Source organism: Clytia hemisphaerica, unplaced genomic scaffold, assembly GCF_902728285.1.
Source record: "Clytia hemisphaerica strain Z4C2 unplaced genomic scaffold, Clytia hemisphaerica genome assembly, whole genome shotgun sequence".
NCBI classification, from domain to species: Eukaryota; Metazoa; Cnidaria; class Hydrozoa; order Leptothecata; family Clytiidae; genus Clytia; species Clytia hemisphaerica.
The window spans coordinates 11,919-75,174 of record NW_027103528.1 but is presented as its reverse complement, the minus strand read 5'-3'; the positions used below and the strand labels follow the sequence as shown (position 1 = coordinate 75,174).

Genomic DNA, 63,256 nt, shown 5'->3' with positions numbered 1-63,256 from the left:
AAAATAGAAAGTCAGGAATTCCTCAATATTAAATTTTTAACGAGATCATGAAAATAATACCTCTTTTATACCTTCATGGCACCACAGGGATAATCGTCATATGAATGAGACCGGGACATTGTGACATCACAAAAACAATAAAGTTGACTATGGTTAAATTAGGTGACGTCATTAGGTATCCCACAGTGCATAGCGTTGAGTTAACGGGATCAGTCAGACCGATTTATTCATCCATAGTGCCTATTGAAAAAATGGCATTTTTGAAAGAAATAGGTGCATCGATTGTAGTTTTATAGAGTATATCACGATAATAGTCTACACACGTTTTTTTATACGAACAAACTATGTAAAAACATAAGGCTTCGATGGCCAAAATTTTAAGAACAAGTTAAGAACATTTTAAGGCTTTAGGAACTCTAAAACACCCGATTTCTTAGGAAAAATACCCGAAAATACCCACAAATAATTGTGAAAATAAGAACATGTTAAGAACAATTTTAGGCCTAAATCTTAAAAAGTGAAGAGCATCCGAAAGCTTCAAATTTTTTGGATGTTCTTATAAAAAACGTGTACAGAATATACAGGAAGATAATACCCATTTCTTCCATAAAAGCTCTCCAAATTTATGATTTGTAATATTATAAAACTGAATAGTCAACCTCTTCAAAGACAATTCATTTGAATGTCTTTAAATGTCCTTTAAAGACGATTAACTTTTGTTACAATAAATACCCGTGCCCGCCGGGACTGCTCCGGTAAAAGTATATATATCTAATTTGTTCTAGGACAATATAATTTTTTATCTGTTGGCTCGTCAAAGCCGCTTAGTTTGCCGGAAAAAAAATTATATAAAAAAAACCTCTGACACCGTCTTTGCAATAGATGGTTTATGTGTAAAGTAACAATTGCTAAAAATGGTATCCTTACCAGTCTGGACCTCTAAGAGGCCCACTCCCAGCGGACCTTCAATTTACGCAATCACGTAAATTTTTTCCCAAATTCACGTATTCACGCAATGTTTTTTCGCAATTCACGCAATTTTTGTTCAAGCAAAGCTTTCCAATTCACGCATTCACACAATTGTTTAATTTTCACGCATTCGCGCAAGTGAAAAAGCCCATTTACCCGCAAACCGCTAGGGGGTCTATAACATCTAGCAGTGCACTCTTCCTCTTTGCACTCACCTTGCATTACATATGAAGGCTTTACGTAGACTATTTTTTCGACCTTCTAAAGCTATGTGACATTTTCTGGACCAAAATTTTCCACCTGCAATTTCATAGAAAACCTTCTAAGACATGAAATCTAAAGTTATTCTAAAGCTATTTTTAATGACTAATTTTTCGAGTGCCTTATACTACAATCATGGACTTTAATACCCCCAGTGGCAATTTTTAGTGCGAAAGGCCTTCCCACTGACTTTTCCAATGCCCTTCAACATTGCCACTTGGGGGAGGGGGCTTACGCATGAATATAATTAAAAGCATGCATGTAGAAACAAGAAAATTCCATCTATGAATCATTTCCTTTGCTTAAAAAACCATTGCTTGCGTTATTATATCAACTGGTGTCACGAAAAAAAAGGAGCCTGCTAAACGAATAACTAGGGATTCGACCCTGGAATCTCTGGTTTTAGACCAAGACAAGTTAGATCATTCAACCATAGCTCCTTGTCGTTAATCTCCATACACGTTTTTTTATAAGAATATCGAAAACATTTGAAACCTTCGGATGTTCTTGACCTTATGAGTTTTAAGCCTAAAAATGTTACATTTTGTGAGTATTTTTGTGCAATTTCCTAAGAAATTGGGTGTTTTAGAGCATCATGCTCTTAAGTCCTTAAAATGTTCTTAATATTTTGGCCATCGAAGCCTTATGTTCTTATAAAAAAAACTTGTAAACAATAGATTGACATTAGATTGTCTTTACCAGATGCAGCAATGTTCCGTTTTGTTTGTCTTTCAAAACGGCCTTTCAAACATGGTTAATTATAGGATTAAAACATCTAGACCTCATTTCAATCAATCTATCAATCCACGAATGCACGATTCTTCCATTTGAAAGAGAAAAATATTGAATATGATCAAATCCGGCCATTTTTTTGCAAAGAACTAATAAGGAAATCTGAGAAGTAGTATAATATCTGAAGAGGTTTATTTGGAAAAACGGTAAGCACAGAATATGCTTTCATTTTAGTTGCTTGTTCTTTTGAAAATTTATGAACATGGGCTTTGGTGAAAATCATCAAACTCTCTCTCTCGATCACAATTTGAATCTGATGCTTCATATACAAGGGTATTACAACCAAAGTCATAATATTTGAGAAAAAAGCGAAATTCCCACGAAATCTTACAACCACAAACAATTTGGAAGCACTCTAAATTAGGTTGGACGGGTAGAGTTTTAACGGCTTACTGTATTCTAAGAAATAAAATATTTCTAGAAATAAATTATTTCTAATTTGTAATTTAAAAAATATTTTATTTCTTAAAATACGAAAATGAAAAATATCCTTATAACTTATCAATGGATGATCCGAATGACATAACACTCCACTGATGTAAGGCACATGTATTGACAGTTTATGACACAAAAAATTGACTTCATATGCTGACGTCAGCAAATTCTGATAGAACATTACTTAAATTAAAAAAATCAGAAATATAATGAACCCCAAATGGTACACTGCACAAAATTTTGCTCACAAACTCGTATTGGTAGGGGGAGGGCTTCTGAAATATTTCATCTCGTTTTGCTGACGTTAGCACTTTTTATAAGAATATTTCTTAAATTATTATTTTGAGGAATGAAATATTTCTTAAATTACAAAGTCTATAAACCCCTCTCGAATTAAAAAATTCGAATAAATTTATCAACTTGCTCAAAAGCGACTTTTTCGTTTGAACTTTAAATTGCTGAAAACGAGGAATTAACCAAAAGTCCCAATATATTTCGACCCTGATTGTAGGTTTGCAAGTGAAAATCAAAAATTGACCGTTAAAAAGACATTCGTCGATTTTACCAAAGTTTTTTGTCCAAATAAAAAAAAGTCATAATCTATTAATCGGCAAAATTTCAACTTGAATGAATTCAAAAATTTTCAGAAGGGTTGGTTAAAAAAAAAATTGGAGGCTCGAAGAACGAAGTTCGAACCACAAAAGCACGCCGGCTTAAATACTTTTGTCTAATATTAGTCTATTTCTAATTTTGGATATATACACTAATGCTAAAGGAACGAGCAAAATTTTAATTTCACAGCAAATATATCCAAATTCGCTCGTTCTTTGTTCTGGTTAAGTTTTGACGTCAAGGGCAGGAAATTTTCCCTCGTTTGACTTTAAATTACCGTATCATCAAAATTACAAATTTCCTTTCTCATATAACATTCATAAATCAGCTTAGAGTCGACATTACGGAACATCAAAAAGCACATTAGGTCGACATCTTCGTAAGGTCGACAAATTTCGTGTTGACCTAACGTTTGGCTCTAATTTAAGAGGAAAGGCCGAATCTTGATTAGATGACAGGTGCTCGAAATGACTCAGAACCATCGAGGCGCAATAGATTTGGCGTGGAAACGCCCTTGCGGGCGTCTCTCAGCCAAAAACTTCACTTTATTTTTTTCGCTTGCATATTACGCTAGGTCGACACGATATCTCAAATCATACATTAGGTCGACAGCAACTGAATACTCTTCTGAAACGCTCGAAAAAGCCGCATATTTAACTAATTTTGCTATTAGTGATCGCTCATTGGTCTAACCTTTTAATTATGCTACCATGCATTAAATTATTTGTTCTCGTTTCTTGATTATTCAAATTATTTAAATTTATGCAAAAATTTTGCACCACGTTTTTTCAATTCTTGAAAAAATATTTTTGCTGCGTGCATGCTTCCATACACCTTCCAACAAAATGGCGTCAACAGATCGTGTGACAAGAAGCAAGAAACCTTCATTGACCAGTGGGGGCGCAGATTGAGGAATCTTCTTGGCACTGGTCAAGATCCAGATAGTTTTGAAACTCTTAACAGACTTTCAACAATGAGAAAAAATCGTTGCAAAGTCGACATGAGATAAAAATTGTAGTTTTGTCGACATCTTTATTTAGCGAGTAAAAAGACTAAAGAGTAGGTTTTTGAATTCGGAATGAATTTTCTAAACAAAAAAAAAATCGTTGCAAAGTCGACATGAGATAAAAATTGTAGTTTTGTCGACATTTTTAGCGAATAAAAAAACAAAAGTGTAGGGTAACTTTCTGAAACATAATAAAAAATCGTTGCAAAGTCGACATACGATATAAAAATTGTAGTTTTGTCGACATTTTTAGCGAGTAAAAAGATAAAAAAAAAGTGTAGATCATCAATTTTCGATTTTCGGTGTCATACTCACCCATTCGCCACCACTTATGACACTGAATTCCTTTATGGATGTTTCCAGTGCTACAAAAAGATTGTGCTTGTGGCGCAAAGTCGACATGAGAAATTGTAATTTCGTTGCTTTCGTTGACATCACGAAAATGCTAAAAAGACAACTAAAAATGGGCTTTGAAATCGTGATTAAAAATTCAAATGTAGTAGGAACAACCTTCGCAAAAGTCGACATGAAATAAAAATTGCAGTTTCGTCGACATATTGAGCAGTCCCCCGGGGGGGGGGTACTACCCTTGTCGACCGACGGGGGTGCTCCGCTGAGGTTCGAAAAATGGACCCTACGCGGGACTCGAAAAGACTGATTTTTCTATTTTGGTGTATTTGCGACCCTACCTGGGACTCGTGGAGGTTAGAAAAGGTACCCTGACCAGCGGAGCATCCCCGTAACCCATCTTGCCCTAGTACCCCCCCCCCCCCCCCCCCCCCCCGGGAGCAGTCCAAAAGAACCCTAAAAATGGTTTTGAAGTATAGCGAATATAAATTTCGTTGCAAAGTCGACATGACACATGAGATAAAAATTGCAGTTTCGTCGACATCTGGAGCAGTAAAAAAACCCTGAAAGAGGTTTTGAAGTAGCGAATATAAATTTTTCACACGTCGGAACAATCGTTGCAAAGTCGACATGAGATAAAAGTTGCAGTTTCGTCGACATCTGGAGCAGTAAAAAAACCCACGACCTATTTTTTTCGCGGTCTTTGCCTTCCCAGAAGTCTTTGCGGTTGAACTTTGATCCCTGTCCCCCGCACATTTTTTAATCATTGGATGCGTCGTCGACCTAAAGTGTTGGCGTGAAGCAGTCATGCGGCGGAAAAAAGAAAGAATATGTCGACCAAAGCAGCCAAAAGTAAGTGAAATCTAGAGCTTATAAGTAAAATCGTATTTATTGTTCAATGCCTTAAAAGTGTGCTCTAGGACAACACCATGTCACTGCAATTGGCGGACCTTAATTTTACTCTGAAAGGTGGTTTGTATGTCATGACAATTTTCATTCCATAACATGAACACCAATGGCTTATGCTAACACAGCAACATCAATTGCACCAACAGAAGCATCAATCACACCAACAGAAGCACACTGTATCAATTGTTTCATAGTACCACATCCTAATCCACATCCACAACTTCAAGCTACATGTCTTTCTGAGCAAGATACATATGCCATAGAGCTTCTGAAAATTAGATTTCCCAATATCAATGTCATCTTCATTCAGGCCATGTTCAGACAAAATAAAAGGGAATTAACCAGAACAATGAGATTTCTTGAAAGGATGGGATTGTGAAATATATTTGGTAAGAGGCAATGGATTTCTCATCTCATAGTGTGATCCTCCATGTAGTTAAATTGAAACATGTCATTTTCATGTTATTTTAAATTTTTTGGGTTATCGAATAGCTGAGCAAGCTAGACCTTCTTAGGTAAAGTAAAGGTAGGTTTAATCCCGACTTGATCAATCAAACTAATCGAACAGATTTTCTAATCGAACTAATCGAACCTAATCGAGCGATTAGAGTTCGACTATCAAACTTAATCGAACCTAATCGAACACTCACAATTATTTATAAAACTTGAGTTCGATTAGTTTGATTAGGCAAAAATAGTTTGATTAGTTCGTTATTCCAATCTTCACCTCCTTTTGCAAAACTTATCGCAACTTCTTTGACCTTTGTAAAGCTGCTACCTTGCCGAGTCCCGGATATTTTGCTCGCCCGCATATTTTGCTCGCCCAGATATTTAGTTCACCCGTATATATTTAGTCCGCACAACTGCCCATCCGCGCCGCGGCCAGCGCTGACGCAATATTAGCACTAGTTTCGGAAAATTGTTTTATTCTGATATCAGGAGTAGCTTTCCCTATTTTACGATGCAATTTTTCCTTTAAAATCAGACTTTGAATGGTACAGACTAGTCGAACAAATTACGTTGTCAAACTAATTGAATCATAATCAGGCGTAGATCACAAATAAGTTGTGTTCGCGTTGTCCGACCGACTCACTTTCTATCTTAAAAATCCGACACTTTTCAGTCGGAAAGTCGGAAATCTATCGGATTATTTACCAATATTTTTCAAAGCATTTTGTACATTCATCGTTAGTCGCCGATTTGATCATCCAGTGTTAGTTCAAAGAAGCTTTCGGTCGGTAATTTTTCAAAGATTGTTTGCGTTAAAAAGCGCTATGCAACTGTTTTTTGCAACCGTGATATGTAACAAAGATCATAATGCAGCTAGTGCGCTTGATAACTCTTGCCAGGCGAACAAACCTATATTCAGGGTGCATTTTTCCGATGATTCTAGTGCTGACCGATGGCCTAGGTTCAGAGCGCACTTTTCCAACGAATTTAGTGCCAACCGACCGACTCAATTTTTGGGGCTGGAAATGACGCAAACACAACTTATATCAGCTTATATATGTGATTGACGCCTTAGTGATTGAACTTAATCAAACACTCACAATTTTTGAAAAATCTGGAAGTTCGATTAGTTCGGTTAATTGAACTCTAATCATTCGATTAGGTTCCATCAGTTCTATTAAAAAATGGGTTCGATTAGTTCGATTGATCGGATCTGGTATAATATAATGTGCCAGATGGTGTCAATTGAACAACTTTGAACGAAAATTGCAATCGAACCAATCAAACATAGTTGAACGCAATCCAATAATTGCGATTCAATTGTCGAACATAATTGAATCTTAATCGAACGGGTCGAGATGAACATTTTACAAAAATCTTCTTCATTGGATTAGTCGTTAACTATTCAGACAAAAAGTTTTATTACATTTTTCTAAAGAACACGTCATCTCTATTGTTTTGAAAAACTAATTGTGTGAGCATTTTATAAAAACTTCAAGTCAACTGAATGGAACGGCCGATTCCTGGGTAATATTCGATTGCGTTCGAGTAACATTCAATTGGTTCGATTCTGTTTGATTATACAATTATGTATGATAACAATTATGTTTGATAACTTTGATTGCCTTTAAATTAGATTGGATCACTCTCTTAGAGTTTTTTTTAGTGTGAGCCAAACGCTTAAAGTACCGTACAACGAGATCGAATAAAGTCGAATACAATTGAATCAATCGAACGTAATCGAAGCAATCAAATGGCAAGTTCTGGGTTATATTCAATTGTGATTCGATTACGTTCAATTGATCCAGTAGTTGATACATTTGATTGATGACACTGTCTTGAGAAAGAAAGCACCCTTGATGGAAATTTTAGTTGGGGATCTATATTTAGTGGTGGGACCATGCATGGGTCCATTTGTTTCAGCACCATTTATGCCACTTATGCCGCTTTTTTCCCATTTGTTTCATCAAAATGTGTTCAAAAGTGTTAAAAATTACTTACATTTTTACCACCTCAATTTACATTGATCATTTTGTGATTTTTGTGTCAAAGTGGAAGTTTGCCAAGCTTTTCTAAGCAAAAAGAAATTCGCATTTGTTTCTACATTCTGGGTCAACGGTGGAAAATGTTATTGTAAATGGCGTCAATTTGGATTGCATAATTACAATCTGTTCACTTTCGTTTTCTTGTTTGTTTGTTTACATTTCCGATATAATTTATGCGGCCATTATTGACGTAACTAAGAGTTTGCAAGATGGTAGACTTTTGCATTTTTAACAAGGTTTCCATTTGTTTCACACGATGGTGGCATTTGGGGAAAAGATGGCAAAAATGGAAGTTTTGAGGTAAGAAACAAATGGACTCCATATTTGACTTTAGGTGAAGAGGTATTTTAATAGACCTTTTACAATGTTTCGATTTTGCCGTTGCACATTTGCATTTGCTAAAAAGTCTGGAGGAAAAAACACTTGGTGTTTAGGTGTGAGGCAGTATGTTTTATATAGATATTTCAAAAAGTATAATAATACAAAATCTGCTTGCCTGCAGCTAATGTTGTGATCTTTTTGCCTCAAAAGCTTGGGTCGTTTTGTGGGCTTTAAGTCGCAAATATATAAATGACATTTCAAGTTAAGAGGTCTATTAGTGTTGGGACCTCATGTTTCAAATTCTCGACAACATTAGCTATTGGAATGGTATTTTGAATCCAGGTTGTTAGACTCTCGATAGAATCATTGAAGAATCAATGAGTTATGTCTAGGGTCTTCAAATGAATAATTGACAGTTGTACAATCCGACTTCTTTTCCATTTTTCATCAGAGGTCTATTCGGCATGTTGCTTGTTAAATATGAGATAACAATCTTACAGTAAATATTTCAATGGAGAAAAAAAGAATTAGTGATATTGATAACAAAAGGCTTGAGATACCCTGCAAGAAAACTAGATTCAACCTCAATGAAGACAACAGCAGCCTTGTTTCGGATGACATACACCGTAGAAGGATACAAGTCCTTTCACTGAAAGAGTTCTGTGAGAAAAGTATTTCAAGATACAATATTTTGCAGAAATATCCAACACTCCATATGTTTTCCATTGTAAGGCAAACCATAATTGATTTGATTGATATAGCCGTCTGTGGAGGTGACACAATATCTGCTGATGAATCCTGCTTTGATAGCTCTAGCAATGAAACAGGTAACTAAGATCTACAAAAAGGAAACAGTACATTAGACCCTGAATGCTTTTATTAATATAAAAAGTGGTGTCTAGTCTAAATCAACAAAACTACAACATATAAAATACAATCAAATGTTATTTAGTACAATGCACAGTACTTGAAAAAATAGGATAATGGAATGAATGAGCAGTTGGTAAAAAAGGCTATTGAACAATAATTATGATTTTACATTTGATAATCACAGGCCTGGAAGTAAACAAAAATATTTCAGTGTTAGCAAACAGCACCTTTAAACAAAAAATCTTCACATTATAGTGTGCACATTCATTAGTTCATCAAATCATATAGGTCACAATGTTTGGCTTGTCATAATTTGAATTCATTACATTATGTTCATTTTTTTAGACAATGCAACCAAATGAAAGACCAAAGGTAAATGGATGGACCTTTTTATCTTTGTATCTTTTTCATACTTTTGAAGATTATGATCCCTGTTTACTTTTTTAGGCCAAGTTAAATTGATCTTATGTTTTGCATAACAGTGGAAAAAGGCAAATACGGGATGCAGTTTCTTTCGGTCAAAAATAAGCAAATGTGGGACACTGTTTATTTGGATCAGAAATCGAAATTCAGGGGTCAATTTATAGAAATCTAAAACATAGATGCGGTCGGTCAATTTTTCATAGAAATTAAAGAAAGTTGATTCGCTCTCTATTCCAACGCCATGTTTCATGGCATTTTCTTTCACCTTTAATCCAGATGGCCTAGTTTTGCTATTTGTTTCATGAAAAAGTAGTGTTCAAATATCTTGAAAAGTTCTTACATTTTCCCACCTCAATTTATGTTGATCATCTGTGGCTCTATGTCAAAAGTTAAATCTTGTCAATCTCCTCCAGGCCAAAAACATTTCCCATTTTATTTCTGAATTTTGGATCAACACTAAATGGCGTCATTTTTCATATTATGCATAATTATGCAAAATTTGCATTAATTATCTGATTCTGCTTAACGAATCGTGCTTCTTATAGATATTGCTTAATGGTCTACTAATCCATTCTCCTGAGATTCACTGCTTTTAGCTGTATATCAGCTAAAGATATTTTTAGCTAGCACTCGCTTAGAAAAACTTGTAAAAATGTTAAATTATGTAATATTTTACGTATCTGTGAAACACCAAATCATGTATATGAAAGAAAATAGGATCCTTAAAAAAACACAAAGCGACAGGCTCAAATAAAGTCTGTTTTCCTTTTACACTTTTTGAAGTATTATGGGGCTTTTTTGTGGAGTTGAGCAGTTTGTTATTGTATATTCTTCTGCGTGCACCAACAAAATGTGCTATATATAACACAGATTTTAGCATTTACAAATAATTTTAGGCGTGTGTCAGCGTGGGGGTATGCTATAGCACGCAATTTACAGCTAGAACTGCAACAAATTGACCAATTGTGCTTGGTTTTTGAGATGCAGGCATGTTACGGAAAACATAACATTAATTTAACTTGGCCCCCTTCGAATAAACGCCCCTCCTGAAATCAAAAAAAATCAAAGTAATACGGTATTTTATAATTTGAAAAACTTTCTCAAGAGATTTTCGTAAAAAATACAGTGTTTTTATTTGAAAATTTCGGACTCTTAAGATTCTATTTTTCACACAGATCGTACCAAAATTTTGTAACTTTTTACAAAGGGACCACCCTTTTTTGCAGTTAATATAGCACCAAATTCTAATGTTGCACCACAGTACCAACTGGCATAATGTCTCGTACTAACTGCTTACCCCCTGAATATGGTATAATGCTTAATTTTGATGGATGTGTTTTGTCTTTAATTGAAGTCATTTACTATTTTTTTCAGCGACTCTCTCCAAGGGCTATGGCCGAGCATTTTATTCATGCGAAAGTTGATCCGCAAGATGTTTACAAAAAAAGTTTATCAACACGTCAAAAGGTAGATGGTGACATTATTTGTTAATTAATCTAATCGTGATTACAAATGATTTATTTTTTGAAAGTTCTTTTTAAAACGGCTTAAAATTGCAGAGTTGTCTGGAGATTAGTAGTATGTTAAAAAAACTGGAAGTTAGCATATTATTAGAAAGCAGTTTAAAGACTTAGAAAACTACTTTCGTTTTAGGATGGGGAGTATTTGCAAAAAGAAAATTTCAGAAGTTTGACTTCATATTAGAGTACCGCGGAATTTTGCGACAAAAGAATGAAATGGATGTGCTTCAAAGAAAAGGAAAAATTCAAGACACCTATCTATATGATTTTTCCCACAACGGGCCAAAGTGGTGGTGAGAATACAGGCAACAGTTTGAGAGAAATCTAAACAGTCCTGCCCTGCTTTTTTCTTTGAAAAAGTTAAAAATCAATAAGCTTTGGGAAATTGGGGTACTGACTGATATATCAATAACACATTCTTAATTACACTTATTCCCAAAGTTTTCGTGTGGACTTATTTTCACAAAATCACGGTTCTGTTCCCAAAATTTTCTTAATGACTTGATTTCGCGAAAATGGCCGAAATTCGCAAAACTGTGAAAATTAATCCACACAAAAATTTGTCCACTTAAGGTAGACACACAGACAGACACACACAGACAAACAGACAGACATACTAGGATCATAGCTTGAAAGAAGTTGAAAATTAGTCACTATTGGCTTAAAACCTTCACCAACAATCATGCGGTCCTGAAAAATTTTTGCGAAACTTTCCACTCCAACAAATTTTTGTGTTTGAATTCACCCAGGTTGTGATCAGCAAACAATTACTTTGACACTGACTTAACAAACTTGACAAGACATTACATCGACAGAAAACTGAAAGCTTCAGGTTTGTTAAATAGTTGGCACTCTCTTGTGTTATTGATATAACTAATTTGCACTTGAAATTTTAGACCAGGACACAGAAAATAGGATGTTCATTATTAAGATAATGAAACAATTACAATAAAAAACATACAAATCAATATTGTAAAGTTATTTTCTTTAAAATAATTAAAGGGTACGGTTTTTGCTGCGTGGCCATTTTACAAAAACTCCTTCTCTTTATAGTGATTTTTCTTGAAAAAACGGTTTTCATTATAGCTGAAAGTATCACCAGTAAGCTTCCTAAATGTATACTTTTTATTTGAAAAGTTTGTCCTGATAATGAGCTATGATACATATGTTAATGATAAATAAACGAGTGTTAATGTACTGAATTGGCAGAATATATTTTAAGCTATTAAGGCTGTAACTTCTAGGGCTTCGAATATGGGGGTGTTTTGCACCACCCTTTATAACATTTAGTCTAGAAGTCTTATGATCATGAAATTTTGTCGGAATGTTCCTTACCATGATACAAACTCATAGAAAAAATTTTAAGTTGATGACATCATCACAAAGTTCTCGTCTACCGCCGACCAATCAAAACTTACGTGCTACTAAAATCTACATAAACCTGAACTTCAAAGAATGATTTTTCAATTCTGTTTTAATTTTCTAAAAAAAAAAATACTATATAACACAATTGCTAGTTGAAATCTAAATGCGTTAAGACTTTGAAATCTTTGCTGAAGATGAGTTAATTTTTTAACAGATTCTTTCAAAGTTGCAAGGTTAACTGCATTTTTTGAGAAATCCATTTCAAGATTTCTCTTCTTTGATCTTTATTGAAAATTTGTTTCCTTTATTGAGCTAAATCAGAAAATTAAAAGCTATTCTTTCATTGTTCTATTATAAAAAAATTATAATAAAGAATTTCAAGAGAGACACTTTAAATGTTCAATGGATCACAAAGAAGGAGACTTTTAAAAGATCAGGGCCTATAATTCTTAACAAGAACATCATGGTAAAAGATAAAGGTATAGGTATAGGCCTTTTTTGATTTTGAAGACCCCGCTAAAATCATGAATTTTCAGGGCTTACAATTTTGCCTAAAAACGCAAAAAATCGCAAATTACTCAAAAACTGCGGGTTTTCAAGCTTGGTAACATTCAAATTCCGAATCAGCACCCTCAAATTTACCAAAATCAATTCTAGAAGCTTGGTCACGGACATTTTGAAAAAAGTGAAACGTTTTGGTGGCACTGACCATGGCCTAATTTCAAAAGTAAAGATTTCTTGGCTTGTAGCTGCTTTATTCTAACATAAGATTTTTTTTAAAGACACACCACGGTGGAGATTTGCTTTTAAGACTGCTTTTTATTTCTGGTACAATAACTTCAGTCAATAGGGAGTAAAACATAATAGACTTTTTTTGCAATTTCTGCATTTTTATACATTTTGGGACATAACTCATCAGAAGGAGCTGATGCAGATGAGGAAAAAAAAATTATACCGGAAAAATTGTAATAAAAAATGAGCTAAAACTGTATCCTTAAATATCTATAAATACTTCTAGACTTTGATAATCATCTTTGCAAATTGAATAAACCCATACCTTTTGGTTTAATTTTTGGGGTCATTTTTCAATTCTTTGAAAAGGATTGGGTAAAAGAATTGCATATAAAATAAAATATGAATTTTCTATCAAAAAAGTCAAACTTTCATTCTCTCAGGTGGGCAATTGTTTTTAACAATATTTTTAATTGACCCCTTTTAATTTATACTCACGTTAAATCTAATTTTTTTCTAATAGATGTTTTAAATCTAATAATGCTATGCACGATTATTGTGTTTCAGTCTTGATGCATCACATGATGATGGTAGTTTGGGAAGACTAGTGAACGACTCTAAAGATTTCCCCAACGCAAAAATGAGGATTTTCGAGATGGAAAATAAAACCGCCCCGCCTTTGCCTTTTTGCCACAAAAACCATAGAAGTGTATGACGAAATTCAATATTTTTATGGAAAATTTGATCAGCCCTGGTATCATACTCAGGTAAGAACTAGGTACCAATAAGGCCCTAAGCAAAGGGGGTTGGTGCATCATATAACCCCCTGTCTATTAGGTACCAGAGAGCAGAGACTCGAGCAGTGTTCAAAGTTCTTATGTGTCAGGGATTTAAAATCTCTGATCATCTCTTGAACAGTAACAGGTGTGATTATAACAGCATCAATCCTATCAGTTGAGGTACTGACTAAAATTTTGATTATTTCCAAACAAGCATTAAGTTTTGGGATTTTTCTAACCCTCCTACATATTCTAAACCCCCTGTCTATTAGGTATTGGAGAACAGTCTCGAACAGTGTTCAAAGTTCTTATGTCTCAGAGGGATTTCCATCTCTTAGATTATCTCCTTGAGTTTTTTTTTATTGTAGGAAATGCAGCAAATTGAGGTTGAACATAATGGTGAAAATTTCCCACAAATGACGAAAAAGGTACGAGTTGGCTCAATATGACATATGTACCTTAAGTGGATAGATTTTTGCGAGACAAGAATTTGAAGATTTAGCGTGTGTGTCGGATTAATTTTCGCATAGGCCTTTTTAGTTTAATTTTGCATAAAAATCGAACAATTTTAGAAAACAGTTTTTTTAAAACATCGTCAAGTTTAGTTGATTTTCATTTTTACTTCATTTTTTTCTTTACAAAATTTGGATGATTAATTTTCCCAGATTCAAGCTATGCTTAGCAAAGTGTATAGAGAAAATAACACATTTTTTTAGTTGGCAAAAATTGGACTTCAGCTAGATATTTGTCCTTAAAGACCCCTCCCTCAATTCCAGAGAATTACTTCAATAAAGGCATTTTTTCAACTTCTTTAATTAATCATTATCGTTTAGGATGAAAATCAGTATCCAAAAATCAAATCACAAATGATTTTGAATCAACATTTAAAAACACAGGCAGAAGAAGAAGGGCTTGTACACTTTGACATCATCGCCGATGATGAGAAGGTAGTACTTTGTTTCATAAACAGAAGATAAATAGCTCAAAAGAGATCACCAGTATACATATCTTCACCATCTTGATAAAGCTATCACTACCTCACTAATATTCTTCCTATTGATAGTGTAAAGCAGTGGCATAGTGTATTTTGAAGGCGATGCCGAAAAAAGAGGGTACCTCAGGGGTCTAATTAGCGTATCGCATTTCGCAATTCCGATCCGTCTTTGGATTACTTACAAGCTAAAAATTGAAAATTGATCCATTTTAGGATGCAAAATCATGCTTATCAAAAAATTGCGATGCACTTTCTATCCCTTATTTCGATGCCTGTACCTAAGGGAGTCTTCCAGTCGCTCTTCTCAAAAAAAAAAATACATTGGAAAACTGATAACTGAAAACTGTCACGCTCCTTTAGTTCCAAATTTTTTCGCTTGCAACACTCGTTCATTTTCTATAGGAAAGTTCAGTTTACAAGCTCAGTTTTTGTTAATATGATAAGTTATGTCTTATTCTTATAAACTGATAGACAGCTACGGTAGATTTTGCGAGTATTTTATATTGAAATTCTTTGATCTGCTCACAATTTTTCCAGTTTTCTCATTATTGGCATAGCATATGTGCCAGATTTAACCGTCTTGTTTGATCCTGTTGATATTTTTTACTATAGTTATAGTATTTTTTGAATCTTTCTCCTTTCAGGACTTGATAGACTTGACATCTGATAGAGACGACATGAGTGATATTTTCACACCAGAAATTGTATCTAAAATGGTGCGTATAAGTTACATAGTAGGGGGTGTTATTTTCAAAAAAATTGGTCAAGATTTGTAAAAAGTTGGTATTTAAAGATGAAAAAGTTATGTTAAAACCCAGTTGCACCGAATTTCAGACCCGTACTATTTTTACAATGTTAAAGACTTTTTTGAGCTCAGTCGTATCCTTGAACAAACTTGTTTTCATTTTAGTATATTTTACCCCTCTTTTTTAGAAGGAAGATGTACTGAAGAGTGAGGAATTACAGAAGGACCAAGAGTCATTGCAAAGCGAAAAAACACATAATGATGATAAATCACAGAAGAAAGAATTATCAAAAGAAGGAAACTCACAAAAAGACGAAAAATTACTAAATGCCAAGGAATCACCGAAACACGGAGAGTCTTGGAAAGACGAAAAATTGCAACATAGCCAGGAATCACCGAAAAACGAAGGATCCTCGAAAGAAGAAAAATTACAACATGGCGAGGAGTCACCGAAAGACGAAAAATTACATAAAGACGATGAATCACCAAAAGAAGAATTACCAAAAGACGAAGAATCCCTGAAAGACGATAAATCCTTGAAAGACAAACAATTAAGAACAAACGAAAAGCCACTTGAACAGAAGGATTTACAGAAGACCGATGGATCACCAAAGGATGACAAATTACAGAAGGACGAAAAAAACTACCCAATGAAGAAAAATTTCAAAAGGTCGAACACAAGCAAGAACTGGTAGAAGATAGTGATGATGACAGGTGATGAAATGTTTTTGTACTGGACAAGTCTGACGTGTGGAGTAGTAATAGTAAGTATCGAAGCTCTGTTTAAAAAAGCGATATTAGAGTTAAAAAGTTACAAATTTTTGAAATTCTTTAATGGTAGTTGGGAGTCAGTAGTATCTTTAGCGTAATTAAGAAACGTTTTTTACCAACATTCCTATGACTAGCTGGCTGTATCATTTGAGGCGTGCGATAGTATGCGCACACCTCCACACACCTGAAATGTCTTAGGAGTTGCGATTTTATTGCAAGCCATAAAAGTTAGTTTTACAACTCAAAGTTGAGCATAGCACTCCTAATCGCAAGATGGATTCACTTCGTTATCATGTGATTATATATACTAATCACACATCTAAATTACTAAAATTAAGGTTTTAGGAGTGTTTTTTTGTACTCTGTACTAAAAGATAGCCGTTATGAACAATCTCGTTTCATAACGATTTTCCAGTGCATAAAGACGATGAACCACCTAAAGAAGAATTACCAAAAGACGAAGAATCTCTGAAAGACGATAAATCCTTGAAAGACAAACAATTACGAAAGAACGAAAAGCCACTCGAACAGAAAGATTTACAGAAGACCGATGGATCACCAAAGGACGACAAATTACAGAAGGATGAAAAATTACCCAATGAAGAGAATTTCGAAAGGTCGAACACAAGCAAGAACTGATAGAAAAATAGTGATGCTGACAGTGATGAAATGTTTGTTCTGGACAAGTCTGACGTGTGGAGTATATAGTAAGTATTGAAGCTCTGTTTAAAAATAGCGATATTAGAGTTAAAAAGTTACAAAATTTTGAAATTCTTTCCCTAATGAAAGTCGGGAGTCAGAAGTTCCTTTAGCCTAATTAAGAAACGTCTTTTACCAACATTCCTTTGGCTAGACATTTTTTGTACTTTGTACTAATAGTTGGCCGTAATAAAAGCAACATAGCCAGGAATCACCGAAAAACGAAGGATCCTCGAAAGAAGAAAAATTACAACATGGCGAGGAGTCACCGAAAGACGAAAAATTACATAAAGACGATGAATCACCAAAAGAAGAATTACCAAAAGACGAAGAATCCCTGAAAGACGATAAATCCTTGAAAGACAAACAATTAAGAACAAACGAAAAGCCACTTGAACAGAAGGATTTACAGAAGACCGATGGATCACCAAAGGATGACAAATTACAGAAGGACGAAAAACTACCCAATGAAGAAAAATTTCAAAAGGTCGAACACAAGCAAGAACTGGTAGAAGATAGTGATGATGACAGGATGAAATGTTTTGTACTGGACAAGTCTGACGTGTGGAGTAATAGTAAGTATCGAAGCTCTGTTTAAAAAAGCGATATTAGAGTTAAAAAGTTACAAATTTTTGAAATTCTTTAATGGTAGTTGGGAGTCAGTAGTATCTTTAGCGTAATTAAGAAACGTTTTTTACCAACATTCCTATGACTAGCTGGCTGTATCATTTGAGGCGTGCGATAGTATGCGCACACCTCCACACACCTGAAATGTCTTAGGAGTGCGATTTATTGCAAGCCATAAAGTTAGTTTTACAACTCAAAGTTGAGCATAGCACTCCTAATCGCAAGATGGATTCACTCGTTATCATGTGATTATATATACTAATCACACATCTAAATTACTAAAATTAAGGTTTTAGGAGTGTTTTTTTGTACTCTGTACTAAAAGATAGCCGTTATGAACAATCTCGTTTCATAACGATTTTCCAGTGCATAAAGACGATGAACCACCTAAAGAAGAATTACCAAAAGACGAAGAATCTCTGAAAGACGATAAATCCTTGAAAGACAAACAATTACGAAAGAACGAAAAGCCACTCGAACAGAAAGATTTACAGAAGACCGATGGATCACCAAAGGACGACAAATTACAGAAGGATGAAAAATTACCCAATGAAGAAGAATTTCGAAAGGTCGAACACAAGCAAGAACTGATAGAAAATAGTGATGCTGACAGTGATGAAATGTTTGTTCTGGACAAGTCTGACGTGTGGAGTAATAGTAAGTATTGAAGCTCTGTTTAAAATAGCGATATTAGAGTTAAAAAGTTACAAAATTTTGAAATTCTTTCCCTAATGATAGTCGGGAGTCAGAAGTTCCTTTAGCCTAATTAAGAAACGTCTTTTACCAACATTCCTTTGGCTAGACATTTTTTGTACTTTGTACTAATAGTTGGCCGTAATAAACAATCTTGTTTTATAATGATTTTCCAGTACATAAAGACGATGAATCACCGAAAAAAGAATTACCAAAAGACAAAGAATCTCTGAAAGACGATAAATCCTCGGAAGACAAACAATTAAGAAAGAACGAAAAGCCACTCGAACAGAAAGATTTACAGAAGACCGATGGATCACCAAAGGACAACAAATTCCAGAACAACGAAAAACTACCCAATGAAGAAAATTTTCGCAATGTCAAACACAAGCAAGAACTGACAGAAAATAGTGATGCTGACAGTGATGAATTATTTGTACTGGACAAGGCTGATGTGTGGAGTAATAGTAAGTATCAAAACTCTGTTTAAATTAGCGATATTAGAGTTAAAAAGTTACAAATTTTTGAAATTCTTTCTCTAGGTAGTCGGGAGTCAGTAGTTCCTTTAGCCTAATTAAGAAACGTCTTTTACCAACATTCCTATGACTAGACATTTTTAGTACTCTGTTTTTCCAGAGACAAATAACCGTTATAAATACCGATTTTTGCCGTTTCACCAGGTTTCACACACATTATAGCTCCTCTCAGACTTATCCAGCATCCCCTGTTTTACAAAGGAGGATTTTAAAAGAAACCTCCTCTCTAAAACTTCTAACAGCTATATAATAAATTATGTTGTTGAGATATCTTTGTTAGTTGATTTTCCAACCTCTTCTTGTGTTTTTTTTTTAACCAAACCTTTTTTTTTTGGTCACTTTGGTGTTTTTCGGAGAAATTTAATGAAAATTTTAGCTTCAAAGAGAAAGTGACCTGTTATAAACCATTTGAAAGCTCCCAAAAAATAAAAACAAGATTAGAGATGTATTGGGAGTATAGGTGGTTTCTCTACCTAACTCGGGATACTAAGCTTCAAAGAGAGCAAAAACCAGAGAAGACAGCTGTTCCTGGCTAAAAATCACTCAGAAATCATCTATACATTACCTGTAATATATATCTAATCTCACTGCGTTTGTTCCATTCGGCTCCAATGTCAGTCCATTTTTTCTCGAATGGACCTCCTAAACAGTTACTTAGTAGTATGCGTATTATAACATCTCTCTTTTCTAAAGCCAAAATGTTCATTAAATTTTGATTCTTGCCTGAGACCGTCATTTTTCTCCCCGGAAAAACCACCAAAGTGTGAACTTTGCATAACACAAATTGAACAGATCCCTCCACTAAGCTTTTTCTACGTTTCAGATGATACTGGAAATACTCGAAGATCCTCTAGAAAACGAAAAAAAACGATCAGCTACAAAGGGATGGAATTAGAACATGATGGCCTAGAAACGTTTGGTGATCCTGACTTTATCCGTAAGCTACTTTTATTGTGTTTAACATTGAGGAAGTATTATTAAATCATAATCATGGAGATTTATGCTGTCGTAAAAATGCATGCAAGATATAGAAACACATGAAAAATGAAACAGGAAATAAAATTTAAGAAAAATTAATCGCTTGTTTTAAAACGTTTTGGCTATATCTGAAAAGTGATTTTAATTCTCAGGTACCAAATAACCGGGGCTGGGCGGACAGGCGTGTGTTTGCGGTGATGGACAAAATGTGTACTTTCCTCACTTTTTCTTTTTTTGTACCATGGTACTAACTTGTAATTTATGTTCAAAATAGGGGGACCACCCCTTTGTACCATGGTACTAGCTTTTAATTTAAAATCAAAAGTGGTGGACAACCCTTTTAGCATAGGACACTTTTTTAGAAATTGTGCATAATATTGACTTGGTATTGATAAAGTAAAATTATATAGGAATTTTCTTATAACATATATTCTTTATCTTAAAACAAGATCCTTAAAACTTTCAGGGGATATTTCGTACAAGTAAAGAGAATACGTGTATGACATCAAAATACATGATCTTTTTTGTTTACTGTTTTTAATAAGTAAAAAAATATACCTCATAGTTTGCTGTACCAATTGAGGGAATAGAAATAGTACAGCACATTACAGTTGTTTCTTTTATTGATAGAAAACTGTGCGGTAGTTATAATATTTCTATTACAAATTATGAACAACTAAAACTGAAAAATAAAAAAAAGGATTAACCGATATTGGGGGGGGGGGAGGGTTAAAAGGGAGAAAATGCACCCCTGAAAACGCAAAATAAGGTTGATAAGGTTAGGATTAGCACCTCCCTTCAGGTTTGACCCCCCTTCTGAAGTTTACCTTTCTCATCAAATTCTATACATTTTTTTCTCAGCTTTTGAAGACGAATTACAGGTAGATGCAGTTGTTAACCCAGATGATGCTTTGGAAAGGGCTATTGCTAAAATGAATGTAAGTTCGAACTAAATTTCTGCGTTCTGCTTTAATGTTCCTTAACTTGCTTTAATTGGTTTGGATTGCTTTGGGATTATGTTTCTACTTTTTGTCTTGTAGGTTTTTGTAAAAATCAATTAAGCACAAAATAAAAAATGAAAACATGATAATCCCTGCCTTTTAAGAGAAGGTGGACAAAGTGATTTTTTATGTCGAATTTTGTGATTAAATTTTTAACATTTGGAAACATAAGGGGATACCCTATGGGGAGAATACTTAAAAAACTCTTCACAAAGCGCATTTTCAGACATTATGCCTTTTTTTTCTCAATGTTAATTAGAAAAGTTTCCGGATGGACCATCCAGTTGTTCCTTCAACATAAGGTTACTTATTTACAAGTTAAAGTTGTAACTTAGGAGACATCAGACATTACGTTACTCCAAGGGGGGATAAATCTGATCTGAAGTCTGATATTCAATATTTCAAAGTTTTGAATTTTTAGATTTGTAAATTTTGGAAGAATTAAAATGAACACGTCCGTAACCTTAAGGGAGACTTTATTCCTGTGTGTTGATTGTTAGACTAAATTCTTGTGGTGTTATAAATTTAAAAAGACTTCAGCATAATGAAAACGTTGAAAAGAAAAACACGACTAGGGCAACCCAACAAATTAAGTCAAATCCCATAAAACATTAAAACGGCAAATGTTGCAGCACTCCTAGCTTAAACTCACAAGCCTTTTACTCGTAGTGTGGCAGAGTGTCCTAGACATGTTTTCTTTCTTGGGAATTGATGCTTTCTTAAACTTTGACGTTTGGCATTTTTAACACGACTATAACCTGTATAAGACTAAATTTCAACCTTTTTTCTGAACTTGTACCATATATCTATATTTTCTCTTTGTACCTTTTTCCCATGTGTTAAATGTATTGTTTTTTTTGTTTTTTTCATTAATAGGAGTTATGTGCTCAGTTTGAAAAAGAAGATGAATATAGAGCGTCATCACCTGTGGATGAGATGCTGATTAAAAACGATTCTGCCATCGGCTTAGGATCAAGTATAGGTGAAATCATTGACACGTCAGCTGATGAACAGGAGATTTCAATACGAGAAGAAGAACAAGACATTGGACAAATTCAAGACAAAAACAACGAAAATCATGAAAGAAACATCGAAAAACAAAGGGAAAATGACGAAAAACAAGGAGCTGGTGCGGAAAAACAAGGAGCCATTGCTGAACGGAAAGATGATAAGGATGGAAAAAAGAAAAGAAAAAGAAGAAAAAAAAGCCGAAGCGTCCTTGCCCTTATGGATGCGTAAGAAAACAAAGTGTTTTATCACGCCATTTGAAGTTACAGCACAAAGACGAACCAGCAATAATCCAAATTCTAGCAAAGCCGAAGGAATTACAAAACAAACTTTTCGACAACTTGAAGAAAGAAGGCATATTCAAATACAACCAAAAAGAAATGTTGAAAGACAATCCATGCTACATGAGAGAAAGACGATCTAAAGACTCTGCGCGAAAATAATAACTGCCAATGACATTGTAGTTTGTTCCGAGTGTAAAGGGACATATTCTAAATCATTCAAAGCGCGCCACCAAATTGAGTGTGGAAAGACAGGAGGAAAAGTGATGATTCCGATGATACCTGTGAAAGACATGATTGTAACCGAGTATCCAGCTGATTTTAAAGATGTCATAAATAAAATGAAACTTGATGAAATATCAAAATTGGCCAAAACTGACCAATATATATTAATCGTTGGTGCTCGTATTTTCAACGGCAACAAGTGTAAATCAGAAAAGATGCAAGAAGTCGAAACACGTGTACGTTCACACATGAGACTCCTGAGTCGTCTTCTTTTAAAATTTATCGAATCCTTGGGTATAGCAACAGATTTGAGGTCAATGTTTGATAGAACAAATATGAAACATTTGCGATATGCAATTGAGTCTCTTACTGAAACTGAAGCCAATGAGCAGAAGTCCGGATTGAAAGTGCAAATTCAAAATGTTATTAAGCTGGCAGCAAAAACATTGGAAGCACATTTTTCTTATTGAAGGGGATAATAACTCTTCTATAATGATCTGTGAATTTGTTAAAGTGTTTTCATTTGGTTGAGAACGAACTTTTCAATGGAGCACTTTACAAAATAAAGCAAAAACGAAACAAATCAACGAGACGCCCGGAAAATTTGCCAGATGAAGAAATCGTTCAGGATCTGAAAAAATACCTCCTTGATGTGACGTTAAAAGAAAATTTCATTTTCAATCCCCCAAGCAACGAGTACGTCCAAGTCAGTCAGAGATGCAACATGTGCCAGACTAACCATGTTTAATGGGCGCAGAGGAGGTGAACCGGCAAGGTTATTTACCTATCAATGGAAAGAAGCTATTGAAGGGTTATGGCTTCGACCCAAAGTGAGGGAACAATACAAACGAGAGGTTAAAACTAAAAACAGAATCACCTATCAAGAAGGAAAAGGTGATAAACAGGTATGCGTCTTCTTTCCACCAGACACGGTCGATGCTATGATTTTCCTCTGTGACGAAAAAGTGCGTGCCGAAGCTGGTGTATCGAAGCTAAACAAGTTTGCTTTTCCATCCACGGGAAACAGCCTTCTACATACTGATGGATGGGCAGCACTTACAACTTGCTGTAAAAAAGCAGGGATCGATTCAAAAATCAACGGAACCCTCAATCGCCATCGAGTATCGTCTATTATGGGTGCCTTTGATATGTCGGAGAAAGATAGAAATTTATCTTATGAACACTTTGGACATTCCGAGGAGATGAACAAATATGTTTATCAGATTCCACAAGCAGAACAACAGCTTGCACGAACTGGGGAGTTTTTGGCCCTTATTGACAACAACCATAATCCTTTTGAAAATATTGACCAACCTGCTGACATTAACCGACCTTCTGGCGTTGTACCAACTCCTGACATTGTTCTGTCATCTTCTGAAATTGGCAAGCCTTCAGACAGTTTTTCAACATTCAATTCGAAGAGTGAAAATGAAAAGAATGGACATAGAGAAATAGGTATGAATTAAACATGTGCTAATTATTTAAATAGGTGACAATTTCTAAATGCCTTTTTTGGAGATGTAAACTTTACTGTATTAGAGGATTTTAGAGATTGAGGATTAGAGGATTGTTTTAAGATTGAAGTTTTAGTCTTTCTAAACTCATGATCAATACTACAAAAGTTCATTTCTTTGCTATTTTTTCTTTTTAGAGTTTTTCTGAACAACAATTACATCACAAATTATTCCACTCAATGATATTCTTCCAATGATGCTAAATTTAAGCTATAAGGAAAACAAATAAGGGTGCACACTTATTGTGAACACACTTCAGTAATGTAGTGTGGTGAATAGGGACAGAACATTGATCAATGTCATTTTTTATCAGGTACAAAAAGACAACGGAAAAGAAAGACTAAAGTCGAAAGTGACCCTTGTGATAGCGATGAAGATGATCCAGTCCAAAGTAAGCTTATAGTCCAGGAGCCAAATCCTATTCTTTATCTCTCTTCTTCTAGGGGTACTTTTTACCCTTTGTAAGGATTTGTTAAGGAAAATATCTTTCCATGTATGATATAATTTGCTTTATCTCATGAATTTATTGACAAATTGCTTTGAAACTTTGCCAAAATTTTCAAGATAGATTGGTGATCATCATTGGAGAAAAATTATTTTGGGGTATAGGGAAAATTTGAGTATTTTCACTGAATTTTGACACTTTATAAGACTGGGACTTACCAAAACAACTTTTAATGAGGCACATTTATGATAAAATTTGATGCGATATACCAGAAAAATTTCTTGTCAACTGTATTTGGTATAATTTTCAATGCTTCAGGGGATAAAAATGCCCATTTTTACTGAATTTTACCTAATCTGAGCAATTTTCACTGCTTATCTTGCCTATCTAAAATGGTTTTAAAAGCAGTTTTATTTGATTTTAGTGTAATATACTCTGGGAAATTACAATTCTGACTTGAAACTATCACATTCAGGGTGCAACTGGACAAACCAGGGGGTAAAATTGCCCATTTTAGTGGACTTTAATCGGTTTTTATTTATTTTTGGGCCCATTGGATCCCTTAAATATTAAGGTGTACGAAATTTGATTTCTAATTACTGGAAACATTGATACTTTCTGATAGACAAATAGAGGAAAGCAATCTGTGGTTTTTATTAGCTAGCATCAGTCATACAATTGGCAAATCAGGGGGTGAATATACCACTTTCTAGTTTGCAGTCGCCTGAGTTTGGATGTTTTTCTTGAGAAGTTTCCTCAAAAACTTAAATTTTTAGGAAGGAGACCAGCTCTAACAAACTTTAAATACCACTCAATCATTTCTTAGTCCTTTTAAAGGCAACTACACAACATTTTGATGCTTTTAACTGAAGTTATGGCTACATAGTTACAGTGATTTAGCGTAATTTTGTCAGCTTATACTTCCTGAAACGGTCACTATTGCCCGTTTTTAAGTAGAACTTCTTATTTTGAGGCAATCTACTGTTATAAGGAAAGTAAAATAGCGGAAAGAAAGAGAAGTCACTTCAAAGCATGAACTTATAGAGGACATCAAGTTCTACTTTCATCGAAGATGACTTGGCTTTCTTCATCAGGCAGGCCGTACCCCTTTAACCCGCAACAAATCACTTTAATTTATACGCCTTCTAGCAAATATTTATCAAGTACAAGACTCCAGATAACAATTGTACTTAAAACACTGCGAGTAGGGACCTTTTTGGGAGTACAAGAAATTTCAGAGCAAAAGCTATCAAAGTTACATTAAGTTACTGTAACAATGCAGCCATAACTTCAGTTAAAAGCATCAAAATGTTGTGTAGTTGCCTTTAAAAGGACTAAGAAATGATTGAGTGGTATTTAAAGTTTGTTAGAGCTGGTCTCCTTCCTAAAAATTTAAGTTTTTGAGGAAACTTCTCAAGAAAAACATCTAAACTCAGGCGACTGCAAACTAGAAAGTGGTATATTCACCAAACTGCAAACTAGAAATATATATATTTTCCCCTGATTTACCACCTGTATCCCTGAATGACGGACAATGAAAACCACGAATTGCTTTTTTCTACTGCCTACCAAAAATATCATTGTTTCCAGTAGTTAGAAATCAAACTTTGTACACCTTAGTACTGTTCTATGGGTTCAAATGGGCCCAAAAATTAATAAAAACTATAGAAATTGTCTAAAATTGGCAATTTTATCCCCTGGTTTCTCCAACTGCACCCTGTATGTGAAAGTTTCAAGTCAACATTGTAATTTTCTAGTGTATATTACACAAAGATCAAGTTAAAACTTTTTTCGAAGACATTTTAGGCGAGATAAGCAGTAAAAATTGCTTAAATTATGTGAAAATTCAATAAAAATTGGCATTTTTACCCCCTGAAGCGTTGAAAATGATACTAAATACAGTTGAAAAGAAATTTTTCTGGTGTATCGCATCAAATTTTATCATAACAAGTTTGGTGCCTCTTCAAAAGTTGTTTTGGTAGGTCCCAGTCAAAATTCAGTGAAAATACCCAAATTTTCCCTATTTTCCCCCAGGTTAAACCCCCAAAAATAATTTTTCGGAAAACCTTTTAGCCAATGATGATCACCAATCTATCTTGAAACTTTTGGCAAAGTTTCAAAGCAAAAATTATATCATACATGGAAAGATATTTTCCTTAACAAATCCTTACAAAGGGTAAAAAGTACCCCCTAAACTCGGGCCCAGTATGAAAAATTGACCAGGAATTAGGGTTGGGGACCGACCATTTCTTAAACTATGATAGTTAAGGATTCCAAAAATGTATAGTTTACCCTGTAGAATCTTGGGTTAAGCAAAATGCCATTTTTCAGGTTTGGCCCCCGGACGATTATAGAAAATTATTGAATTAAAACTCATTGACTGGTTCCAGTGGTCATTTTGATTACCTAACCCTATAGAAAAGTTGTCTTTTCAAAATTCATTCATATTCCTGGTATGCTTTTGGTCTAAATGTTAACACAAAAAACTTTAATCTTAGATCAATTCGGTAGTGGAAAGCTAAATTTTAAGTCGTCAAATTTCTTCTTTTATAGCCAATCGATCGTTCAAATGGAGCGAGAGATTAATAGAAGCCTTTGATAGATCTTTCCAAGGATATGTGGAAAGAAAAGAAAAGAAAAAAATGCCAAGTAAGCGAAAAAAATGTTTTGCTTTACACCCGAAAGCTTTGTTAGCTTAATGGGCTCTTCCAGAGAAAAATTCTTTCATAGACTTAAAATATATACTTCAAGCGCTTATCCGTTGACATTTTGTTTTCCCCACATCGTTGTGCATGAGTCAAATTAACCCTTTTTCAAGAACTTATTTGCCTCGGAGCATTTTATCCTTCACTTACCCTTTACTCTTCATTTGATACCATTTTAGGTGTTGAAGAAATGAAAGAATTTATGAAAAGCAACGGTGAGGATGAACGTCTGTTTGGGAAGGTAAAGATACGTATCAATAATGCGAGATCAGCTGTAAAATCGCGTGCTGCAAAACGAGCTAAAGCAATGGGACTTGAAAAATAGGTATGTTTTGATTCTTTGACGTTCAGTGAATTGCAAGGATTTTTTATAGAATCTGGAAACATGAAAAGTCAAAGGGCAATCAAGGTGCTTCTATTGTTAAAAAAAATGATACGCAAGCTTCGTCCTGAAAGCACAACTGTCATAGGGACCATTCAAAAACTACGTATACGCTCTGAGGTTGAGGGGGTCACTAGAAGGGGGTCTATCAAGAATTGTATGTTGGGCATAAATAAAAAGATAAAGTGTTTTTTATAACTTAGCGATACCAAATGATTTAGCGAGTTTCAATTTTGCGAAAATTCGCGAAAGTGAAAGAGAGGGAGGAGCTGACCCTCCGATATCATCGGACCGGGCCCTATCCCTGGATCTAGTTTCTTATCCCTAGATAGGAAATCACAGCGCTTACCAGACACATAGACGCGCTGTATCGATGATGTTCGAACAGTACGGGAGAACCTTACGTTCTCGCAGGTACTGAACACCACACCACATTAATGTCCAGCATATCTCCCCATACTCTTGTATCAGAGTGATGGTACCCTATTACCCTCACATGGTTTGGGGTGACCTGGGCCAAGGTACATTCACTTCCCAAGTGAATCGCAGCACCGAGTGGGAATCGAACCCTGACCTCCAGCACGGAAGTCAAGAACGAGGACCACTACACTACTGCGCCTCAGGACTCATCTCTCGAAAGTTAATCCGATTAAATTAGCTTTTTTAGATGTAAGACTTTCATAGTCAAACAACAAAACAAAATATTTCAAAACGGTATTGTTCAAAAAAAGAAATAAAAATCTCTTGAACTGCATTTTTGTTTTATTTCCAAGCGCGGACTGGATCGAGTGGTCAGGACATTACTTAAAACTAACAAGCAAACCTAACGTGACCTCCAACTATACTGTTGTTTGAACGAAGTCGTTCTTAATAACGTTCTCTCTGGTAACTAATAGTCGGAGGGGGGGATGGAATAAGCGAGTGGGGTTGAAATAAAAATGTCTTGGTCGGAAAATTTTCGAAAAGAAGGTTAATACAGCAGAATTAAGGCAAAAGAGGGAACTTTCAAAAAAATTCCCAAAAATCAATGAGCAGAGGGGGGGGTTGGAATAAGAATGTCCTGGGGGGAAACTTTTGTTAATTCTTGATTTTTTTCAACCCCGTAAGACCTTATTAGGATCAACCCGTCTATTCTATTTTTGGAAAGAAATCTAGGTCACTAAGGACAATCTCTCATTTTGCTCTAAATAGACGATATCAGCTTCATATGAAAACTCAGATTTGACCCCCGAGAATTCCCCACAATGCGAAGAAAATTTTACCGCGAACTTTTTTCTGTGCAAAGCATTGTGGACAATTTTTGGGGGTCAAATCAATGAAGTATAAGCCCGAAGGGCTAGAAGTCAATCTCTTTGGTAGGATTTGAAGCCAACAAATCCTACCAAAGTTGCGCGGCCTTGAGCGACCCGCCTGGTTTTTACACAAATGACAGATTGAAACTAAAATTTAGCGCTTAATTTTGAAAAATTTATCACTCGAAAACAAAGGAATTGCTAGATTCAATCCGTCATCAAAAATACGGCGCATATTTTAAGGCTTCAATTTTACTTGCCTGAGAAAGGTTAGAGATTGACCTCTAGCCCCCAAGCGCTAAATTTTAGTTTCAATCTGTCATTTGTGTAAAAACCAGGCGGGTCGCTCAAGGCCGCGCAACTTTGGTAGGATTTGTTGGCTTCAAATCCTACCAAGGAGATTGACTTCTAGCCCTTCAGGCTTATATTTCATTGGGTCAAATATGAGTTTTCGTATGAAGCCGATATCGTCTCTGGCCTCGTAAAGTTGCTATATTTCAGGGCATTGTGTCCTCAGGGTCTCAACTTCCCCTAAGAATTTCTTGTCCCCCATGTGAGCTTTTCCTCCCTTGGGGTAGAGTCATGCCTGATAAGACCCCATCAGTTTAAATTTTAACTCGTCCCTTGAGCGCCAAGTAAATCAATGAGTGGTTCGGCTGAAAATTTTTCTAATTTAGGACTCACAGATCCTCTAGATACAAAGAATATTTGGTAAAATTTAGACCCTGAAGAGCTATTATTGAAATGATTAGAAATCTATGGTTCAAACGTTTCTAGGCAGCCTTGATTAACGTAAATCTGAAAATCCCCCCCCCCCTTCCAGAGACTTTTACGTATTATTCCCATAGGACATTCCCTCCTTATTTTTCCAAAATTTCCATTTGTCCCCCCCCCCCTTCTCTAAGGGGAGAGGCACCATGCGAGGGTTTCCATCCAAAAAGTACCTTGAAGTAGCATCCAGAAATCAACCCAATGAAGTAGCATCCAATTTAAATCAACCCAATACCCTGCCAATACCCTAGAACAGATTCAATTCAGATCATTTTGTTACAATTGATAACTTGAAAAATCTGGTTGAGAAATTTTATCATTGGGTAATTTTCTATTTGTTTACAGGCTTCCTCATCTAAAACTCCTATCGCCGATGCGAATTTATTTTTGTACATGGTGGGAAGTATCCTCGATGGTCGGAAGTAGCATCGCCAGTCGGAAGTAGCATCGCCAGTCGGAAGTAGCATCGCCAGTCGGAAGTATCTTGAACTTAGAAAACATAGTTTACGATGGTCGTATGTATGGTGATCGTGGTCGGAGGTATGGTGATCATAACAGCTAGCCTTACTCGCGAGGTCTGTTCATCCGTACATGTTTATTATACATTTCTTTTTTAAACTAGCCTTGGCTTGGGGCCATCCATATAGTACGTACGCAGTGAAGGGGGGAGAGCAAAAGCATACATCTATTGTTTAATTGACATCATTTCTATTGTTCTCTGCGTACAAGGGGGGAGGGGGTATCAAATTTTTGGAAAATCTTTGCGTAAGTACTGTATGGACGACCTTCCATTAATTATCACCGTCACCCTTTGCTCGGCACTTTTTTTCTGAGTTTTTAGCAAATTTGTCAGGTCAGACTTTATATCTCCTGATCTAGAAGGCAGTCAGACTGGTTTGGCAGAGGGGTAGTAAACATCAAATCAATCCACTAGCGGACAGAATTCAGTAAGTCAGGACAAAATTTGGTGACTTTCAGTTTTAGTGTGGTCGTTGAGCATAATTTACAGGAACATAATATAATTTGGCTAAAATTTTGACCTGACCTCCTTTAAAAAACGATTATGCCTCAGGAAAAATTTCCCCAAAATCCCACTGGTGGAACACCCTTTTAAGGGGAAATTTCTATTTTCCCCAGGCAAAATCCCAAGGCCAATTTTTTCGAATTTCAAAATTGATTTTCATGGCATATCATATATGCCATTCGAAAGCTTTCGAAAAAGTATATAGAAGACTTTTAAGCGAGTATAGCCGAATTCTTAACCTGACTCAACATATTTTGGCAAAAAAGGTCCATTTTTCGATTTTTCCCCAAATATGACCGAAATGTGCTGAAAAATAGAGTTTGCAGTTGAAATATCTCAAATTTGGTTGAAAATTTGGCTTTACTCGCTTTAAGTCTTTTATTAGCTTTCCCAGAAGGTTTTGATTTCTGAATTTTAAAAAGCATTTCAAAAGACCATGGGTATGTATGATATGAAAGTTAAATTAAACTTTGTAAATTGTGTTGAGGCTAAATTTCGATCAAATTGAAAGTCACCGTCAAAATCAAAAAGCTCTCCATAGTGTCCTTGTGGGTTGGTTGCCCCTCCCCCCCTTGAGATTTAAAAAAATTCTGATCCCCCCCCCCCCCATTTTAAATCCCCCACCTAGAGTTTGAAAAATTTTCTTTGCCCTAATTGAAAAAATTTTGGTAGCCTGGGAGGCCCCGCAATTTCATGTGTTTTTACTCAAAATTGATATTACCTAGAGATTTTCACACGTGCACCTAATCCACCTCTCCTTTGGCATTTTTTTCCAAAAAATAATTACGTTCGAATTAGAACTTAAAAATTCGATTAAGGGATACCTTTGACTTGGAGTACGAGGAGTAAGTGTTCTTAGAGTTTCTTTATTTGTTTCTAGAAAACAATAAATTCTTGCTTTGAACTTTCTTTGTTCTTTGTCTACATTTTCTCATTGACAGATGCTGCATTCGACGTTGAGTAAAATTACTTGCAAATTAATGAAGCCATCGTTTTGTCTGCCGTTGAAAGCAAGATTTGGCTGATTCTGCAATAATACGTTTTAACTTCCGACCGTCGAGAGAAGATACTTCTGACCATCGAAATTAGCTTTTTTAAGTTTAAGATCCGACTTCCGACTGCCGATGCTAATTCCGACCGTCGAGATGAGATACTTCCGACCATCGAGGATACTTTCTACCAATGTGCGAAAAAAATCGCATCGTCGATTATGATAATCAAGAATTTGAAAGTTGGAAATTAAAGATGTTTTATTTGTTTAAAGAAACTGCCATCATGGGTATCATAAACATTGGTTACTAAACCTTAACGAAAAAGAGTTGCTGTTCCCTGATGTAAAAGTTTTTTATAGGGTAACTTTATTGGCCATAATAATGAATGAACAAATTTTTCGGGGAAGACTAGCGATTCCTTGAAAACTTTAAGCGAACTTTAAGGTCTGAGTTAAACGGCCGACTTTCTGCCTTCTACCTCTCGGGTACCTAATAGCCGTGGGGGGAGTGCACTAATTAATTTTTCAAAAATTTTCCACAAATCATATTTCGTGGGTGCTAATTTTTGCGAATTAGCCAAAATGTGCGAAAATTAGTACGATTAAGGTACCCTTTGTTGTTTTTGTTAAGTTTTTTTTTCTGGCTGTAAACGCTATTTTCAATCGACGTTGTTCGGAATTAACTTACTTTAATAGTTACTAGATTATTCATTTTTCTTTATTTTTGATACCTTTCAGAACAATTTCTATATTTTTGACCGAAATCATTCTAGTAAACTTACTGCAAAGTTATTTTTATTTAGGAAATCTTAAGCTTATTATGACGAAAGAAAACGGGTTTCTCCTATTTCTCTTACATCACTATGTACCGGTTTTCCTGCACTTAACCTAAGAATTTTCATTTGCCTTGTGTTGTTGAATGTATTTTTAAACGTACGCTCGGGTGCCTTATTCCAACCCCCCTCCCGCACGCTCATTGATTTTTGGGAGAATTTTCTTTTGATTGAAAGTTCCCTCTTTTGCCCTAATTCTGTTGTAGTAGCCTCCTTTTCGAAAAATTTCAACCCAGGACATTTTCATTCTAACCCGTCTAAGCGTCTTTACTCAATTTTATTTGACGTCAAAATGGGTCGGTAACTTACATATTGTCTGTATCCTGCGATTGATAAGTTTGTCCATACGAGAAATTTTTCCCTCAGATGTCAACATAGTTCACACATTCTCTCAATTCCACACCTTTGGGCAACATTTCTTATCCTTCGTGTCGACTTAATGCTGTTTCCAGCTTTTTCTGAGTGAAATTTAAATGTCGACTTTATATTGTTTTGAATACACTTCTTATCCTTCATGTCGACTTAATAATGCTTTTTCTGAGTAAAATTTAAATGTCGACCTTATATTGTTTTGAATACACTTCTTATCCTTCATGTCGACTTAATAATGCTTTTTCTGAGTGAAATTTAAATGTCGACCTTATATTGTTTTGAATACACTTCTTATCCTTCATGTCGACTTAATAATGCTTTTTCTGAGTAAAATTTAAATGTCGACCTTATATTGTTTTGAATACACTTCTTATCCTTCATGTCGACTTAATAATGCTTTTTCTGAGTGAAATTTAAATGTCGACCTTATATTGTTTTGAATACACTTCTTATCCTTCATGTCGACTTAATGCTGTTTCCGATTTATTGCCTTTGCCTACAGATAAATTTCACCCCAAAATCGTACGACCTTCCCCCATTTTATTATGACCTAGCATTTTATGAATTTTCTTCCAGAGTGCCCACCCTCTAAGCACAGTAGAGCATATTGTTTTGAATCCACATTCCATCAATTATGTCGACCTAATGTTGATTCCGATTTTTTCTAAATGTCGACTTATAGTCGATTAAATGTTTTCAATAACGCAAGGGCGACATGGAAGGTATGCAAATCGTTATGTCGACATTTTTTCTAATAAATGTGATTCCTCAAAAAATCAGAGACTACAGTTCTTTTGGTTAATAGGAAAACGCTCTTCTAGCCAAAATTTTGCGTCTAGTATGTGTTTAACCGCGTAAAAACTGTGTCGACATAAGGTATGATTTTATATAGTGTCGACATATGGTAGATCGGTTGTATATAAAATGAATATGAGGATATTTTTTTTAATGATCTGCGCATGTAAACTGGAAAATATTTTTTGCTAAGGTCAAAGTAATGAAAATGGATAAACGAAACCTCATTTTGGCAAAAGAAATCATACATTCAAAACCACGAAAAGATAATTTGATTTTCATTCCAATTTTCAAATTGTTAATACAATCACTGTATCAGGGGGAAAAATCCGTAAAAAAAAACCTTCCACTAATTCCTTGTTATTCTTTATAATACAATCACCTCCTCTAAAACCATAGCCAAAATTTAGATGGTTCTGTTTTTGATTTCTCATTCATCTAACAATGTTGTAATTAACGCCATTTACATCTATGATTCCGGTATTCAAAATTGAATAATATCTTAATGACCAGCGTCGCTGAAAATTATAACCATGGTGCCACCAAAATTAACGACCTTCTGTTATTAATACAAAGAGGAATTTTAATCCATGTGACTGAAAGAATTTCCATAAAAACCATAAAAATTGATAGAGTAATTTTCAGTTATTACTGCATGGCTAACCACCGCTGAATTCTCTCATAAGAAATTTGCGCACCCACGCCAGCCTGCTACCTGCTGGGAAAATTCCTAAGGGGATTACAATCTAATTAAGTGTTGGCTATAGATATCTCGTTGATGCCAAAACAATCAATTTTGATAAATCACCTCTCATTAGACACGCGTTTGCAGACAGAGAGCTATGCGTGGAAATATCCAAGCCGATTCTGATTACTCCACGCTTGGCACGTATTCCCTCTAAAGATCATGGCTCCATAAAAGAATTAGCCCAGGTTGGTGCACCACTTTGATCTGTTTCATCCGGATTAAGGGTAAACATTAAATGATTTTTGAGCGCGGTGATTGGCTAAAGCCATAAAACCGTAAAACCAAATAAACGCAATAAGAATGAAAAATCAGAACCTAGTCGTTTTCGTTTTCGTTTTCAGACGGAAAAACGCGACTCAGCGACAGGTTTAAGTACAAGCTGAAAGATAACTTGACCTCAAATAAATTGCTTGCCCAGTTCAATTTAATTCAATAACTAAAAATAGCCATATCAGTGGTTTATAATTGCGGGGTCAGCATGGCGCCTCCATGTTTTCGGCTGAATCACCCACCTAACGAACGCATTTTTCTTGAAAACCGCAAAAATTATTTTTACGCTAAGATTTTCTTTCTTTTTTCTTCAACAACATTTAATAGCCTCTACTCCGCAAACCATCCAATTACCCACGGACATTATTAAAATACCTGTATAATTACAAATTTTAAAAATGATACAAATACTTATCGGTTAAAAGATCGTTTCTTGTCGGTAAAAAGTCGTCGGTATTCCCGAGAATCAATTGGTCTTTTTTAAAGAGCAATAAAGATGGGCCCCAATAAACATAGAGGCGGGTTTAATTTAATACGTCTTTTAAAATGAAGCTCCTACTTGGTAAAAACTTATATATCATCCAACTTAAACAATCTATTGTAAATTTTTGTAATTAGTATAGAATTTCAAAGGCTCGACAATAGATAACAACCGTTAAAATAAATATCACGTAGGCCTTGACAGACCACAAACTACCCAATTTGGTTATAAATCAGTCTGAGAATACAACCCAACATAGTGATAAACACCTCCTCGTTTTACTTGTGGTTTGTGTTGTTGATTAATGGTGTAAAATAAGGACAGTTCGTGTAGGTGGTGTGTTGCTGTCCCAGACAAAGGGCCACACAATTGGTATGAGATAGATGCTTTTAATTGTTTCTGAAGGGTAATAAACATGACCACCCTTCCCATCCTCAGCCGACGCTATTTCATGTATCAACGCATATTTTTCTCTCATAAATGTTTCAAATGGCTTTGACCTTTAATTACAGCGTCTTGGCTAAATTATTTTCAAAGGAAGATTTCTGTTACCATATCTTTAATATAGAAGCCGAAAAATACCATCTCGACTTTTTGCGCGATTTCAAAGTTTAAATGCGCGATAATAAAGTTTGCTGCGAGATTTTACCGATAGGTACTCTTTTCAAGATTTTGAGACAAAGAAGCTTTAACAAAAATTTTCCGAAAATCTATTTTTAGTTGGTTAAAGATACACCATCTAAAGCAATCGCATCTTATTACACAGGTATTTAAGGTTATAAACTAGAGAAGAAAATAGGGATTAACAATGGTGCTTTAAGCCGAGATAGACCAAAAAAAAATTTGAGTTTTAATGTTTTAATGTTGAGTTTTTAATGAGAATTGGCGGCAATCTCCATTGTCAAAAATTTCTTCTGAAAAGTCATGATCTAAAAATTCCGCAAATCTAGAAAATGATCGAAATGTGACAAATCGACAAACCATAATGAAAAACCCTTTTTTACTTTTACTGCGACATGTATCGGATATACGGGAATTTCAGCGTCAATAATAATTTAACATTTCTGAAAGATAACGCAATCAAAGAAAATTGATAAATCACCGACTGACATTGCAACATAGCCTTACATCATTGAGCTTAAAGTCCCTAGAGTTGTAACTCTTGCATTGAAAACGAAGCCACTTATTTCCCATCTAAAACACGTGACCCCTGTGGGTTTCACACAAATCCAGATTTCTAAAAATGTTTCGCATTAAAAGAAAGAAAGCATTACATTTAACCCGGCGGCGCAAATCTTAAGGATTCATTTTTTCTTGTTTGAGAAAGGTCGACAAATCCACTCTCACCCAATGCGTGAAGCACCCCCTCGATCATCCAGGCAGATTGTTAGTTGATACTAAAACTACTAGAATCATCCTCTGTACCGAATGAAGTATTCTTTAGTACCATCAAAAATCACTTGAAGGAGTTGTACTTAAAATCCAAACTTTTTTTACTTTTTAGAAATTTTTGTTCACTAATAATTTGAGAACAAGGTAGGTAAGTAAGTTTGCGACCACAGTCCCGAGGGCGATCCGAGGGCTCCCTTTTCTCTAGCTGTCTAACCGAAGGTAGGGGAGGGCACCACTCCTTTCCCTGGATTTTTCCACTTACCCTTACTCCGTCTCTTTAGTTGCTGAGTATCAAGCAGAGAGGAACCAAGTACTATTTTGAAAATCTTTGGTATATGACCAGGCTGAGGATAGAACCAACAACCTTGCGCACCATAGCTGGATGCTCTACCTTCATGCTACGGCCACATAGGAATACAACTTTTTGACCGTAGTCGTGCGGGCTTTTTTGTCCGCTTTATCCCGCTAAAACCGTCCCAATCCTTTTTTGACACATTTTTCTATTGTCTATTGGTGTGAAAAAAGGACTGGGACGGTTTTAGTGGGATAAAGCGGACAAAAATATGCCCGAGCGGCAATTGGTGGCTACGGTCGAAAAGGTGTATTGCGCAGCAAAGTTTACTTAGAAATGCTTCAAAGCCGAAAAGACAGAAAATCCAAAACGTTTGCGTGATAAATTTTATATTACCTCTTCGTTTTGAGTACGAAACCAGTTTAACCCTTCATGTAACTGACCCTTCCCCTTAAACGTTCTTCATTTGGTCTGATGGTGTCTATGTGTATTTTCTAAAGCAGTCTAGTATGTGGTGGTTTTTTTCTTATATCAGCGTTAACAGCGACATAATTCACCACATGGCAAGTTTAACACCGAAATACCGTAACTTTGTCCTTCGCAAACAATGAAACACCGACAGAAAAAGGGCATATACCGTTACAACGTCAAACCCATACGCCCCCGTGTATTGGGCTTTGTAAAACATCAACTCTATTTACACTTAAATGTTTGAGAAAAACACTGGAAAATGTTTGAGAAAAACACTGGAAAATGCTGAAAAAAAACTATGGAATGGTCCCCCTCCCCCCAGTGGCAATGTTTAGTGCGAACGGCCTTCCCAGCGACTTTTCCGATGCCCTTCAACATTGCAACTGGGGGGAAGGGGGTGAAGTTTGTATTCTACTCTTGTGTGACAATTTTCGCCGATGATTGTAACAGTTATCTGACTGGTTCACGCACATAAAATAAAACATAAACAGTATGGATGAATTGAAACGTTATGTGAGGACCCTTGATTCATCATATGGGAAAAATGTAGCAAAAAAAACACAAACCCAAAGATTGTTATAACAAACGGACCGGATGCTTAGCAAATCACTAATCAGTAGAAAGTTGAGTAGTTCTCTTGTCTTTGGAAATGGGTGAGCTAGAAAGATAGGTTATGCTATGTGAGGGGTTGTTAAGAAATCTAAACAAATGACTAGCCTGAGAACTATGAGAATGATAAATAAACAGATTAAGTCTGGCTTCTTTCATTGATGATTTTCCGTTAGAATGGAAATCGAAAAATGTATCTTGTTTGGTGATTGTATCTTTGTACGAGTCTGAAAATGATGGAAATTTCGATATTTTGAATACAATAAAATTTACATCTTTAGTTTGTTTTCGCACTTGGATTGCGAGTTCCACACCTTGCTTTGAGTATGGTTTCGACTATGACAGAGGTTTCCCGGTAAGTACTTTATTGAAGAAAAACTTCATGTTTGTCCTCTGGGTTTTTCACAACGAAAATATCTTGCTTAGAACGAATGGGATTTGAAACTCCATTGTTGCCAGCGGGTACTTCGAATTAGTTATTGGGAGCACAGAGATTGAGAACGAGATTCCAGCAGGGGTTTTGCTTTGTTTTTGGTAGACTGGCGAATGAAAAATTATCTCTGGTGATTTCTAGATTCTAGGCTGGTGAATTCTTAGCAAGTACAGTGTATTGATTGGCGTAAATATGTACTTGAGAATTGGCGAAGAGAACTTTTCAAATGGTGATTTGTAATTTCTTTCGTGCCTTGAACCAGCGAAATTCGTCGTTCACCGGGCCTAAATAAGACCCCTGGCCCTGTATCCAGTAGAGCTTCCGAAGTAGATGAAGGTTCTACAGGAGATGAAGCTTCAGGAGATGGATCTTCGGTCTATTTTTCAAGGGGATAACCTTTGGTCCGTTTATCATCTAAATACGTACACGTTTTTTATAAGAACAAACTATATAAGGAACATAAGGATTCGATGCCCAAAATGTTAAGAACATTTTAAGGTTTTGGGTACTCTGAAACACCCAATTTCTTAGGGAAATGGACAAAATTCCCCAAAAAATGGTGTTAAGAACATTTTTAGGCTTAAAACTCAAAAAGTTAATAACATCCGAGCTTTTTGGATGTTCTTATAAAAAAAGAATTTGTAATGTGATCAAAATATTCAAAGTCATTAATTTCTTAAAGGTGAGCTCAACACATGCATGAAACTAAATTTAAAATCTTACTATCGTACAATGGAATTTCAAAAGCTCGAAGATTACAACGCTGACGTTCAGATTGTGATTAAGTTGGGACCACAAATGTCGAAGATAAAAGGTCAACCCGCGCTTAACCGACGCAAACCTGAAATAACATCTATTCCGTTCTATAACTATGTACGCTCATCAATTTAACTACAGGATGCACACAAATCTAACCACTAAACACAAAAATGAAACAACCCCATTACAAATTTTACACATTTTTAGAGTACAGAAACTTCTTTTCGGGGACTTTTATTACCGGAAATATGAATTAAGTTGTTTCGAATTTTTCCCATTCCCGCAATATTATAGCGACGAACTTTTGCCTCGTCATTTGAGTACCACCGAACTCTAACTCTAACTCAGCTTCTTTTTTGAGTAACCACGGAATTATCTGGCACTATCAGTAATCATCAAAAAGCCTATATTAAGCAGAAACGAGGTCGTCACTTTTAGAATTAGGTTCGCTATTTTTTTTAACTGAAATCGCTATTGAAAATCCCATTCCAGTCTTTAAAGTTAGAGTTCGGTGGTAATAGACACCATACGCCACGCGTAATTTACAACATTTCTGAGTAATGAACAAAGGATATACAAGATTGAACTGTTTCAAATTTTTACCATTCTTTTATTATTAGCAAATGGTTTTATTTGTTACCCGCCGTAATAATACACTACTATGCGTAATTTATAAAATTTTGAGTAATGAGCTAAGGTTTCCTGCCCTCTAGACATTGAGTAATATCATTGCCTTTTAAAACAGCCGAGTATAATTAAGAGTTTGTGGATTATTTTGTTATTTGTGTAATTAATACCTCTGAAAGGATCATTTGGGTGTTGGTATGTTTTTTTATAATTGGGACTTTACTAAAAACTCTCAAACATGACCGAATTCATTTTCGTTTTAGTTAGATCGTACGCAAACTACCAAGTTATGAATAATCACACAATTCTAGTATATGCATTTAGGGTTGTGCTTTTAAATTGCATTATAAGGATTTTGGCATATCTCATTTCCCCATTTAAGTGACAGTGTGACAGTCTACAGCTTCCGACAGGCTATGGATTGACTTAGAAATGTCTTTTCATGGCATCTTATTTTTCCTTCGCTAATCAAATTAGGAAAGATTTGAGGCTACTATTTTTCTTCTTAAAACTTACGCCAAACTTACGTAAAAATCAAACTAAATATAAGCAACGTTAATCTATCCTAGCTCCCAGCTTCCCTCGCACTAAAACACAATAATCAAACGATAACAATGCTAAGTAAACTCATCCAAAAAGCGTAACTGAAATTATAATGCATTAGATTAATTACGTTAAACTTGCGATAAATTTATAGCTTAAAGATTTCGAGGTTTACGGGAACTCAGCGAAAATTTTCTAGTTTTCGTAAATAACAAATAGCTTCATAACTACTGTCAACTAAACCAATGGCCCAAAAAACATTATCAACAGTGCCGTAGGAAGCATTTTCATATTGGGGGGGGGGCTGAAGTTTAGTGACACCGCGAGAGCCAACCATGGTTTGGGCCGATGGGGGGGGGGATTTTGAAAATTTAGCTCTAGATTGCTTAAAAATACACTTAAAACATGCACATAAAAGACAATTACACGTTGTTTTTTTTAAGAAACTAGTTTTACCAAGCAGCCTCAATGTTTCTTAAGAAATCGGCCTTTTGAGCCTTAAATGTTTCTTACATGTTTCTAAACTTTTTGACATAATTAGCCTTGATTGGAAGGTTCTTATAAAAAACCGAATTAAAAAATGTTATTTTCTAATTCTCAGCCTCAGCATGTTTCTTAGATGTTTCTTAGTTTTTAGGCATTCTGAGCCTCATGTTTCTTAAAAGTGTGTTTCTTAAAAAAAAAAGACGTGTATGACAAATTAAAACAGAAAAACTTTGCAATTTGCAAAATAACCATTTTTGAAAAAATTATTGGGGGGGCATAGCCCCCCCTTGCCCCCCCCAGTAGCTACGGCACTGATCAACAAATCATTTTCTTACTATCCACAGTACTTGACTTGATAGTAAAAATATTTTCTGCTTGATAAAGTAGGAGTAACTATGTGAAGAGTAAATTGTAGTAGTTCAAGTATGCAAAAATGTATTTGGCTAACGTTTTTGCCATATCTATTATGCCAATGAAAATATTATCCTAGTTTGACAGAGAAGAACGGTACAAAATTCTAGATTTAATAGATTGTGAAATCGTTACCAGCGTGAGAAAAACTTGAATATTATCGTCAATGATTCTAGTGTACTGTTATCATAGCAAGGATGACATAGCTCAAGAAAAATTTCACTTGAGGCAAGCTATCAACTCTTAGGTTTGGGTGTTATATTAACCTTTCAAAGCCGCTGTCTTTTTTTGAAAAAGCCCAAAAAGTTCATCATTTTTTTCTGGAAATTTATTCTTTCAAAGGCGATTTCTCGACCAGGACAAACGATTCAGATATCAACTTTGGTATCGTTGGAAAGCCCTTTCTCTCAGCTACAAAAAATAGCAGATTTTTTTTCTCTGAATCGCAAGTGGTCAGGAGTTATGACCAAAAGATTGTGTATCGGTAAAATGGCCTTTTCAAAACGTATATATACGTATTCTGGCTTCTAAGGGTTAAGTGAGCTCTTACATAAAAAGATATCTCTAATCGGATTAACTTCGGATTAAATCCAACGAACCTAATCCAGCCTTCTTTACTACAATTTATTCTTGTTCTCGAATTTCAATGTTATCATTTGGTCTACAAAAGGGTTTTAACAGGTTTTTATTGGTTTTTTAATACAATACACTTCAAATACCATAAGTCAAGAGTTTTGTTTGTTGATCTTATTTGATTTTCGCGAACGCTTAAGTTTAGAATATGAATTTAAGGTCATACGTATGTATCTCTATAGAACAAATTCTTAGAGCTTCGATGTTCAAAATATTAACCCTATTCAACCTAGGCTTTTAGGGGCGGTTCAGAACTAGGGGAGGGGGGGCTTCTCCTGTACCACCCCTTAACTTTTAATCTGGTGGGTCTTTTTGGATGAAATTCGGTACACAAGATCCTTGTCACGTAAGGTAACTTTTGAAAAAGAATTTTTTTGTTGATGACGTCACTCATCATGCCCAAAGTGAGCAAAAACCGAAAATTTCCTTTCTTCTTATAAATAGCTATTGTATTCTAAAAAAAGCTTTAGAAAAAAGTTGTCTGAGTTTAAAATGCTTATTTTATCCTAAATATTCAATAAATTACGGTTTAAACGATATATTTGACATTAAAAATAAATTTGTGTCAATTTTTGTGACACCTTACTGTCAGAAATGTCATCATGCTCAAGGTGTGAACAATTTTTGGTGTCAAATTTTTTTTAATTTTGAAGCTAAATAAAATTTAAGAATTTACAGAAAATTTCACGGCAAAAGCTCTATCATTTCAGGAGCTATTACCAATAGAGTGACCTCCGAACAGAAAGAGCCCCCCCCCCCCTAGGCCGAATAGGGTTTAAGAACAAATTAAGAACATTTTAAGGCATTGTGAATTCTTAAACACCTATTTCTTAGGAAATTGTACTAAAATACTAAAGAAATGGTGAAAATAAGAACAAGTTAATGAAATGTTTAGGCTTGAAAGTTTAAAAAGTTGAGAACATCGAGAAGATCATCCGAAAATTTGTGTGTAAGATTAGAGATCCCATTGCTTGATTGCGTAGTCTGAAAATTTCAAATGCTCTTAACTTTTTGAGATTTAAGCCTTAAAATGTTCTTTAAATGTTCTAAATATTACCATTTTGTGGCTATTTTCGTCTGTTTTCCTAAGAAATCGGGTGTTTTAGAGTTCCCAAACCCTAAAAATATTTTTAACATGTTCTTAACATTTTGGCCATCGAGGCCTTATCTTCTTATATAGTTTGTTCTTATAAAAAACGTATGTCTACGTTTTCCAATCTGTTGTTCACTTATAAAAAGACTACAATCATGGACAAAATATTTGAGACAAAAGGGAGTTCCCGCTGAAATTTTAAACACCACAAATGATTTTTAAGCGCCTTGAAAAAGTAGAGTTTTAACATTAGACTTAAAACTTAGCATCTTAGGAGTTCAGGATTTAAAAGCTCAAATTTGCTCGAATAAGGCTTGGAATATCGCCTAGAAGCCATCAAACCCCTCTAAAATCGATTCAATGAAAGAAAGTGGAAGTGCTAAAACAGCAATTCTCGCCCGAACTTTAAATTCTGAAAAACGTTAAAATACACTAAAATCTCAATATATTTCGACGATGATTGTAATCATTTTCAGAACCCCTGGACAAACTAACTTTTCACCGATGCACCACGGTCGAAATTTTCATGTAGACCTTAAAAGGTACAATAACTTAATGGCGAGGAAATAGGTTTTAATTATTGAAAAATGTCATTGGTTGATGAGACCTCCAATTAGACATTTATTTTAGAAATAAATTTCGGAAAGTGGTGTTGCGGTAGACAATGATATAAATTGGAGTTTTCTTACGGCCCATTAATAACACATTTTAATGAAGCCCGTTGTTTTGATGAAAATTAATATAATATTCAATTTGGAATAATGACAAAACATTTAAAAATTATTTAGGAGGCGCCGCACCAAAATTGTAACTCGGCAACTAATGAAAAATTCTATCTTGATGAAAATTGACGAAATCCTATTGATGAAAATCGAACTAAATTTGGAATAAATCTGTCTAAAGGGTCCAAAAAATGTCGAAAACCTTTCCTTCCGAGGATCGAAGTTCGATTTTCGGTTCGGGTACACCCACGAACATACTCATAAACCTAAAAGTCTCTAGGGGTTTGATATTCAAAACAGACAACATTTAAAAAGACTGAAAACCTAAAGCTTCAAGTTGATATATCCTCCAATAATTGAGATTCCAGGTTATCCTTAAGCATCGAAGTTCGAAATCCTTACCGAAGCCTATATAACGGTATTTTACCGTGATAATATTGTCAAGAGCGATATGTTGCAACATGTTTCTCCCAAAGAAACAATATGTTATCAATAAAACGGCAATTTCAACGACATTCCATATCTTTAGAACAACAATGATCCATATTCTTGTATTGAGAGAAACGTTAGAATGTCGGAGTTGTCGTTTCATTTTATAAGAACCATTGCACTGAGAATAGTTCATAAGACGCAAGTAGAATTAAAATGAACTTATCAGCCTCGGAAGTCTTAAAAACCAAATTAAAAATTAATCAAAATTCTATATTGCTGCAGCTAACTAAGAAATTGTTGATGAATTTAGCACCAGCGAAGGAATCAGGATGAATTATAAGGCTAACGATATAGTTCTTGGTTTAAATAATGAGCTCCGTATATTTATCATGTTCCGACATGATTCAATCCGTCACAAAAGATTAGTATCAAAACAAGCAAATCCGGCAGCTGATTGTCACAATTTGATACAATATCACAGCAAAGTGTAGGACGGGCACTTTTTGAACTGAATCCATTTTTCAAATTGGATTCGTAGATCTACGCTTAATGTCGCTATAAAACCCGAGAAAAAGAAACCGAAGATAAAATCAACCCTTTTCCTAGACTTGGCAATTTCAAATTTAAACAATTTGTCCCAAAATAATTATTACGTTCAAAGAATACTTACGAAAAGATTTTAGAATTTCTTAGAGAAAAAAACAACACTTAAAGTTTGAAAATAATAAAATTCTGATGCCCAATGATTTACCTTAAGGGAATTAATTTTAGGGCATGAAATTGACGTTTTTGAGGAACTAATTTTTTCTAGGAGTTTTTGAGAATTTGTAGTGAAAATAGCATTTCGCAGAATTAATTTTCGCGTTAGACACCCAAAAACGAGAAAATTAGTTACCGCAAAACTTAGTTCCCTTAAATAAAAAAAATAAAAAATAGCTCCATACCACCTGAAAGCCTTACTTCTAAAACATTAAGTTTAATTATACAATGAGAGGGCGTCATTCCGGGCAATCTTAACCAACAAACAAAGGGTACGTTCATATATGGAATTTTGTGTGTGAACTAATTTCAAAATAAATCAAAATCTAAATATACATGCATCCGTTCTCATTATATCATCCTGACAGCAAAGTAAGGACCTGTCAAAAACGTTCCGACAATACAACCATTGTCTGGCTGATTGTTGGAATGTCTGGTCTGTGATTTAGTAATGTAACCCATGTCTCTAAACCAAGGATAGTTTTAAACTTCACTGGTCATGACCCGCCCTAGTTGTGACTGCGAACAATCTCGGGCACTACAATGGATGAATTTGAAGACACAAACATCCAACCAGATTTAAATTAATGAAAATAATTTGTATGGTAAAATAAAGTTGTGAAGAATGCTGTTTTTTTCTCCACTCGCTTTTAATACGAACAATCACCAGATTTTTTAGGATTACAAGCATATAACATAAAAACGATGAAAATGGCTTTCTTTCACATAGCATTAGCTCAAAAGAGCATTTTCATTAGACCGTAAAAAATAAAAAAACTACGAAAACTTCAAACCTAAAGAAGACTTTTCTTTCAATATAAACTGGTTACAGCAAAAATACAGTTTGAAGTTTTGCTAATCCATCCTCCTCTTCAAAGTTCAGGGGGAGTTGTAAAAGCTTAAGGCGTCGTACTTTAAAACTACCTTGACCTTAGCATGTTCAATTATGAAACCGAATAAGTGTGCCAAGAGAGGTATTATGAGGACTAAGGCGTTGTATATTTAACAGTGACACAGGTAAAAAAAAAGCTAGAAAATAATTATTTACAAATTTCAAAAGGAAATCTTGTAATGTTGGAAAATTCAGATGTATTGAGCACTCGAAATTCGCGGCTTGCGTCATCCCGGTTTTTTGTGGTAAAGTGTGGTTAAAATTTTGCGGTAAAGTAACATTGGCGAACGCACGAGAGTTGTGGTTTCACAGGTCTAAAGGGTCTATGTATGGAGATGCAAAAAGTACAATAACTCAGGGAGAACTCATTCTCCCTCAGTTATTGTACTTTTTTAGGGTTGCAAGAAGATAAACAATGGTATCCAGGTCGAATATCCAAGTGTCTAATACTATATGTTCTACGTAGATGTTTCACCACAAAAAATTTGCATAGCGTTTACCGTAATTTAAAATCTAATGAAGTACGGTATAAACATCTTGAACCGCAATATCTTGTTTTTAACACTGTTGTAGGGAAAATTTTGAAGTATTTTTTCCTTGTTGCATTAACATAGTTTTCCATTCTTCACCTCAAAACCATATTAATTGGCAGCCGTTTTCCCTTGTTTTTAAGTTTAAAAAACGTAAATCTTGACCACAAAGACTAGCAAGACTGGTAAACAACATCAGATTTTAAATAACATTGACAGACATATTCAAACCCATAATAACTCTAATGAGGTCTGTGGTGATAATGGGGTCTATGGTAATCTGAATTTCAAGGCACTTTTGAAATTGACAATCGATGGGAGGGGGTACTTAGGCAAAAATGGGTGTTGCGGGGTATGTGCAGATAGTAAGGCCGGTCGGTTTTTTCAACTTTCAAAGTCTCTCTACAAGGGTCAGAAAATTCACAATTTTTAGAAAGTGCTCAATAAAAATTATCCAGTTCATTTTAACTATAAATTGCACTATCATAGTTCAGAAATTAAAAATGATATCTTCGTGACACATTCGGAGGAAAGGAATTTGAAAATTGGCAATAGAAAAAGGAAGATTTTCTGTGATAAAACTTGATGTGTAACATGTGTCGAAATATTGTGTAATCACCCATGAAGAAAACCCACATTTCTCAAGAAGATTATATACTACGTGTGCCCTTCGTAGACAAAGAGTGGTAGGTGATTATTATAATACGTCATTATGTACGACAAATGACGGACTCATTAAACGACAACGCCGGACAACCGTTGACTGTGGGTTTATTTCGTCGTCGAAATGACGTCATTTCAGTTTTTTATAGGAACCAAATATTCTTATTATTCCTTAATTTCAAGGTTGAAATATTCCACTTTTTCATATCTTACCAACACCAACTTGAAACCTATAGATTAAGCATTTTCTTGGTGGCTCTAAGCTATGTTTGAAATTTTGGGCTCATTTTAATTGCTTTAGCTATCAAAAAAGCGCTGAGTCAGGAAAGAAAAAGTCCATAAAATTGTATAGCTAAAAACGTAGTATCAATATAGCACTTATGATAATATAGCTTTGAACTTTCAGCTCCTTGGAAAGTCATTTGAGAAAATAAACTCAGTCTCCGAAAACAGTAGTTTTATTACCCCTTATTTCTTCAAAAAATAAACTCAGCAGATTAAAATACACAATATATAAGCTATCTAAAAGCTAATTTCTTTAAAAAATGATATGTTATAATATGAAGATGATGGTGCAAAATCGATTCTTATATCGATAGCTGTGACCTAGTACAAAATGAATGTAAACGGATGTATAACTATATGGTAATACTTGGTGGAGGTTTTATAGGAGACATCTTGATCAGCAACTGTAATGATATGCTAAAGACAAGTTAACAGGTAAGTCAAGAGAGAAAATTGAAAAACAGAAAAATTCAGGAGAGAAAGGAGCAAGAAATACAAGCTATCCCAGTCTAGTGAAATTTATTCATCTAACCAGTCTAATATGACATTGGCAAGTTTTTATATTACATTTTATAACCCACTAATAAAGCATTTAGTTAGCTGGTGAGCTGTGTAGGCAGCCCGCTGTTGCAGCTATGAATTAATCCTCATTAATTAGGTATCTCAATATCAGCAATAAATGTATACTTCACAGCCTTCACAATATCACTGTGAATAGATCATTATCGCATTAAGCTCATTTATCTTTCTTAATGAAATGGATTAAAGATTTGTTATAGGATCCTGGATGTTAATTGGAAATTTGGCTGGAATATTTCTTTTATTGTTGTCCTGAGTAAAGCCTTGAGATTAAGTTTGCTACTTATTTTTTTTTAATTGGGAAAGTCAACTAGGTTTAAAAACAAATTTTGGAGGCAGCAGAAGTACGATAAAGTGAGATACAGGTCTCGCAGAAGCGAGGAGACTGGGGAGACTTCCCACTTTTGAGCAAATGAGATTTTTTCCCTCAAATTCCTAGCGAATTTTATATCATTTTGAGCCTTCGCACCCCCCCCCCACTTTTACGGTTGTTCCGCCGGGTCTGGATAAAACTTAAGATTTCAAACAAAAAAATTGTAAAATTAAGAGGTCATTCAGGACCCATTTCACAAAAAACCTTCTACAAAATCGATTAAAAAAGGTAGGGCGTTACAGTTACATGTTTTTTTTTTATAAGCAAGTGTCTGCCCCTACATCAGGCTCGCATTATGCTTAGCATTCTATTGTTCTCAAACAATAGAGCCATTGTTTAGGTACCCAAAACTGAGCCTGCATATGCTTATAAACGTTATGCTTATAAAAGAAAAAACATGTATTCGTTTTGTAACTCAATGTAATCATTTAGGTTAATAATTTCCATGGTGAACGATACGCATGAATGTTTTTCATTGACAATTATTTGGAAGAACAATATTGAGCAAGAAAATACCTCTGCCTCATAGACCCGGTTGAAAATTTTCCCATAGCGGGGATGAAAATAGGGTTAGAAACTCTATTGTTCCCAGCTCAAAAAAATTCAATCAAGATGGTTTTAGACTGCAATTTTTCATGTTAGATTTCAAATGAGGATGAAATCAAAGTCAATTTCCCACTGGGGCTGCAGTTGTATTTTTCCAACCGGGGACAAAATTTTCCAGTGGGGTGGGAGTGCCATTGGGTCTTTAGCACGGGTCGAATAAAGGTAAAATTTACAATAGCAAATTGTCTATGTGTGGGTATTTGTGGCGTGCATCAACCTGCGCGCGTGCTGACGTTCGCGCGCAAGGAAGGAGGGTTAAGGGCCCTACAGTATCACATAATGTTTGTTTATGAAATTGCGTTGGACTTCCGATTTGATTCGATGATCCATGAGCAAGACTTAGAACGTTAAGTTTTATTAAGATGAGATTTTGTTGTTTTGATTTCTGAAGTACGCATTTTTTTTTAATTCATTGTATTTCGATGGGAATTTTTTTCAAGTACCCTAAACTTGAGAGAGGAGAATAGCCAACAAATACATTTTTGATAAAGCATATAAATTGAAGGACACTTAACAAGCATTTCATTAGTTTGTATTTAGACTCTTCATAGTGAAGATCAAAACCAAGCGTTATGGTAAAAGGTCATAGTTATAATGCCAAGTGGTTATTTATTAATCGAATATTGCTATGGGACATACTATTGATTCTTTTTTGTCTAAATATTGATTGATTGGATATTGATTATTTCGTGGAATATTTAGTCGGTATTTGTAACAAGTATGATGATACGAGAACCATTGAAATGTTCATCGAGTCCTTCAATAGCTCGATTGATTTCAAATATTTGGGTTAGTTTTTAAAAAAGTGACATAACTTGCATACTCAACTGATTTTGCATCAGCGCACCAACTGTACTGTCGAGACTGTTGATTGCAGAGAGGTTTGCAATAGTTATTCTTAAAGCGCCTCGGGTACTCTCATTGCAGAAATAGTATCAATATCTATGAAATCATGTCATCATAATTGATACAATCAAGTCCTTGTTCTCTCAAAAAGATATTTTAAGAAATATTTTGACAAAAGGACGCGCAGACCCTATTTGTGAATCCTAAAGGAAGTTTAGCACAGTTTCAAGTGAGAAAAAATTCACGGTAGGTAAAATCTGAACGTGACTCTACTCAAAAAGCATTTTACTATTTATGGTAAAAAACTACGCAAATTCCCGCATTAGGAAGCCAGGCGTACACCTTGGACGCTCACTGTGCTCTATATATAGGTAATATGTTTGGAAAAAATATAAACCTACGGGAGTCAATTATATTTTCTTCTTTTATACCTGATTATTAAGATTCGATCTGTCTGTTGGAGTATGAGAGTTTGTACTAGAGAATGCATTCCGCAAATTGTTGTTTTTTGTATGGATTTAAAAGTACTTCCCAGATGCGCATAGCATGTTCAACAGAGAGCAGACAAACATCGTTTTGAGTGTGATTGAATACGAAATAAAGATTTTTTTTTTCATAAGAACATCAAAAGTTTTTGAAGCCTACTTGAAATTTTGTTCTTAAAATGTTATTACTTTGAGAACTTTGTGAGTATTTTGGTAACTTCTTAGGAAATTTGCATGTTTGAACCTTAAAAATGTGTTATAGAATGTTTTTAAATTTTTGGCCTGGAAGCCTTACATTCTTATAGAATTGAAAGAATAGAAATGTTCTTACATTAAAACTATATGTAGACAATAAAAAGATTAAATTTCTGTAAATCCAGCAGCGTAAAAACGACGCGAAATAAAAGTAAGATTCTCCTCTTAAGATAAAAACAAAGAAAAATTATTTAAATTTCAACCTTTTTAAAGTGCATCCTTACTCCCAGCTATTATCAAGGCTACTAAGAAAATATTCATGGAATTTTCATTTAAATTGTACGTGTCTTTGCATCTCCACAAGACTATAAAACCCAATCCAAAATTTCTTTTCTGCAAGTGTTTAAAAAAATAGATATTGGTAGAACTAGTTCGAGTTAGGAACGCGCGGTAAAGCAAAAAGAAATTTTAGTGAAAATTGGTCATTTTGCGGTAGATTTAGACCAATGGGAAGCGAACAATTGTTTGATTGGAGAACAGTAATTAATTCAAGGTGTGAAGAGATCAAAGGAGTATAATTAACACGGCGGCTAAAAATGAAACAAGATTTTTCTCCTTTAGATTAATGAGGTAATTTTTGGGTGATTATAATTAAGCAAAATTCGGGTGTGACACTAAATCAAAGGATAAAGATATTACAGGATATTATCCTGAATCTTTATATTTTCTTCCTTTGCGTAGATATTTTTGATTCGCTACTTATTACAGAAGACTTTGATTTATGGTGTGTGGCTACTGTGGAAATTGATAAATATTTTTTGAAGACAAGCCAAGAATATGCCAAATAGGTTTGTTAATATTCCATCAAAACGTATAGACCGGAGTTTTCGATATTAGCGGAAATTACATTCTCTATCAGGTTGTAATACTTTGTGGTGATATTATAGTTGTAAAGAGTGTGGTAAGATAGACTGGCACTTGGAAATTGCAACATTTTGGAAAAGTGATTAATATTTCGAAATGAGGGTTGTTCAGCCATATAGCGTCATTCTGGAGGCTCGGTTTTTGGACTATTATGCAGCCATTTGTGGTTTAATGACTGATGTGGGAATTTGGAAACATTACCGTATTGGTAATGATGTGTGATTTAAGTACCAATAATTTCGATGAATCAGAGCGTGTTTTACAGCGTTCAAGATAGTTTACTTGCAAATTAAGATGCTTTTGAGTTTAAAGTTTTTGCAACGGGTATATGATTCATAAGATCTATGGGAATGCGATTTCTTCATATACCTGACAAGCATTAAATCATGTATATAGGAAATTAAGAATAATGACCTCTCTACATAGTATTCTGAAAAGAGGAAAATAGACATATGACGCCATTCATAATGGTGGAAACCTGCATGCTGTTTTTATCCAGGAAGACTGGGCCCAGCATGTATCTTTAAAATATAAATTCCTTGCACATGTACACATTTATGGTGTACTCTTTCGAAGCTTATATCTACTAATACCGATTTCAAAACTTTTTGGAACTGACACACCTATCCGTTACCACAACTACATAATTTAAAGTAGTTTTTGGACATAGTTGGGTTGTAATCCGCCTTCTCTACAGTTATCAGAAGTAGAAAAAAAAATAGCGTCATAATTTCACGGAGTTCTTTCATGTTATAAGTGATATATCACTGATACAAAGCTGTTACTAAGATAAAAACATGACTTATAACTTTCCAGCCTATTTCTCATAATTTTTCTTCTTCAATAGTGAACCGCCCAAATTTTACATAGGGAGGGTGGGCTTTTTTAAGAAAGCTATCTTCAAGAAAAAAAGAGAAGTTTCTTTCAAAGGAAATTCTTTACGTCCATATCATTCTCTCACGCCCAATTGTGAAAGAAGGCATAGGCATAAGCATTTATGAAAAATTACAAAAAACATAAACAAAATTTTACAATGTTAGATTAATGCAGTGTTAGATGGCTAAGCATTATTGGAACCTCAATCCTTAAATGGTATAGTTTTTATCAGTTTTTATCAAACGAGTCAATGATGGAGTTTTGAGAACTTTGAGGATCTCGCTTGGATGTGAAAACGGTATAACGGTTTTAGTGTTTAAAGACTTGTCATAGAGTTTCCTTAAATTACTATATATAAAGTAAGCTTGAAAAAAGATCACGAGGGGCTGTGAGGTAAAAGCTAAAAATTTTAAGTGGATACAGAATAGAGGCATCGTTCAGGAAAAAGAGATACCTCTTTCCTTCGGTCTTAATAAAATGATTTCTTATGTTTTATTATTTTTGTGCACGAAGGCTAGAATGCTTCAGAGATCCGTCCTTCTTTTTTGAAACATGAAGTTATTCAGTATTGATCTTAAGAAAGAAGGAGAGATAGAGAGAGCAGGACTTGATCACAGTGAAAACGCACTCTACCATCTTTCCGTAAAGATTGTGACGTCACATTAACGTCCTAATACGCTTTTGGTTATTTTCTTTAAAAAGAAAAATAATCTATATTAAAAAAAAATACCATGTTTATTGTCAAAAGTTTACTTTCATCATTGTCTTTTTTTTGTTTAAAAAAAGCTTTCTAATCGTCAATCTGTATTTTTTAAATCTTTTCTTCCTTTTACAAAGATTTTGGCATTCATTTTTCAAATCGCAAGTTTCATTGTTTTAATACCGGGTGCATTGAAAAATCGTCAAAAACATACTGGTCCAAAATTTCCCGTGTTTTATACTAAATTGTATAGGGTCTATTGTAAGAGCTTGACAGGGGGTTGTCTATAAGCTGATGCATTTTTTTTTATCTGTGGTTTTGTTTGAGCTGCTTGGAGGAAATAGTTGAAACAGTACAAAATTTTGTCGGAGTTTTGAGCTGAATAGGAAAACACGAAAAACCTGACCAGCTCAACCGTCGTTGAGAAGGGAAACATGGTAATCTTCCTAATTTTCGTCGTCGAACTTTCGTGAGTATATACACTGCCGTTTTCTACTTCAATACTCTTTGAATATAAGTTCTTTTATTTCTTACACAAATCTTTCTAGACCGAAACTTTATTATACTAGAATTAGACTTTTTCCCCAGAGGTAGAAATGAGGCAGAATGTAAAATGCTTTTTCCTTTTTCACAACTGAGGCAATCTAATACTTCTCCTGGTAAAACACTGAAGCTTATTTGTCCATCAATTTTCGCTGAGTGAAGTCATACTCTATTTTAATACATTTCACAAATTCCTGGAGTGAGTTTTGCCAATAATTACAACAACGTTAAAAAAGCCACAAGGGTGGGTAGTTGTAACGTGGAAACTGTTGGAGACTAAACGCCATTATAAACTGGTAAATGGGCATTTGGAAATTACTGTAATTACAGAATCACGTATATGTTTATAGCTTTTGTATGGGGGAGAGAAAAACATTTAAATCAACACAGACAAACACCTACCTGCTGTGGTTTTTAATTGCAACACTTATGGAATGCCAAAAAACAGGTACTTCAAAGAGCAATATAAATAAGGTTCGCAAGTAATAGTCTTAACAAATACGGACATTTTGCATAAAGCTAACATACTGCAGGTAAAGATAAAGAGCTCAATATCTAGTCAAGGCAGCTAACTCCCATTGCAAAGCTTCAGGGGAAGGTCAAAATAAGCATAAGGCGATAATGTACATAATCTATCAGTGTATGAAATACGCAAAGGCTTTACCGTATTGTACCTGTGAGAATTCGACAAATCGAGAGTAGAATCGTGACCATCAGTAGGCAACAGTTACTGGTAGGTATATATGAATAATGACACAAACTTTCATTGACAAAATTTTATTCATTTATTTTTGTTTATCTCTATTTATTAGATATTTTCTTTCCAAATTATGTTCTATTATTCTTTTTAATTGTCACTCCAATCATTTTATTGTCAATACTGTTAACACCCTTCACCGTATCTTCGTCAATCGATTCATTTTTGTGATTTTTTGTAAGCTTTTGAATGGAAATCACACATTCCTTTAATCAGCACAAAGTGTGAATAATTTTTTTTAGGTTTGAGATTTTTCGTATGGTATAGTCAATCGTAAACTTGTGCATAAGTAGACTGATGTAAAAACTAAATTAGATTTATAAAGTCTTGTTTTAGTTTGGTTATTTTGAAAGATTTAACTTGAGGATACTAACCATCGTGAAATTTCATATTTTGAGTATCTCTTTTCTTGGTCTTGGATTGTAAAAGGATGCGCAAGAATTTAACGACTCAGTCCTGCTTCCGTTCGAATACATTTACAGTCAGGGAAGTGAAAAGCAACAAGGGCTTACAACTACAAGAAGCTCTGGGTGATAAGCATGTATGGTTCAGAGAAGTAGAAAGGCATATTAAATGTTTTCTAATCAACAAAATTTTATGCTACTTTTCAAAGAAATAGAACACCTAAAGCACGAGTTTTGTTTCGCACGCTCCTTTTATTTTCGTTGTCAATTTCACTGCATTTTCTATTAAAATGAGAAACGTTCGAAAAGGAAAAGAGAAAATTAAAGTTTACACAAAAGATTTTGTATTCTTTTGAAAAGTGACATTTAGTGAGGTAAGCAAGGTACCAGCACTAACCTCATAGATATAGAACTGTTTCTGCGAGTGTAAGTGTAATTATTTACATATGATATATAGGACCCAGTCTAGTTAGCTTTTACTGTAAGGATATTAATCTGTAGCGGCGACAACGAGAAGAAAGAGAGGCTAGTTTCCAATGTAATTAAAAATACACTCAAAAAAAGGAACAGAGGTATTTTGTTACTTGAGGAAACAGTGATTTCAAGGTCAAACAAAGAATGGATTTTTACGTAAGGGATCCAAGTTTTATTCTCAGGGTTGTTCTACGTATTCAAAATAGAACATAGCTTGATAGAAACGGAATAGGAAGAAGGCTCTTACCTTAATTTTTCAAAAGTTTCTAAAGAGGCATTGGAAGTTCTCATACAATGAGACAATAAAATCATGAAAGAAAGCTTTTCAAAAGTTAAAACAGAAAGTATTATCTAATAAACACAACGGCTAATACCCTTTAAATTCGTTTGCCCTTGTCTTTCATTTATTCAAAAAAAGAAATAGCTTTTTATTGTTTCTCTTTTGAATACTGAAACAATGCTAAGATAAAGCATCTAGTTTCCTTCGACTATTTTTCACGTCTTACCGAAACGACTTTAAAGCTTCATAAAACCTTGTCAGAGACGAAGCGAGCGTGATATAAAGCGTATCGCATTATAAAGAAAAGAGAAGTATGCGCGCGAGAGAAGGTTATGATGCTCTTTTTGTCTTTATGGTTGTTAAAGACGGCGGACGAAGTAAGAATAGCTCTTTATATGACAGTCTATTGTGACGACATTCATTGAAGTCAATGTTAAAAAAGACTGTGCAATTTTTTTATGTGATTTATGTGAAACAAAAGAGTATGATTGCCGTATAACAATTAAGGTTGATAGTATGACGAGAATTATTTCTCGGTCGTCCACACAGTTAGTCGAATGTCTATCGAAAACCGAACGGGCAACGACTTGCAGGGTACCGAACACCGAATGCTAACGACTTTGTGATTTTTTTTAAATCTGTGGTACATGGTGTATTTATATTAAAGGTACTTTGTACATATCTCGTTTAGATGTTAGTTGTCAGCTCTTAGGATAGGATGGGAAGATGAAGTCGTCCAAATTTTTTTCCAAATTGATTATATTATTTGTTTATCTTATTCCAGAAAAAAATAAAAAAGAGAAGAACGAATTCAAAAAGATATATTGGTATTGATAACGATATATATTTGAAAACAGAAGCAAGCGATTTACCAGATGACGTTATAACAGTTTCGCGATTAAAACGCAAAAAGAAAAATTTTACGGAGAGAGATATATTTATTTATTTTTATTGCAAATTTTTAAAAAAAGAAACATTTTATCAAACAAATATGCTTTGGTTAACATTATGTATGGTTATGGTAACGTTATTGCAAACGATCGACGCGGCTCCCGTCCGGGTCCACCGTTCAGCCGATTTTGATGAGTCTGAAGACTGGGATAATTTCGACCTTGAAGGTGATTTTGAAGGACCTTCATACGACGATCCATCGCAATATATGAAACCAAAAAACCAAAAAGATGATGAAAAAGATAACGAAGATGTATGGAAATTGAACTTAAATATCACAAAAAATGGTAAGAAATTGGATTGATTCGTTTTTTTGCGACGCCCAATCCAATATCGGAGACACATGTACTCGTGCACAAAAAGAATAATTTAATCATTTAGCGCATCCAGCTTAGTATTGTGTTTTTTTTCTTTCTCATACAGTAATTACGATAGAGGCTCATTAATTCAAAAAATGCACAGGTTAAAGAAAATTCTTCACAATTCTTGAGCGTTTTTTTCTTATGATTGTATTTTTGGTTTTTTTAATGACGATGAGGTTTTTTTGTTTTATGACGGAATTAGATGCGTAACCCTTTGAAACAACATTTCTAATAACAACTTAAAAAACGGTAAAGGATGTCTTGATGAAGCGCGCGGCCATTTTCAAATATCATGGCTATAAAAATAAATCATTTGTGGATGTGAAAGACGGCTGCTAGCGTAGGTTCTGTGTTGGTGAAACCGGGTTGACAAGATTCTTGATTTTATTCTTTATTTTATAGTCAAAGACGATTCATTTTTCGAATCTGATATTCGTTTGGATTTGCTACAAAAACTACATGTGAAAACGAATCAAATCTATGATGGAATCGACGGCCGATCTTCAAGAAAGAAGCGAGCGGCACGCACGGACGAATTATATTTGTGGAAACACAATACAGTGTATTACAAAATCGATAAAGGATTTAGTAAGTAGTTTTTTTTGAAAAAAAAGGTTGACTAACTTTTCAAGTGTGTAATTTCGATTAAAATGACCTGCGAAGATCATTAGCTGTTTGACAATAAAGGCAGATCTAGAATTGACATGAAGGAATAAAAAGACCACGTTAGAAAGATTTGAACCTTTTTTTCAACAAGTTTGTATCACCTTGTACTTGACATGTCAATCTACCAAGTGTCATTTTGACACTTGAGTGACAGAGCGATGAGAGTTCTTTGAAAGCAAAGAAACCTAGCCTTTTTTCTTACGTTTTTCTTAAAGTTTTTATTAAAGGTTTCTGTAGGTTTCTTTATAAAAATGATGAAACGTTCTAAAAATTTTCTTTAATTATTAAATCTAATGTTGTTTTTTGCTTTATTTACATTTTTGCGCTGTGTAGCAGAGAAGGCTCGTGTGCTTTGAAATTTGATTGCAAGCATTGGATATCACTAGTTTTGACATGCTAACTTTTTTCATTTAATCTGATTGACACAGTTCTTTAAATTGCAAAATACTGAACTAGGACAAAAGTAACTTGGAACGAATTCTGAACCATATACCATTTTTGAGCTAAAAATTCACTTGTCAATCAACCAATGGCTTAATCAATCAGTCAATCAATCAATCACAGCCCTATTTACATGTCGATAAAGAAAAGGGTAGATACATTAGTCGAAAAAGAGAAAAAAATTGTTTTTGTAATTGATATGCTACTTTCTATATTTGTCAAAAAAGGCGGAATACCTATAACGCCTTGTTTTTCTTCATGCAAAATCAAAATCTCGTGCATTAAAAAAGGCTAATACCATCCATATTCTCAACTTCTATTTTTGTTAAAACAGGATTTCGTTACTTTGGCAGAACGAACGGTCTTTCTAATTCTAGAATGTCAATTCCCGGATACTATGGCATGCTAAAAACCTCCTCCCAATGGCTCTTGTTAACTTTATTTATTACTGTAACTTATGTAACATGAGTTTTTGGGCTGATTAAATTGACCGGGTTTTGACCAACTTTGTTATTTTTTTTACAGCTCGGGATACAAGGATTGAAATCAAACGAGGAATCAAACATTGGAAAAAGAATTTGAAAGGTTGTTTGAAATTTATCAGAATTGATCGACTAACGCCAAAAGAACAGGCTGAAATAAGACACAAACATTTCAAAGGTGGACCAATCGAACATATCCTCTTCACAAAGACCGATACTGGGTAAGATCTTCATATCTTTTGGCTTCAATGACGGTACACGTTTCAATTTTTAAAGTCGCGCACGCAATCTTTTTCACACCTTGACGGAAACATGTGGGCATTTTACAGAAACCGGTTTTCATTCGTTTTTGTGATGTAATTTCCACTTTCCCGGTAAAAATAAGAAATTCACAAAAAATTACGTTTGACATTAGAGCAAAAATCTGACCTCATATAAAGTTGCTAAGTACAGGGCTCTGTCTGGTCTCTCGACACTTTTTCATGTAGGCCTTTTTTTAATAGGGACATTCTTTTGTGTTCTAATGGAAGGGCTAAGCCTCTTTCTATATTATTGAGATAAAAAACAAAAATTAATAAAAATATCCGTTAGAAATGATACGCAATAGATATGATGTAAAAGAAAAGGCATCGTTATTACGTCATGTTGATGTACATAAGGTTCAAAAATATAGCTTTTTTTTCAATTCACGAGGACTCTTTCCTCTTGGTTTTTTTTACAAAAAAGTAACGGACGGGCTTGATAAAAAAGCCAGGATTTCGACGCATTCTTCCATCTCTTAACACTATTAACGCATTTAATTGTACTCTAATTATCGTTGCAGTGTCAGAACAAAAGGGTTCCATTAAATAAGCTTTTGATGTACTCTACTTCCTCCTTTTTTTATCGATTGATGCTTATACATCACATCTATTCTCTTTTTTTACTCTTTTTATTTTATTATGTTCGAGAGATGAATATCTTTAAAATACATTATTGAGATAAATAAAGAAAGATATGTCAGGGTGATAAAGAGCTACGCAGTGGGTACCTAGGTATAGCATTGTATAAGATGAGAAGGAATTACTCTGACACATAAGAAAGAGAGAGAGTAAAGCAACTATGTGCAAAAATGCATCTATTTCCTTCCGTGAGCTCGGTCTGGGGTACCGTCGTCATCAATAGTTTCCCCTTGAAATGCAATGCGCGTGCGTGCTTCCCCAAAAAGAAACGGGAACAAATCGTACGCGCGGTTTAATTATTGTACTTTCTGAATAGTGAGGCAATATTGTAACCGGGGGTTTTTAATCAGTGAATACCCCATTTTTGAGACTTCATCATTAACAAATCTTTTCAGAAGTAGTATGTCAAGGAAATGAGCATGAAATTTTATTATTCAATGACAACCTATCATACTAATTAAATTTTACTTTTTTGAAAGAAAGATTTTCTTTTTTTTCTCTTGTCGACGACATACGTACCCTCAGTTATTTATTTTTTTGACACTATCCATTGATCAATTAGATTTCCTCTTCAAGGTAATTCAAGAATCAAATTTTCATATTCCTTTACCGTGTCAATTCAATTTAATGACAAAAAAATAATAATAACTTTTCTATTGTCAATTATTCAGTTGTTTTTGTTTTCAAAGTCTACCGAGGTCGCGGTATCATCAAGCCTTTTAATTAAATTCCAAAAAAATTAAATGACGTCGTCATAATAATAAATTGATCACATTATTTTACAAATTTATCTTGTCTCTTTATAGATGTTGGTCACAAGTCGGACGTACGGACACTCATTTGAACGGTGATACGTCACGTAAATACGTTCCCGGGCAACAATTGATCAGTATTGGAGACGGGTGTGGTGAAAAGGGGACAGTCATTCACGAGATTGGACACGCTGTTGGCTTCTGGCACGAACAAAGTCGTAGAGATCGTGATGAATACGTCAAAATCGTACGCAACAACATTCTGCCGGGACAACAACAACAATTTAGTAAGTATTTTACAACAAGGCGTGCAGTTCAAATTTAACGTGTTTTTTACGCTTGAGCATGGCGACGGAAAACGGGAAATCCACTTTTCTAGTCCCTTCGGAATTTCCAAAGAATGGGTTCTTTCTTTGCTATAATAAAATCTATTTCCTTTCCATGATTGTGCTTAAATGAAGGCTTTTTTCATGAAAGATGGTATCTCTTTTGTATCACGTGCGTCCTGTTTCATTACTGTAACAAGTCTCTTAATCGCTACCCTACTATGACGTCATAAGCCTGTTCAAGCTGAAGAGATTACAACGTTCTATAGCCTGTTTCTGACGTTTAATCGCTTAACTTCCAGTGGTTTTAAGATGAAATCAGTGCTGGTTAAAAATACACCATCACAACAAAGAATCAACATTTATTACTTCCGCATATTTGTGCGAATTTTCTCTCTTATTGAAATCAGTGGTTAACCTTGTTGCATATAAGTGGATATAGGGTGTCCGGAAAAAAGGTATTACTGATAGCTAATACCCCTTTTCCGAAAAGATACCCTCTCTACTTATTGACATCATAATTTTAATAACATGTAGCCATTGCAGCTCATTTTTTACAAGCACGATAAAAAAATATCTCATTGCTTTCTTAACTCAAGCAAATCTGAACCAAATTTACACGACAAATACCTGTAACCAACTCTTTCTTTTCTTTTATAGTTCGCATCACGAACGAACAAGTTGACAGTATGGGTTATGCTTATGACTATTGGTCAATCATGCATTACGGCTCTCATTTCTTCTCAAAGAACGAACGACAGACCATCAAAGTTGTCAAAAAGTATAGATCTTTATCACCAAACATGCAAGCACAGCTCGGACAACGTGAAGCATTATCTTACTTAGATATCGCTCAAGTTCGTGCCATGTATAAATGTAATAAACTACCAAGTACTGAATCTAAAGAAACATGTGCTCTTCGATCAAGTAAAGGTAGAGACTATAGAGGAACCCTGGATTATACTGAATCAGGTGTCATGTGTCAACCCTGGAATAGAAACTATCCACATAAACATGATTATGACTTAAATAACAAAGAAGACGATTTGAAATATAATTATTGTCGTAACCCACAAGGGGATAGGGAACGACCCTGGTGTTATACGACGTTAGCAGATAAAGACAATAACCCGCGATGGGAATACTGCGATATCCAGTTATGTAATGATAGTTAAGAGGTTCGTGTTGTTTTGAGTCCGCCTGTCACACCCATGTTGAGGGGGCGTTGTTTTTGGTAAACAAAATGGATGAAACTTACCAACAGGCTATAGAGAAACCTGGAGTGAAAAACAACAACTACGCACATATGAGAGATCAAAACAAAAATCTGCTGACGTAAGCATTTATGATGATGTCAATCAAATGAAGGCCACCAGCGGCATTGACAATAAGAACATGCTTGCGATATTGGGTTTGCAATGAAATGTTTTTAGATGAGATTGAGTTGATTATCAATAGAAAAATCACTTTGGATTTGATAATATCCAACTAAATGGAAAAGAAAACATTTTCATGATGATACCTGGAGTGCAAACTGAGGGATTTCAAAATTCCAAAAACTACATGGTACTACGAAAACAAGATATGCATTATTATTATTATAGCTTTATCATTATATAAAGAGATGTCCATAAATTATTAAAAAAGAGGAAAATTTTCTTTTTTCATTTGTTTTTTTTTATTTTATTATCATGTTACTTACAGAGTACTGTACAAATTATTTCCCATATAAATTATTTAATTTATTTTTTTCTTAAAATTTAATCACTTGAAACAAAATTAGGTATGATTATGAAAAAGTGATTACATTAAAACATGTTGAACGTAAGCGAGCCTTTTCTTTATGTAGCGTGTTTTAAGTGACCGTGAGAGCGCGAATCAAGTTTTTTTTGTCGGATAGAGATTGGTTTCTAGTCTGGTTCCTATGTGACAAAGAAGCGAGGTGGGATAAAAATTCTTTCTAAAACAGATTTTATCTTTAATATATTTGGAAAAAATGTGTAAATAGCTTATTATATTTTAGTTATAGAACCCTTTTAAAAAAATACGCCACTCCCTTTTTTACGAAATAAGTCTTATACATTATTATCAAAAAACGGTCGTTCGATTGGAAAATATTCGATTAAAATTTGACATCGCATTAAATAAACGTTTTTATGAACAATAAATAGGACATTAAGAAAAGGGCTTAAAAAATAAGAAAAATTATATATTTCTATAATTATTAGTATTACCTTATTTATTGTGAGTGTTGTGAGCAAAATTATTTGAGTGTCCATGTGAGTAAGAGTGGTGAGTGAGCATGCGCGTCAAGTAAGAGAATAAAGAAAAAACATCGCTTATGTTTTATAGTTTAAATCCCAATTTTTAAGAAAGAAAAAAGTATAAAGAAAGATTTTGTAAAATATTATCAAAGATATTGTTTCCATCATTTGAAAGTTGAAACCCCAACAAAAAGAAAATAAAAGATAAAAAGGATAAAAAAATCAATCATGTCTCCTTGACTTTTTACCCATGTACCCCCGTTCTGGCATCATCTGGACTTGATTTAAAACCCAATTTCAAAGTCCTAAATTTAAGGAAAATTTTCGAACACAATCAAATCAAAGCTGTGGGAAATGTGGAAACTGTACGTGTATGATACACGAACGGCTGATCTAAATTTAATGTATAGCAGCTCAAAATTTAAGTTAATCTTTCCTCTTCCCAATGCTTTTTTTTGGTAGGTCTGGACAAGGGAGCGCTGCAACCCATGCCGTCTTGTTTTTCGACCCCACCTGTACACTTTCTTGAAATACTCGGTAGGAAATTTATCATCCTGGGACAAAGAGAAGGTTTATTTATAATATTTAGTAAAAACTAAAACTTTAACACCCCTCCTTGTCTCAGTATTCAAAGAGTACACGTTTTTTATAAGAACAAACTATATAAGAACATAAAGCTTCGATGACCAATAAGAGCAAATTAAGAACATTGAAGAATCTTTTTAAGAATGGGGATTGAAAAACTGTTCACTTATTCTAGGGATACATTTGAGATTTTCAAGTTTTTCATTTTCGCCCTAGAATATCAAGTTTGGGATATTGTGATGTCCTGTAGGATAAATGGGTATGAAATTTAGTACTTGCTCGGATCAACGATGGTGTTGTGGGTTACACGCTTTTTTATAAGAATATACTTTATAAGAATATTCATGACGGAAATTTGCCAAAAAACTTTAACTGTAATGCCCCCCCCCCCCCA

General features: G+C 34.6%; 4 protein-coding genes across 6 annotated transcripts; all 4 read left to right on the top strand.

The window, feature by feature from the left end:
* Nucleotides 1-5,179: 5,179 nt before the first annotated feature.
* On the top strand, nucleotides 5,180-17,050 carry LOC136799434 (DNA ligase 1-like). The gene is made up of 11 exons (XM_067056142.1): nucleotides 5,180-5,275; nucleotides 9,364-9,390; nucleotides 10,816-10,908; nucleotides 11,095-11,251; nucleotides 11,711-11,793; nucleotides 13,626-13,825; nucleotides 14,206-14,265; nucleotides 14,671-14,784; nucleotides 15,476-15,547; nucleotides 15,765-16,290; nucleotides 17,010-17,050. Exons 7-10 carry the CDS (start codon nucleotides 14,209-14,211, stop codon nucleotides 16,269-16,271), a joined length of 750 nt encoding a protein of 249 aa, XP_066912243.1. The 5' UTR covers nucleotides 5,180-5,275; nucleotides 9,364-9,390; nucleotides 10,816-10,908; nucleotides 11,095-11,251; nucleotides 11,711-11,793; nucleotides 13,626-13,825; nucleotides 14,206-14,208; the 3' UTR covers nucleotides 16,272-16,290; nucleotides 17,010-17,050.
* On the top strand, nucleotides 16,284-22,120 carry LOC136799599 (DNA ligase 1-like). The gene is made up of 8 exons (XM_067056322.1): nucleotides 16,284-16,290; nucleotides 16,763-16,964; nucleotides 17,251-17,621; nucleotides 18,040-18,330; nucleotides 18,543-18,833; nucleotides 19,726-19,839; nucleotides 20,742-20,818; nucleotides 21,758-22,120. The coding sequence occupies exons 1-8, from the start codon at nucleotides 16,284-16,286 to the stop codon at nucleotides 22,118-22,120; spliced, it is 1,716 nt and encodes a 571-aa protein (XP_066912423.1).
* Nucleotides 22,121-23,110: 990 nt separating this feature from the next.
* LOC136799433 (uncharacterized) lies at nucleotides 23,111-32,375 on the top strand. Of its 3 annotated transcripts, none has more exons than XR_010845523.1 (6): nucleotides 23,111-23,850; nucleotides 24,223-24,300; nucleotides 26,908-27,003; nucleotides 27,239-27,384; nucleotides 29,850-30,044; nucleotides 31,470-32,375. XR_010845523.1 is itself a non-coding variant. In XM_067056141.1 (5 exons), exons 1-4 carry the CDS (start codon nucleotides 23,136-23,138, stop codon nucleotides 27,382-27,384), a joined length of 1,035 nt encoding a protein of 344 aa, XP_066912242.1. In that variant the 5' UTR covers nucleotides 23,111-23,135; the 3' UTR covers nucleotides 29,850-32,375. The 3 variants fall into 3 exon arrangements, 1 of the variants encoding a protein (XP_066912242.1); XR_010845522.1 differs by having other exon boundaries at nucleotides 29,850-30,079; XM_067056141.1 differs by having other exon boundaries at nucleotides 29,850-32,375.
* Nucleotides 32,376-55,880: 23,505 nt separating this feature from the next.
* LOC136799432 (protein SpAN-like) lies at nucleotides 55,881-62,462 on the top strand. Its single transcript, XM_067056140.1, has 5 exons — nucleotides 55,881-56,330; nucleotides 56,808-56,993; nucleotides 58,038-58,215; nucleotides 59,742-59,974; nucleotides 60,674-62,462. The coding sequence occupies exons 1-5, from the start codon at nucleotides 56,084-56,086 to the stop codon at nucleotides 61,186-61,188; spliced, it is 1,359 nt and encodes a 452-aa protein (XP_066912241.1). The 5' UTR covers nucleotides 55,881-56,083; the 3' UTR covers nucleotides 61,189-62,462.
* Nucleotides 62,463-63,256: the final 794 nt, after the last annotated feature.

Excerpts from the sequence above, each read along its gene's own strand:
- LOC136799434 (XM_067056142.1), top strand. The coding sequence starts at position 14,209 with ATGCAGCAAATTGAGGTTGAACATAATGGTGAAAATTTCCCACAAATG. Across the intron at positions 14,266-14,670 it reads TCCCACAAATGACGAAAAAG|GATGAAAATCAGTATCCAAA; the intron begins GTACGAGTTGGC and ends ATTATCGTTTAG. Across the intron at positions 14,785-15,475 it reads TCATCGCCGATGATGAGAAG|GACTTGATAGACTTGACATC; the intron begins GTAGTACTTTGT and ends TTCTCCTTTCAG.
- LOC136799599 (XM_067056322.1), top strand. Across the intron at positions 18,331-18,542 it reads GTCTGACGTGTGGAGTAATA|TACATAAAGACGATGAATCA; the intron begins GTAAGTATTGAA and ends ATGATTTTCCAG. Across the intron at positions 18,834-19,725 it reads GGCTGATGTGTGGAGTAATA|ATGATACTGGAAATACTCGA; the intron begins GTAAGTATCAAA and ends TCTACGTTTCAG.
- LOC136799433 (XM_067056141.1), top strand. The coding sequence starts at position 23,136 with ATGTTTAATGGGCGCAGAGGAGGTGAACCGGCAAGGTTATTTACCTAT. Across the intron at positions 23,851-24,222 it reads GAATGGACATAGAGAAATAG|GTACAAAAAGACAACGGAAA; the intron begins GTATGAATTAAA and ends ATTTTTTATCAG. Across the intron at positions 27,004-27,238 it reads AGAAAAGAAAAAAATGCCAA|GTGTTGAAGAAATGAAAGAA; the intron begins GTAAGCGAAAAA and ends ATACCATTTTAG.
- LOC136799432 (XM_067056140.1), top strand. The coding sequence starts at position 56,084 with ATGCTTTGGTTAACATTATGTATGGTTATGGTAACGTTATTGCAAACG. Across the intron at positions 56,994-58,037 it reads CAAAATCGATAAAGGATTTA|CTCGGGATACAAGGATTGAA; the intron begins GTAAGTAGTTTT and ends TTTTTTTTACAG. Across the intron at positions 58,216-59,741 it reads TTCACAAAGACCGATACTGG|ATGTTGGTCACAAGTCGGAC; the intron begins GTAAGATCTTCA and ends GTCTCTTTATAG.